Consider the following 72,089-nt stretch of genomic DNA (forward strand, 5'->3'; position numbering starts at 1 on the left):
AACGGAATAACACTGTAGATACTTGCTAAACCTGTAATATAAGGTGCGACAACACATTTCACTGGCTCGAATCGAGAAAATAGTGTCTTTCAAACAAAGATATATCATTAGCACTTAGATTTTCCATTACTAGGTATTTTTTTACTGTGAAGTTTTTATTGTGTACAATGTACCATTCAATCTAAGGAGAGAGAAAGGAATATTACCTCATTGATCTCTAGGTACTGTAATACCTAGATATCGGTTTTCAAACAGACAATTTCTGTCAACTAATGAAGTTAAGGTCAATGATTAAATCCGCTACAGCTGTAACATTATTTATTTCTGTAAAAGAAAGCACTACCTGGTTACAGGATATGTCCCTCTTCAGGTAAATATTAAAATATGAGTCTACAAAGGATGCACACCTCACTTTTAAACTGTTAAACTTAGTTCTGTACCCTCTGAGCATTCACGTTTTAATATGCACCTGGAGTTGGACCGTATGTCCTGAAACTGCTTACTGCTTTCCATTTGAGAAATAGATAATTATTACAACTGTGACGGATTTACCATTGACATTGAATAACAGCTGTGGATGTGCCGTCAAGAGAAACGGTGTAATTAAGTTTTACCACTAGAGAGTCGTCAACCTCCATGGCTGATTGGCCATTGTGATAGACGCTAATGTGCGGGATCCAAGATCGATTTCCAGAAGTGTTATGGATTTTTCCTTGATGGGAGAACTGTAGTGTGGTGCACTCAGCATTGCGAAGCCAAATGAGGAGTAACCTGATCGAAAGGTAACGGCTCCAAACGCGAATAGTAGACGACAGCCACGAGTGGGGCGTGCTGACCCCATGCCTGTCTATACCACATCTGAAGATGAGTGACTCATGATGATGAAGCAATCGATCGACTATCACGTGCTCTTCATGACCTGATCATGGGGTTTCTTCGTTATACCAGAGTTACCCTTCAGAAAAAACTTTTGACAACACAGAAGGAATATTTTAGTATGAGACACAAGATGCATTTCTGATAGGTTTTAGCCACAAATTACCTCACAGATGCACAAATCTGGCTTGCCTAAAGGTATTCAAGTGATCCAAGCTTTTTGCACTACATTAAAAAGGGTTTGTCCAAAAATTATGTAAAAGGTTTACCTTACAAAATTTCCAAATCTATCATACATCAGCGCGCGCGCGCACACACACACACACACACACACACACACACACACACACACTAATTACAAATCTCTAATTGTGACAAAAATCAAACTCTGCATGAAAATGTAATTCCAAAATTTCTCAAAATATGTATGACTTACAGCCCAAAACACATGTGACACTGGTTTTGCAATTTAAATGCTCTATAAGACAGAAAAAAAGACTCATGGCCTACGTGTTTTTTTTTTTTTTTTTTTTTTTTTTTTTTTTTTTTTTTTTTTTTTTTTTGCTGACAAAACTTAGAGGTTAAGATGAACGTTTTGACAAACAAACTGCCATTATTACACTACATTTTGCAACCACAATGGACCTTCATATTACATATTTTTACAATTAAACTGTCTGTATTAGTTACTAAGACACACACAATTCACTTCGGCAGTACTGAAATAAATGAAGTGTCAGTACATAAATGTCGTTCACCCTTTCTACCAGACATTAAAAACATACATTAAATTCAACAAAATGCATATGTACTGCAAAACATATGAGCATTACTGCTGCTCTAGTATTCAGTTTCACATGCATTTGTTGATGACTATTACCTAGTCAAAACATATGTGCCCATGTTCAAATTCGCGTTAAAGTGATGTCTAAAACACGAGTAGCAGTCAAACTTGCCCGAACATTATAGTGTCCACGTACTAGAGTGATAACTTCATACTGCAGTTCAAAAATCTGCGCTGCTCTGCTATCACACAATGGAAACAACATCACACTTCGAAGAAAATGCATACTTAATAGCAGTAATACAATTTCATACAGATAATAAACGAGGGTTACTGTGCTATCAACTACTGACTTTCAAAGACACACAAATATTAGGGGAACTCCATGGTGTGGTATTACTTTTACATTGCAGCACAAAAAGTTATTGTCTGCTGCTAATAATGCGAGGCAGGCAAGGCAGTGATAGCTGAGACAAACAGATAGCCTGTCTCAACTGAAATAATATTCTAAATCCAGAAGCTGACAGTGCATATGCCATAAATCGACAGTGTACATGATTTAATTTGACACTAGCTTCTTCTGGATCTTAATCTTCTGACAATGTGTACATGCAGTGGGTGTCAGCTACTGGGGTCAGCTGCAGGTGTTACCCTCCATATTATAACAAACTGTAACAAGTTGTTCCATGTGGAAACAAAACTTTAAGAACTTGCGCCATATTAGAACGTTTTCCCGAGTAACCGTTTCTCATACAACCATTTTAAACATAGTCAAGTGAGGCAATGGTGATCAGTTGACATGGCGACTGTCATTAACCTACGACTAGCATTTATCTCACTTGCCAAAAAATGACACATTTAGAGATTGTCTCAATATCCATGTGTATACTTCAGCATGTCTAATAATGACATCAATAAAGAAAGTAGAGAATTGTTCTGGCAATGCCCACATTGTAACAACTTGCTGCATGTTACAGTGATACTGTTACATGTTGCCCTCCGCATTACAGCAAAGCGGTACGAAGTTTTCACTGTAACAAATTCCACATGTTACAATGATACGGTAACAAGTTGCTTCAGGTTAAACCAAAACGGTAACGAGTTTGCTCATGTTACAGCGAAACTGAAGCACTTCCCTCATGGCAAAGGGTAACTTTAACCAATGAACCTCATGTTACAGCAAAACTGTAGTAAGTTGCCTCCATGTTACAGTTAAACTGTTAAAAGTTGCGCCAAGTTACAGTGAAGTTCTACATGGCTACTGGATAGTAAATTGTATTTTATCACCAGAAGCTGAAGGATTTCAGCTGTCGAGAGAATGTCAGTCACTGGGTAGCGTCAGCTACTGCAGTCTGGCGCTCTCTGGCGCTGCAGGGGCTGTTAGTTATGGCGGTGGGGGTGGGGGAAAGGGAGAAGTGACAACTAATGGGGTGTCATCTGATGTGTATAATAGATTTGTAAGATCCAGTATGACTCCCTATAATATCTGACAGCCCCCAACAGCCGACACACTGCCAGTAGCTGATATGCACAAGTAGCTGCCCCAAGTAGCTAACGCCAACCTCTATCGGGCACCCTCTGCACTTAAAGGAAAACAAAATAACACGTGAAGCTTGCGTGAGCAACAACGAACTTTGCATCGTAGTAGGCACAGCAACCACTTATCTGGTGCAGTTAATATGAAAAAAAAAACCATTAAGTAGCACACGCATGGAGCAGTTCACGGTGCTTGCTCAGTACAGCCACAAAGAGCTTAATACAGTAAACTGAAGAGTGCACCTTTATCGAATTGTATGCAAGATATAAGAAGCACACTTGAAAAGTAGCCAGCAGAATGACGAGACTAAAGACACTACTTAAACAAGTTCGAATTGCTGCCCAGTGCCGAAAGTAGATACTCACTGTACAAATACCAATACCACGTTGCCATATGCGAAATGGTTGAGCGACTAGTGGGTCGAATTCTGTTAGGCTTCTCAACGCCAGCAATCTCTGACCAGACTGCTGCTCCTGCCACAATAATCAGCGTGGAGGGAAGCTAAACATGTACAAAGGAACAGCAAACACCTAACACCGCAATGTGTCTCCAATAAGTCAACCATCCTAACGCCTGCTGTGCACATCCTGTCGGCGCTACATCGCTGCCCCCATGCAGAAGCACGTCTGACGATTACCAAGCAAACAAGTGAAGATGTTTTCACACAGCAGCAGCTATCGATATCAAATGCGTGCGGCTCAGATAGGTTCACACATGGCTCAAGTTGCCATAGTAAAACATTACACTAGAAAATGTTACATGGCCCAACTCGTTAGAGTTGCTGTTGAAACGCCAGGTTAAATCAGCAGGACAGAATAGGTAATTGGAATTGTGGAAAGGGGCCAAAAATGAGCACCTGTCAGTTACACTCGAACACGTATAACTTTATTTACTTGCCCAAACATTACAGCGCAAATTCCGAGATCCACACCATCCAACCGACTGTCGCACCCGGCTAGCCGGAATCTATAAGCACTATACCAAAGATAGTACAAGGTGCGAATATCGATACACACCGCTGCTGCCAGAGGAAGAACCACGGCATAACCGCAATAACCCCAGGAAACCAAACGCAGAGTAACAGTTAAGGTTTAAACCAACGATTTTAGCCGGGGCCAGCACGGTTCAGCTGTAATATGGCAAGTAACTTGTTACAGTGAAACTTCCTGGCAGATTAAAACTGTGTGCCCGACCGAGACTCGAACTCGGGACCTTTGCCTTTCGCGGGCAAGTGCTCTACCAACTTAGCTACCCAAGAACGATTCACGCCCCGTCCTCACAGCTTTACTTCTGCCAGTATCTCGTCTCCTACCTTCCAAACTTTACAGAAGCTCTCCTGCGAACCTTGCAGAACTAACACTCCTGAAAGAAAGGATATTGCGGAGACATGGCTTAGCAACAGCCTGGGGGATGTTTCCAGAATAAGAGTTTCACTCTGCAGCGGAGTGTGCGCTGATATGAAACTTCCTGGCAGATTAGAATTGTGTGCAGTACCGAGACTCGAACTCGGGACCTTTGCCTTTCGCGGGCAAGTGCTCTACCAACTGACGTACCCAACCACGATTCATGCCCCGTCCCCACAGCTTTACTTCTGCCAATATCTCGCCTCCTACCTTCCAAACTTCACTGAAACAAAAGACCACTTCTTATGGTTCTGCTGCAGCCCAGAGTGTAACTTATTACGGTTTCAATGTGACATATGGCAATTGATACAGTTTTTATGAAATATAGAAGGCAGCCCCATTATCTGATCCCCTCCTCCCTCCCTCCCCCCTCCCCCCTCCCCACCCACAGTAGCCGAAACTCCAGTAATGGACACCACTACATACACATACTGTCAGCTACTGGTGTTACGATACAGCTTTATGTTCCTGTGAGTGATCCCCACAGTCAAATTATAGCACATCAGTGACAAATTATGGAACATACATTGTCAGGTTCTGTTTTTAGAATACTGTTTCAGTTATGAATTGCTAATTCTTTGTATCAACTATCACAGCCATGCCTGCCTATCACTATTAGTAGTAGATGACAAACCTTTTGAAGCACAGGGTAAAATTAATAATCAAACATGGAGTTGCTGTAATATTAGAGTGATTTGAAATTGGAGTAGTTGAAATAATGACAAACCTCGTTTCTTACATATCTGTTGTGTGTTACTACTGTTTGGCATGCTGCTTCATCCAAGTGTCATGTAGATTCCACTGGGTGACAGCAGAATTTGAGTATCTTCTGAACTACAAGATGAAGTTACTTCCCTAGAATGTGGTCATAATAAAGTTTGGCTGTCTGTGATATCAGTTTTACAGGCGAGTTATTGACGAATTTAGATGTGGAAATAACATCGGTTATTTTAATAATTCTCGTCGACAAGTGCAGTGAAAAGTTTAAACGAAATGATCTTCTTACATTACTGACTGTGAGACGCCATCTGGGGTTGTTGGGTCACCTACTGCAAGTCGTTTTATTTGACGGTTCTTTAGCGAGATATGGATCGATGATGATGATGATGAAATGAAGATGAAGACTGCACTCCACACTGTACCTGAGAGGATAAAATGTCCAACCCATCTATGAATCCAACCTCTGAACCCATGATATAGAGGTGTTGATGCTAAGGACTAGAGCAGTAGCTCCACACATTTTAAGGTATATGTTAGATATACAATAGTACTCATCGATTTTGCAGTGTATTTAACATTTAACAAATTATAGAGTTTTATTTCAATTCAATGTTGGCTTTTCTTTCATGATCAGAGTAATTGTAATGAAACTGTGTGTGTGTGTGTGTGTGTGTGTGTGTGTATGTGTGTATGTGTGTGTGTGTATGTGTGTGTGTGTGTGCATGTGTGTGTTTACTCGCAGTTCTTTCTTATTACGACAAATAATTTTATTTCGGCCACAGAGACTGTATTTTTAAGAAGCAGACCTTTCAATCTTTGGTCGTGTTTTGTAGTTAAGCATGTAAGCTTTTAGTATTATGAGGTACTCCTTATGTGGTATAAACATACGCAAATAAGTGTTAAATCATAATAAAACTCTCGTAAAACACCTTCTTCCTTAAAGCCCTGAAATGGTGTTTGATGTTATTTACTTCATTATTTGAGCCAACTTGTGTTTTTAGAAGTCATGGGCTTGATCGGGTTAGATTTACTACATCGCTTCAATTAGGCCTAAAAATGAACTTTAGTTGTCTTTTTAGCATATTATGTTTTAGCCACATGCTTAGAAATGTAAATAACATTGGAACACTCAGTAAAAGAGATGTATTTCACAGTAGCGAGGATGAACAAATGCTCATAGCCCTTAAGGTATGAACTGCAGAGCCCATATTTACTACTTTTTTTCTCTGGTTGCCAACTTTGAGAGTTGCCAATCCTTCAACCTTAGCAATAACAGTAGCGGTGTTTATATTCCACTTCTGTTAAGAACTTCCAACTCGGTCGTTTCTGGACTAGGGTCCCTTACCTCAAATTGATACCCTACCCCTGTCCACCATCCTACAAAGTTTGTAACTTCATCACGGAATCACGCTATATAATTTATTATAAACTCACAAGAGATCTACAGTATTTATACAGATAATTTCTTCCTTGTCATCAGTCTTTTGATTGGATTCCTGCTAACCTTCACCTTTTCCGACTTACATTCATCTTTCTTCTATTTATTCTCAATCCACATTCTGTACTCATTACAATCTTCATTCCATTCATCACATCCTGTAATTATTCTTCACTTTCACTGAGGATAGCAATGTCAACAGCAAATCTTGTCATTAATATCTTTTCACCTTGAATTTTAATTCCACTCTTGAACTTTTCTTTCTCTTCTCCCACTGTTTTTTCTTCGTTCAGGTTGCACAGTAGGGGCAACAGACTACATAACTGTCTTACGCCCATTTTAAACCGAGCACTTCATCTATATCTACATCTACATGGATACTCTGCAAATCACATTTCAGTGCCTGGCAGAGGGTTCATCGAACCACCTTCACAATTCTCTATTATTCCAGTCTCGTATAGCGCGCGGAAAGAATGAACACCTATATCTTTCCGTACGAGCGCTGATTTCTCTTATTTTATCGTGGTGATCGTTCCGCCCTAAGTAGGTCGGTGTCAGCAAAATATTTTCGCGTTCGGAGGAGAAAGTAGGTGATTGGAATTTCGTGAGAAGATTCCGTCGCAACGAAAAACGCCTTTATTTTAATCATTTCCAACCCAAATCCTGTATCATTTCTGTGACACTCTCTCCCATATTTCGCGATAATACAAAACGTGCTGCCTTTCTTGGACATTAAGTCTTATTACTCCTCCTTGGACACTGTTCATACCAGCGTGTTACCCGTCTCTCCCTACACTTTGCTCTCATTTGCTTCAGAATTTCGAACGTCTTGCGCCATTTGACAGTGTCAAACGCTTTTGTCAGGCCAACAAGTCATATGAACCTGTCCTGATTTTTCACTAGCCTTGCTTCCAGTAACAGTAGCAATGTCAACACTGTCTCTCTGGTGCCTTCCTATGGCTAAACTGATAATCATCTAATACAGCCTCAATTTTGTCTTACCTTCTTCCGTGTGTTATTCTTGTCAGCAACTTGAATGCATGAGCTGATAATTGTCCGATAATTCTCGCAGTTATTGGCTCTTCGAGTCTTCAGAATTGTGTGGATGATGTTCGACTACCACTGCGCAACTGTACACGGGCCGGCCGTTGTGGCCGAGCTGCTCTAGCCGCTTCAGTCTGGAACCGCGCTGCTGCTCAGGTTTGGATGTGTATGATGCCCTTAGGCTAGTTGGGGTTAAGGGGGGGTAGAACGTCAAACGGGCCGACTTGGAGCAGGAGATGCATCACAGGACATTTTAATTTCCACCGTCTATACTTTTACAAATAAATTCATAAAACTTTATCAGCATGACCAGGAAGGATTCAGAATTTACACTCACAGCAGTGGAAGTTCGAAAACATAACAAAATAATTTTTTTTACATTTGAAATTTCATAATTTTTTTTCACTTACTAATGGCAGCATTTGTTGCTTCAGGTACACTTTTCTTCATAAATAAGAGAGATTCTTCGATGAATTTTGCACAGCATACAAACCATACTCAAAGGTGTATGACACTCTATAATTTTACAAATCTATTAAAACTGTGGTAAAAATTGAGGTAATTAACTAGAAAATTTATGTTTTTTTCTAAACATGAAGTTTAAAATATAACAGCTCATTCGTTTTTTCATAAATTAAATAAATTCTAGAGTTTCGTACACCTGTAAGTATGGTTTGTATGCTGTGCAAAATTCATCGAAGAATCTCTCTAATTTATGAACAAAAGTGTACCCTTAGCAACAAATGCAGCCATTAGTAAGTGAAATAGTGATGAAACGTCACACGTAAAAAAAAATTATTTTGTTATGTTTTCGTTCTTGCACTGCAATGAGTGTGAATCCTGAATCCTTCCTGGTGATGCTGACAAAGTTTTATGAATTTATTTGTAAAAGTACAGACAGCGGAAATTAAAATGTCCTGTGTTGCCTCTCCTGCTCCAAGTCGGCCTGTTTGACGTCCTACCCCCCTTAAGTAGTTCTAAGTCCAGGGGACTGATGACCTCAGATGTTAAGTCACATAGTGCTCCGAGCCATTTGAACTGTACATGTTTTTACCAAGGCCATTGTGCACTGAGTCAGAGAATTTTCACTTCTTCCCTATTCCATTTCATTTGAAATACACACTTATCTTTGCTGTTGTTCGTGTGTTAAGTAAAAGCTAGGTCCTGCTGCGGGCAGAGCGCTGTACCGCGAGACCTCTGGGCTGTGAGCCGCCGTTCCGGACAGAGCAATCCTTGCGGAGGCAGGCGACTCATCCATAAGTGAGGCGCGGCCGACCGCACGGACTCCAGTATTCATGGGCGGCGACTGCGCAGTGGCAGCGGCTGCTCCTGCGGCTGCTGGGGCAGAGGGCGGCGCCGCGACGCCCAGGGGACGCCGCGCTCCCTCTGTGAACACGTGGGGCCGCCCCACGCCGCAGGTAGCCGCCGTCCGCTGCGAGTAATGCAGGAGCGGCCAGAGGCGGCGGTCGCTTGAGAAATACACAGTGCTGGCGGTGCCTCGAGTAATGAACCCGCTCCGACGCTCGGACATCGCACGTCTCCGATTACTGTCAGGGCAGCTGAGTAATTTATAAGCTTTTTTTTTTTTAATTAGTCTTCTGACTGGTTTGATACGACCCGCCACGAATTCCTCTCCTGTTTTAACCCCATCATCTCAGAGTAGCACTTGTAACTTGCGTCCTAAATTACTTGTTCGATGTATTCCAATCTCTGACTTCCTCTACAGTTTGTGCCGTCTACAGCTCCCACTAGTGCCATGGAAGTCATTCCCTCATGTCTTAACAGAGGTCCTGTCATCCTACCCCTTCTCCTTGTCAGTGTTTTCCACATGTTCCTTGTAATGCCACTTCCTCGGACGAGAAATAAAAGTCAAAAATTAGCCCCTGATACCCCAAAGATTTCCCCCAAATCCCAAATTCCCACAAAAGGGAATAAGCCAACGAAGTTCCATTTATTACTATTATTAGGACAATTACAAGTAATTAAATCAGGAATGTAAGACTTGACAATTTAGCAGTCTACGAAAGAAAGATTAAATTTCAGGAAAATTAAAATCACAATCATAATAAATAGCAAAATTTGCATAAATTAACATTCGCATAGTAGAACCAACGATCTCAAAGAATACTCCGTGTGAGTACTCTTTGGGAATCGTCAGTAATGACTAAGTATAATTCAATGCATTGTCACTACGTTACGAGAGTTAGCCGAAGCAGGTCATATATTTGAATGCTCGTACATGTAGGCGCGCTTAGATTGTTTTTGAGATTGAATAATTGCGATCTATTATGACGCAGTAATACGATCTTCTGACTTCAAATATCACGGCATTAGAATTCGAACGGAGGACTTTTACCTACTAGAATAAAGTGAAATTTTAACTAGATAATTGAACTAAACATTACTTAGACAGTGATTTAGGCAACGAACGCTGATAGACAATTTTCATTCATAATAGCCAGTGGTTTATGGAACTTGAGTGATAGGTCCGAAGCATAAAATGTAAATCCCCCCAACATCTGGGAAAGTTTTCTTCTCAAGACTCGGTTAGGAAGTGACTTATATTGTGCAATAAAACACCGTGTCGTGCCAAGTCGTGCATTTGTGATTTAAAATTCTATCAAATTATTGACATGAAACTCCCGAATAATAACTACGCGCAGCGATAATATTTGACTGTAGCGCTCGGGGCTTGTGTAGAATCTTTGACTCAAATAACAAGCCCACTGTTACGATTTCTTAGATACTTGAAATTACGACGAGCATGTAGGGAATTTGTTGTGGATGCGACTGTATTGGTTTTATCATTAATATATCATCATTAATCAGTTGAACATCGATTATGAACGGATTAATTACGATTCTTGGTGAAGTAAATATCTCATGCACGTCGACATTTCAGTTTGTGTAACTTGATAACGATCTCAACACTCTACCGACTGTCGCCGAGTTTTAGCCGAGGCCCAGTGCAAATCAAAGCAAATCATCAAGAAGAAGAGCCGTTATATCCTTTCCTCTGCGATTCTGCTCAGAACCTCCTCATTCCTTACCATATCAGTCCACCTAATTTTCAACTTTTGCCTTTAGCAACACGTCACAAATGCTTCGATTCTCTTCTGTTCCAGTTTTCCCACAGTCCATGTTTCAATACCATACAAGGCTGTACTGCAGATGTACCTTCTCAGAAATTTCTTCGTAAAATTAAGGCCGATATTTGATATTAGTACACTTCTCTTGGTCAGGAATGCCCTTTTTGCCATAGCTAGTCTGCTTTTGATGTCCTCCTTGCTCCGTCCGTCGTTGGTTATTTTACTGTCTAGGTAGAAGAATTCCTTAACTTCATCCGTGACCATCAGTCAACTTTGTTCTCATTTCTGCTACGTCTCAATACCTTCGTCTTTCTTCGATTTACTCTCAGTTCATACTCTGTGCTCATTAGACTGTTCATTCCGTTCAACAGACAATGTAATTCCTCTTCACTTTCACTCAGGATGGCAATGTCAACAGCGAAACGTATCATTGATATCCTTTCGCCTTTTAATTCCACTTCTGAACCTTTCTTTTATTTCCATCATTGCTTCAAGATGGTTCAAATGGCTCTAAGCACTATGGGACATAAATCTGAGGTTATCAGTCCCCTAGGCTTAGAACAACTTAAACCTATCTAACCTAAGGACAGCACACACATCCATGCCCTAAGCAGGATTCGAACCCGCGACCGTAGCCGCAGCGCGGTTCCCGACTGAAGCGCTTAGAACCACTCGGTCACAGCGGCCGGCATCATTGCTTCCTCGATGTACAAATTAAACAGTAGGGGTGAAATACTACATCCTTGTCTTACACCCTTTTTAATATGAGCACTTCGTTCTTGGTCGTCCACTCTTATTATCCCCTCTTGGTTGTTGTACATTTCGTATATCACCCGTCTCTCCGCGTTGCTTCACCCAACTTTTTCAGAATTTCCAACATCTTGTACCATTTTACATTGTCGAACGCTTTTTCCAGGTCGACAAATCTTATGAACGTGTCTTGATTTTTCTTTAGTCTTGCTTCCATTGTTAACCGCAACGTCAGAATTGCCTCTGTCGTGCATTTACCTTTCCTAGAGCCAAACTGATCGTCATCTAGCGCATCCTCAATTTTCGTTTCCATTCTTGTATATATTATTCTTGTAAGCAACTCGGGTGCATGAGCTGTAAGCTGATTGTGCGATAATTCTTGCACTTGTCAGCCCTTTCCGTCTTGGAATTGTGTGGTTGATGCTTTTCTGAAAGTCAGACGGTATGTCGCCAAGGTGAATAGTCGTTTTGTTCCCACTTCCCCCAATGATTTTAGAAATTCTCATGAAATGTTATCGATCCCTTCTTCTTTATTTTATCTTAACTCCTCCAAAGCTCTGTTAAATTCTGATTGTAGTACTGGATCTCCCATCTCTTCTAAATAGTTTCTTCTTCTATCACATCAGACTAATCTTCCCTCTTATAGAGGCTTAATGTATTCTTTTCGCCTATCCGCTCTCTCCTCTGTATTTAACGGTGGAATTTCCGTTGCACTCTTTATGTTACTACCTTTGCTTTTAATGTCACCGAAGGTTGTTTTGACTTTCCTGTATGCTGAGTCTGTCCTTCCGAGAGTCATTTCTTTTTAGATGTCTTCAGATTTTTCCTGCAGCCAATTCGTCTTAACTTCCCAGCACTTTCTATTTATTTCATTCTTCAGCGACTTGTATTTATGTATTCCTAGGTTTCCCGGAACGTTTTTGTACTTCCTCCTTTCATCGATCAACTGAAGTATTTCTTCTGTTATCCACGGTTTCTTCGCAGTTCCCTTCTTTGTACCTATGTTTTCCTTCCCAACTTCTGTGATGACACTTTTTAGAGATGTCCATTCCTCTTCAACTGTACTGCCTACTGCGCTATTCCTTATTTCTTTATCTCTAGCCTCAGATAACTTCAACCGTATCTAGTCATTCCTTAGCTCTTCCGTATCCCACTTCTCTGCGTATTGATTCTTCCTGACTAACGTCTTAAACTTCAGCCTACTCTTCATCACTACTATACTGTGATCTGTGTCTATATCTGCTCCTCGGTACACCTCACAATCCCGTATGTGATTCCGAAAGCTCTGCCTGACCATGATGTAATCTAACTGATATCATCCGGTATCACCCTGCTTTTTCCATGTGTGCCTCCTCTTCTTGTGATTATTGAACGATGTATTCGGTATTACTAGCTGAAACTTATTACAGAACTCAATTAGTCTTTCTCCTCTCCCATTCCTTTTCCTGAGCCCATTTTCTGCTGAGACCTTTTCTTCTGTTCCTTCCTCTACAGCTGCATTTCAGCCCCCCATGACTACTAGATTTTCATCCCGCTTTACATAACGTATTAACCTTTCAATAGTTTCATACATTTTGTCTATCTCTTCGTCTTCAGGTTGCGACGTCGACATGTATACCTGAAACATCGTTGTCGATGTTGTTATGCTGTGGATTCTGGTAAGAACAACCCTGTCACTGAACTGTTCACAATAACACACTCTCTGCCATACCTTCCCATTCATAACGAATCCTACTCCTGTTATACCATTTTCTGCTGCTGTTGATATTACCCTATACTCATCTGATCAGAAATCCTGAATGAGATTTTCGCTCTACAGCGGAGTGTGCGCTGATATGAAACTTCCTGGCAGGAGAGCTTCTGTGGCGTTTGGAAAGTGGGAGACGAGGTACTTGCGGAAGTAAAGCTGTGAGGACGGGGCGTGAGTCGTACTTGGGTAGCTCAGATGGTAGTGCACTTGCCAGCGAAAGGCAAAGGTACCTAGTTCGAGTCTCGGTCCGGCCCACAGTTTTTATCTGCCAGGATGTTTCAGAAATCCTTGTTTTCTTTCCACTTCACTTCACTGCACCCTACTATGTCTAGACTGACCTTTCCACTTCCCTTTTCAGATTTTCTAGTTTCCCTACCACGTTCAAACTTCTGATATTCCACACCCCGACTGGTAGAACGTTATCCTTTCGTTGATTATTCAATCTTTTTCTCATGGTAACCTCCCCCTTGTCAATCCCCTCCCGTAGATCAGAATAGGGACTATTCCACAATCTTCTGCCAATGGAGAGATCATCATTACACTTCTTCAGTCACAGGACATATGTCCGGTGGATATACGTTACTAGTATTTAATGGAGTGGTTTCCATTGCCTTCTGCATCCTCATGCCGTTAATCATTGCTGATTGTTCCATCATTAGAGGCAGTTTCCCACCCCTAGGGCAAGAGTGTGCCCTGAACCTCTGTCCGCTCCTCCGCCCTCTCTGTCAAAGCCGTTGGCAGAAAGAGGGTGACCTCTTATGCCGGTAGTCTTCTTCCGCCAATGCTGATTATTAATCAAAATTTAAGCAGCGGTGGGAATGGAACCCGGGACAGGAGATGTTTTGATTATGAACAAAAGTCGCTACCCATTTTTTTTACTAACCCGGGCAGAGAAAATCTCCAACGCGGCCGGGAATCGAACCCGGGACCCTGAGATCTAGAGGCAGCTACGCTAGCCACTTTTTTTCCTTCCTCCCTCCAAAGTACTTATTTAATTCAATCAATTAAAAATAAAACAAAATGAGTCACTTCGACAAAAACAAACGGGTTAACTCATAGAAACGTATATAAAGGAATATGACGTTAATTTTAACCGTGCCCACACCTTTTTTCCTCCGTCACTTCTACATAGTGTAACATTGAAATTCCAACAAGGGCGTCCACAAAAGAGGGGGTTTTCAACTCATCCAACTCCTTGTCGATGAATAACAAGATACAGTATATTAGAAAAAAGCTCTCGATAACGTGGCATCCTGAGCCACGTACAATGTGCTGTGGGCATATATTGGAAAGAAGCCCTCGGATTTGCGTCATATCCACTCACCGTCACGTAGTGGACATAATGTCCAACAAGCCACATGATGGCATTGTTCTTCGATAGGGGAAAGAAGACTGAATCGGGTGGCATGAGAATCTCCTTCGAGATAGCCGCCTCCGTCGTCCTGAGAAGGAAAGCCAGTTGTTGGCGAAGCCATCTCCAATGGTCATGGCCGCAGGAGATCAACCGATGATATAATGTATATTTTTCATGGCAACGAGTGCAGCAATCCGTCACATTGAGGCCATTACGAAAAAGTCGTACGTTGGTAGGTACACTATCATGAACAATTTGGTGCCACGAGGACGCCACTTCCATCGGGAAAATTGGGAGGCTAACGTTAGACCAAACGATCTTCCATTTCGTTATTGGCGACAGGGCTTCCACAGAGTGAATACTATGTGTAATTGGTCAGCGGCATAACAGAATTTTTAAGGAGGGATTCGCTTGGAAAAGGATATTTACCTCTAAATAACTGACTTTAAGAAAAAATTTCTTAACGTGTCCTAGTTTATAACTAATCCTACCAATATCTGCTGGAGGTGTTAAACTCGCCGGTCGGATACAGTCATGAAGGTGAGCTGTAAGCGACTGGGTGGGGGAGGGGGGGGGGGGGCTAGACATGTTAAAACGGTGCGACGGATGAATAAGGCAGAAGCCTTAATTCGAATGTCAGGGAGGCCCAAACCTCACAGCAGACGGGGGCACACCATTACCTCATAACGCACGTGAAATATAGAGTTTCGCCTGATAAACCTGCCAGTTAAAGTTCGCAACTTGCGGTACACCATCGCAGGAAGTGGAAAGATTTGTGCAATAAAATAAGCCTTACTTACCACATACATTTCCAAGGCCCGGACCTCATGAAGAAGTGAGAGGGAGCGACACTCGCGTTCAATGATTGCTCCCTGAATGTTATCCGTGACAGACTTCCAGTTTATCGTAGCCATCTTTAGCGTACAACTGTCAATTATAACACCTAACGACTGATATCGGGTGACCTTCGAAGTTCACGGAATTTAAACAACGTTAAATCCCCGCAAACTGATTAAGCGACATTTCTGGTCGTTAACCCGCGCTCCCGTAAGACGACAAAAAGCATCCAAAACTTCCTTCAGGAGTGGTATATCATCATTGGTACAGAGAGGAACCATAACGTCATCAAGATATGCACGAACGGTAAATCTTTCCCCCAACAGCGACCAGCCACCCAAACAAGCAGCTATAGATCGCAATAAGGGTTCCAGAAACAGAACGTACAGTGACATAGATAATGGACTCCCTTGAAGGATGCCCTGACACACCGAGATGGGGAAAGTAAGACGGCCATTTACGTCAATGGACGCCCGAATACCAGTAATCGGAGAGCTAAACAGCCGTCGTGCAGCATCGTTAAAACCAACAGTCTTAAATACTCGCATAAGAAATCCGTGATTAACGCGGTCGAGCTCTTGGTTAAAATCAATGAAAAGCAAAGAGCTTGGCACGGGAGTGGAGGAAGCAATCGAAATGAGATCACGACATTCAGCAATGGGAATGAGGAGAGTACGACCCGGAAGACAACTTTGATGGCTCGCGATGATGGTAGCCAACAACACCGATAGTCTGCTATTTACCGCTCGCGTCACTATTTTATAATCATAGTTGAAGAGGGTTTTCGGGTGGACCTGATCCACACGCAAACGTCGCGGCTTTTCGGGCATCAGGACAATTTTAGCAACCTTAAAGCTGGACGGGATAAGGCCCCGTGGAATAGTTCATTCACCATAGAAGTTATTGTATCTCCTATCAGGGGACAAAATCGAATATAAAATTATTTAGGAAGCCATCGAAGCCAGGCGATTTGTGGGAGGGAGAACTAGCGACATTATCAAGTATATCATCACGATGGATTACAGAGAAAAACTTCCTGGAGAGCTCGCGTAAGCACTATCGAGGAGGGAGGTAAACTCAACAGACGGTAGACCGTCTGAACTCATTTCAGTATAAAGTTCGAAAAATGTACTGGTAAAGTTCAAGCATGATATCAGATTGGGAGGCCGGCCGAAGTGGCCGTGCGGTTAAAGGCGCTGCAGTCTGGAACCGCAAGACCGCTACGGTCGCAGGTTCGAATCCTGCCTCGGGCATGGATGTTTGTGGTGTCCTTAGGTTAGTTAGGTTTAACTAGTTCTAAGTTCTAGGGGACTAATGACCTCAGCAGTTGAGTCCCATAGTGCTCAGAGCCATTTTCAGATTGGGAGGAATACTCACGCCCATCTATAGAACGATTGGTAGTAGAACACGTGAAGCCGAAGAAGATGATAGAGAGAGGCCAACTCATCCTGTACGATTGAACGAGGCTGGGAGCGCAATCGGACACCATCCATTTACCTACGTTTGGGTTGTAGAAGTTTTGCCTTGACACGGTGGACGTCTACGACTCTCAAGGAGGCATCACGAGCATTATCGTAAAGATCACGAAGGACAGCATATTAAAGTTCCCTAATTCACCGTATTTCAGCCGCTTTTTCAGCGCTAAAATGCTTGAGTGTATTTCGAATCCGAGGTTTAGCAAAGGTAACCCACCTTTCTAGAATTGAGGGATAACGCTTCTGGGACTGGATTGTCCGCCGCCATACGTCTGTGATGATGCCTCCCAGCTAGGGGTCCATGAGATGTAGAGTGTTTAGCTTCCATAAAGGGCGCGAAAAATGGGCCCACTGCGGGATGTGGTTAAAAGTCATTGAAACAGCACAGTAATCAGTGAAACTGGCAGGAATTACATTAATCGATAGAAGCTGACTACAGATGGGGACAGATAAATAAAAGTGGTCCAATCGTCTACTTGAAGAAGCTGTAAAAAAGGTAAATCGCACCAATGCAGAATATCTACGAACCATAGCATCTTGGAGATGCAAAGACGTCACCATATCATAAGTTCACAACAACATGTCTACACGACGTAAGACGCAGTTAAGATCGACCTCCAACAAAACCTTGCGCGGGTTTCGTCGGAATAAATAAACAACTTCTTTCTTATAAAATCGAGCGCGGTCAGATTAACGACCGGATCCAGACGAAGCGCAATGAAAAATTAAGGTGAGGTCATAAAAACTTCAGCCTATACTGCGACAATCATCTCGCGTTTCGAAGTCCGTCCGCGGGATTCCGTCGTGATAAAGCAAAGCCATACCGGCAGAATATTCAGGCACGATATTGAAAAACACAGAGTATCCAGGAAGACAAAACATATCAAATAATACCTCTTGTAAACAGATGATATCAGCTTGGGAATCGTAAATAAAATGGCGTAACACAGCAAGCCGTAATTGGGAACATATCCTATTAATATTGAGGGTTTTGAATGTATATGCCTGTATCCGTTAGCACATGTGTGGTCAATGAAACAACACTAAGGAAAATGCACTCATCACGCCCTCCTCTCCTCAACGTCCGGAGACTGTGGAAAGAAGGAATCCTCGTGTTTCTTTCTACGACGCGCCGCTGCACGTGCAGATTGAAAACGCTGTTTCACACCACTCCGTGAAAACATACACTCTTGATGTGGAAGGGTTGGGGGCACGTCAAGCTCCGATTTGACAGAGGAACCATCTCCACTGCACTTTACGGAAATCGGGGGGCACAACTCAGAACGACTTACAGCAACATCAGGTACAGAAGAGACAGGTAATGCAGTGCCAGTGGTGGATTGCATCAACTGATCATCAGGATGAGAACCCGTGTAATCGCGTTACCCCACCGCCTCTACGTGGAGGAGGGGTTGTATTTCACTGGAACACTGTAAAGAGTGGCCAGCAGACAACGTCTCTGCGGGAACATCTGAACTCAGGGGGACCGTTGCATCTACAGGCGAAGTGGGGGATGCAGATACAACACACCGCTAGACTAAGCTATGGAAATTGCAAAACCAGGAAGCATAGCAAATAATGAAGTACACCGGTCAAACAATTAGGGAAACATGAATTTCTGGGTCTGCCATACTCCAATGAGCAATAACTGAACTCTAGGTGTGTTACCAAATTACACTTTCGTATTTCGCAAATTAAGTCCACAACAAAACACCATTACATCCTCTAACGTTAACGTAAAAAGAACTGGAATGTAAATAATAGATTTCAGCTATCAGTCGTCCTTTTGAAATTTGATTGGCAGATGTAGATTTCAGCTAGAAACTAGCCACTGTCAATACACTATCATTTTTGATCAACGCATGTAATGCCTGTTTTTCGGGTTTCATACACAGATCAATGAACTGTGGATGAAGCCCAACCAACCGGCATTACATGCGTTGATCAAAAATGATAGTGCATTGAGAATGGCTAGCTTCTAGCTGAAATCCAGATCTGCCAATAAAATTTCAATAGGACGAGTGATAGCTGAAATCTATTACTTACAAGTCAATATAACAGTCGCTGCGTGCAAAAGCCTTCTGAATGGAAGGTAACCTGATGAAGATCTCATATGTCCGACAAGTGTCGAAAACAAAGTGGAAACTGATTTTTTCATCCCATTATACTGCGTGCTTTTTATGGAACTCTGAGAGCTTCAGTGACGTGTAAGCCATCCGTGAGCTTTTATCACTGCCCGACACTTGCGTGGGATTCCCCTTATAAGCCTACGGAGGTAATCCGTTCCCATTGAGAACCCATGAGAATTTTTGGTGAGTCTGTGGTGGAACAAGACGGCCACGAACACGTCTGTCAAGATTGTCCCGCATATGCACGATGCTGTTTCGTACGGGGCTAATCGCTGGCCAGTCCGTTATTTCAGGATTCCAAGACATCCTTTATGACGCCCGCCACACAGGCTCTGGCATTAGAAGGGATTCAGGACCATCATCGCATGCAGCAGCCACTAGACGCTCCAGCAGAACCTGTTCGATGTAATGTCTGTCGATTTCCTGGACAACATTTGGCAGGTATCGCTCAACAAAGGTCTCTGCAGACAAACACTGTCATCACTTTGCGTCAATCTGCACTCGCCTATCAATAACACGTTTCGACAGTGATGATGTTAGCACTTGACATGGGAATGGCAGAACTGAACGCGAGCTCCAAGATTTTGTGGTGTCAAATGGTGTATTCGAACAGGCCGCCTCCTTCCTCGTAACCTGTTTATCACAGTCTGATCGGACGCAGCGGCTCTATGGGACCTTCTGAGATCGTTTTGAAATGCTCTGGCGGAATATGTACGGCGCTACGTAGCAGAGACGGCCAGATATAGGTTTTCACGTGGGGCTACAATAAGTCGACGACACCGTCTAGCTTGCCATGTGTACTGACTTGGCTCTCTGTAGCATGTCAACAACCTATGGATGACACATGGGTAGGCATCGACATCTGCAGCAACAGGATAGAAAGCCCCGACTTGCACTGCATTAAGATGCCGCATTGCAAGTGGTTGATTGAATACAGTACAACTGCCTTCTGAGTACCTCACTAGAAAACACGGGGCATGCTACTCGCTTCCATCTGAAGGGGGCACCTAACCATAAATGGAGAATCATTGTAATTGTTGCCTAGACTGAAAGCTAAGATCTAAAGCCATGCAATAAGACAGCAGTTAGTGCCTGTATAAAAATTAAATTAAAATACCGGACGTTGATAAATGTGTTCCCTGAATTCAAAACTGCCCGGTGTAGCAGCGCAGTATTAGGCACCTTACCACGGTTCGCGCAACTCCCCCCGTCGGAGGTTCGAGTCCTCCCTCGGGCATGTGTGTGTGCGTGCGTGTGCGTGTGTGTGTGTGTGTGTGTGTGTGTGTGTGTGTGTTTTGTCCTCAGCGTTAGTTTAAGTTAGATTAAGAAGTGTAAGTCTAGGGATCGATGATCTCAGTAGTTTGGCCCCATGGAAACTTACCACCACCTTAATTCTTCTGAACAGTGTCTTTCTTATTGTGCGCACACAGCTAAGTAGAAAGGAAACATGATTGAATTTATACGTTACTTGAAGGCACAGTGAATGCTAAATTTAGAAGACATTGCTGCTGCTTCAGGCAGCAATAACGACTCTTATGTCAGTTGGAATCGTGTGAAACTGTGCTCGTATGGTGTAACACAAATACACAAAGGGCTACATATATTTTGCACATAAAATAATCCTATCTTTTTAGTTTTTAATAATTTGATTGCCATTGATTTCAGATATTTTTGTTGAGTATTTTATACTGTTAATATCTAACTGTGAATGTGTAGGATGTAGTGGGTATAAGTGCAGATACTTCTATTTTTTTTTTTTTGGTCATCAGTCTACTGAATGGTTTGATGCGGCCCGCCACGAATTCCTTTCCTGCGCTAACCTCTCCATCTCAGAGTAGCACTTGCAACCTACGTCCTCAATTATTTGCTTGACGTATTCCAATCTCTGTCTTCCTCTACAGTTTTTGCCCTCTACAGCTCCCTCTAGTACCATGGACGTCATTCCCTCATGTCTTAGCAGATGTCCTATCATCCTGTCCCTTCTCCTTATCAGTGTTTTCCACATATTCCTATCCTCTCCGATTCTGCGTAGAACCTCCTCGTTCCTTACCTTATCAGTCCACCTAATTTTCAACATTCGTCTATAGCACCACATCTCAAATGCCTCGATTCTCTTCTGTTCCGGTTTTCCCACAGTCCATGTTTCACTACCATACAATGCTGTACTCCAGACGTACATCCTCAGAAATTTCTTCCTCAAATTAAGGCCGGTATTTGATATTAGTAGACTTCTCTTGGCCAGAAATGCCTTTTTTGCCATAGCGAGTCTGCTTTTGATGTCCTCCTTGCTCCGTGCGTCATTGGTTATTTTACTGCCTAGGTAGCAGAATTCCTTAACTTCACTGACTTCGTGACCATCAATCCTGATGTTAAGTTTCTCGCTGTTCTCATTTCTGCTACTTCTCATTACCTTCGTCTTTCTCCGATTTACTCTCAAACCATACTGTGTACTCATTAGACTGTTCATTCCGTTCAGCAGATCATTTAATTCTTCTTCACTTCCAGTCAGGATAGCAATGTCATCAGCGAATCGTATCATTGATATCTTTTCACCTTGTATTTTAATTCCACTCCTGAACCTTTCTTTTATTTCCATCATGGCTTCCTCGATGTAGAGGCGAAAGGCTAATGCCTTGTCTTACACCCTTCTTAATACGAGCACTTCGTTCTTGATCGTCCACTCTTATTATTCCCTCTTGGTTGTTGTACATATTGTATATGACCCGTCTCTCCCTATAGCTTACCCCTCCTTTTTCCAGAATCTCGAACAGCTTGCACAATTTTATATTGTCGAACGCTTTCTCCAGATCGACAAATCCTATGAAAATGTCCTGATTTTTCTTTAGCCTTGCTTCCATTATTAGCCGTAACGTCAGAATTGCCTCCCTCGTCCCTTTACTTTTCCTAAAGCCAAACTGATCGTCACATAGCGCATTCTCAATTTTCTTTTCCATTCTTCTGTAAATTATTCTTGTATGCAGCTTCGATGCATGAGCTGTCAAGCTGATTGTGCGATAATTCTTGCACTTGTCAACTCTTGCTGTCTTCGGAATTGTGTGGATGATGCTTTTCCGAAAGTCAGATGGTACGTCGCCAGACTCATATATTCTACACAAAAACGTGAATAGTCGTTTTATTGCCACTTCCCCCAATGATTTTAGAAATTCTGATGGAATGTTATCTATCCCTTCTGCCTTATTTGACCGTAAGTCCTCAAAAGCTCTTTTAATTTCCGATTCTAATACTGGATCCCCTATCTCTTCTAAATCGACTCCTGTTTCTTCTTCTATCACATCAGAGAAATCTTCGCCCTCATAGAGGCTTTCAATGTATTCCTTCCACCTATCTGCTGTCTCCTCTGCATTGAACAGTGGAATTCCCGTTGCACTCTTAATGTTACCACCGTTGCTTTTAATGTCAGCAAAGGTTGTTTTGACTTTCCTGTATGCTGAGTCTGTCCTTCCGACAATCATATCTTATTCGATGTCTTCACATTTTTCCTGGAGCCAATTCGCCTTAGCTTCCCTGCACTTCCTATTTATTTCATTCCTCAGCGACTTGTATTTCTGTATTCCTGATTTTCCTGGAACATGTATGTACTTCCTCCTTTCATCAATCAACTGAAGTATTTCTTCTGTTACCCATAGTTTCTTCGCAGCTACCTTCTTTGTAGCTATGTTTTCCTTCCCAACTTCTGTGATGGCCCTTTTTAGAGACGTCCATTCCTCTTCAACTGTACTGCCTACTGCGCTATTCCTTATTGCTGTATCTATAGCGGTAGAGAACTTCAAACGTATCTCGTCATTCCTTAGTACTTCCGTATCCCACTTCTTTGCATATTGATTCTTCCTGACTAATGTCTTGAACTTCAGCCTACTCTTCATCACTACTATATTGTGATCTGAGTCTATATCTGCTCCTGGGTACGCTTACAATCCAGTATCTGATTTCGGAATCTCTGTCTGACCATGATGTAATCTAATTGAAATTTTCCCGTATCTCCCGGCCTTTTCCAAGTATACCTTCTCCACTTGTGATTCTTCAACAGGGTATTCGCTATTACTAGCTGAAACTTGTTACAGAATGCAATTAGTCTTTCTCCTCTTTCATTCCAAGCCGATATTCTCCTGTAACCTTTTCTTCTACTGCTTCCCCTACAACTGCATTCCAGTCGCCCATGACTATTAGATTTTCGTCCCCTTTTACATACTTCATTACCCTTTCAATATCGTCATACACTTTCTCTATCTGTTCATCTTCAGCTTGCGACGTCGGCATGTATACCTGAACTATCGTTGTCGGTGTTGGCATGCTGTCGGTTCTGATTAGAACAACCCGGTCACTGAACTAAAAAATGGTTCAAATGGCTCTGAGCACTATGGGACTCAACTGCTGTGGTCATAAGTCCCCTAGAACTTAGAACTACTTAAACCTAACTAACCTAAGGACAGCACACAACACCCAGCCATCACGAGGCAGAGAAAATCCCTGACCCCGCCGGGAATCGAACCCGGGAACCCGGGCGTGGGAAGCGAGAACGCTACCGCACGACCACGAGATGCGGGCGGTCACTGAACTGTTCACAGTAACACACCCTCTGCCCTACCTTCCTATTCATAACGAATCCTACACCTGTTATTCCATTTTCTGCTGCTGTTGATATTACCCGATACTCATCTGACCAGAAATCCTTGTCTTCCTTCCACTTCACTTACACCTACTATATCTAGATTGAGCCTTTGCATTTCCCTTTTCAGATTTTCTAGTTTCCCTACCACGTTCAAGCTTCTGACATTCCACGCCCCGAATCGTAGAACGTCATCCTTTCGTTGATTCTTCAATCTTTTTCTTATGGTAGCCTCCCCTTTGGCAGTCGCCTCCCGGAGATCCGAATGGGGGACTATTCCGGAATCTTTTGCCAATGGTGAGATCATCTTGACACTTCTTCAATTACAGGCCACATGTCCTGTGGATACACGTTACGTGTCTTTAATGCAGTGGTTTCCATTGCCTTCTGCATCCTCATGTCGTTGATCATTGCTGATTCTTCCGCCTTTAGGGGCAATTTCCCACCCCTAGGACAGGAGAGTGCCCTGAACCTATCCGCTCCTCCGCCCTCTTTGACAAGACCGCTCGCAGAATGAGGCTGACTTCTTATGCCAGAAGTCTTCGGCCGCCAATGCTGATTATTTATCAGAATTTGGGCAGTGGCGGGCATCGAACCCGGGCCGAAGATGTTTTGATTATGAATCAAAGACGCTACCCCTAGACCACGGGTACAGTTACTTTTATATATGGTACGTTAATATATACACATATCAGTATGCTGGTTGTTTTTTCTCTGCGGCGAACAGTCTTCCCACAGACACGTCACTAACTTCACGACCGTAGGTTTTCCGCAGTGTCGTGACACCACCACTAAATAGACTACGCCTGTCGATATAGACTACCCGTTTTGCGTTCACACGTCCACGCTTCAACACCTGACCTTCTGAGGGGAAAATTAGTATTAAGTGCTTTCTCTTGCCACATGTAATTGAAGGTATTACCCAACCCAAAACCATACCAATTGTAAAAGCTATTATTATTAGTCTGCAAAAGTAAATACTGATGTTATGTTATTCAGTACACAGTCCTCAGTCACCAGTAGATTTATCTGCACTCATACGTGTTACGCCTTGTTCAGGTTATATCGACCAAACTTCCGTCACTTAATTGAATGACTCCGCTGTGAACAATGGTAAGGTATACTTGATTAGAGACTTATTGCACATGAAAGAAGGTACGTCGTGCTCTCTGTCCATATCAGTCGATAGTTCCACGACAAAAACTCGAAACGACAGCTCTCTCTGTCATCTCGAATCCTCACTAATCGATAACGAGTGAAGATGTGTGCGTGTAAATAGCAGAAAGTGCCGAAACAGGGCTGTTTGCAGCTGCAACATGTATGGTATTTGTATCATGAAAATAATACTCAGGGAAGATTTGTATAAACCTGATGATTAAGTGGACCAGTACTACTGAGAGAAATACCCTAATTATGTTTGTGAACGCAAATGGGCTTCAAAAAAATTGTTGCTAATCACGTAAACATGAGTAACTTTTCCAAGCAACATGTTAAGTTACGTCCGTTACCATTGTTTACGTGTATTTACGTCACAGTGTGATGACAGGAATGTTATGGTCCATCGTTAACTATGTTCACGTGCTGACATTGACTAATTTTTAAAGTTATTGTGTCCCACTAGTTCAAAAATTGGTAATGCAAGTAAACAATAGTATGTCTATGGTAAATGATGCTAAGTGTACTCAGTTCGCAAATAAACAACGTTGAGTAACCATTTACTTAATTTAGATAAAAAAAATTTTAAATATGTTTTTACTGTACAAATGTTTAAAATCAATGACTTACCTGAATTTAAGAAAAAATCGGGATTGACGTGCTTGAAGTGTCATATTTATTGGAACTTCACTGAGCAGTTTTTCAAAATAACCAAGATGTCGCTATACATGGTTTACGGGCGAGATCTTGAGTTAATCTCTGAGAGGTAGAGCAGACGGGGAACGACATACCTCAGTGGACATTTGGAAGGTGCAGTGAGGAGACAAGGTGTGGAGAAAAAGTCGGACTACAACGTTTCAACTCTCCCAAGTGAGAAAAAGTTTCTATGGTGAAACTGGTGGCTTGGCTCAGTATTTAAGCTCCACAGAAGTGACATAGATAATGGGACGTTGCCTCTATAACATCTCGTTGACGTCGCCTACTTTGGCGGTGTGTCAGCAAATAGCAAATGCTACAAATAAACCTAAGCGTCGGAGAAAACGACGGCCTGCCGCACGTCATTGCAACTAACGATGCTGTGACTTCATCATGGTAAAAGAAGAGGGATGAGTATTATTCAGTATTAAAACACTAATTAACTGAACATTTATAAATCATTTTCCAGCTAGAATAGTATTACCTGACCCTTAATTGCGCTGAAAATCGATCATATTGAAGTTTCTGGTGAAAGACACATAGTTCATACAATTTAGTAACAGAAATAATTACTATGCTGCAACGCAATGGTCTACTAAATGAAACAGTGAACCTCTATCTAAATATTTTTAGATGCAGTTCTGTGTGTTCCCTATATGTAAAGGTGTGTTTGTCACTTTCTTATAGTCTGGAGTGAAATGTCATTGTATCGAAGTTGTTTGTTCTTGATGTCATTTGTACTCAATAGAAATAGTTCTTTTTCAGTGTGGTTCGCACAAAACGGTGCGTAGGTTACCTGCAAACAGTATAGGGCACTATAAAGTGTCACTGACAGGATTAGAACGTTCAGTTTAATAATGCAATCACAAAATTACCCACGTATTCCAGACTGATGAAAAAATATTTAATTCCTCAAAAAAGTCCTTTCCTTGTGTGTCAGTGACGCCATATCATTCTCTGTTAATTTAAATTGATGTACAACATAGTTGGCTTTATAATATTCTTTGCTTACAGTAAAGCACAATAATATTACTTTCCGAATAATTACGAAGACTGATTGTTTATTTATTTGGACTTTTAGACTGAGATTAGGTAAATCCCGCTGTTGCTTACGCCTGACAATTTCTCTCGATGTTTCGATTGATTTAGCCTTATCCTTAAAATCAAAATTTAATATCGGTCAGGCTGCAGCATGGTGGGCTACAACTTCACACTCTTAATATTCAGACCGACTACTACGGCAGGCGTCTTTCTGCCTACCCCTTCACTCTGCATTAATAGGTACTGGTTCAGTCGACAAAAGCATCGTTGAAGAAAAATCTACTAAATACCTACCAAGAAAATGCTACATAACTCAAATGTTGAGACAGCTTCTGAAAGTTCGTAAGATTATCGGGCGTTCCAGATTCTAAATAACGTACTTGAAAAGTTTTAGAATTCAATTGATTAGGCTTTATTACCTCCAAAACATGTTGTAAATGGCTATCAAGTCCGTATTTTCAGTCAAAATTACGCTGATGCCATTTAACTACTGTTTTTACATCAGGTTCTCCACGCGAAAGCAGCCAGAAGTTCCGTAAGTCACTGACCCACAGCTACATCAAGTCGTTCAGTGGGTTTCTTAGAAAGAGTGCTCGTCAGAATGTCTCGAAATGTTCAAGAAACATGACATACGAAATTTTAAGTACGACATGAAAGTTCACGCAGACAACTTTGAAAGAAATCGGTTTAAAACGTCTACACTTTCACAAAAGCGTTTAACACAGTAGTCTCTTTATAATTATGATACTAAAAGGCAGAAAACGCAAGATTTCCATCATTTTAACACAAATATGTGTAGTTTGGTTCCACATTGGTATGTACAACAAGACAGTTCACGATCGACTTCCAGATGCATAAGACTGTATCACAAAGTAGTCCAAGTAAGTATGGGAAATGCTTAATCTCTATTGGCTGCTCTTATTCAGTTCCTTAGTCAACCAATAATATTACAGAAAGCATTTTATAAAATACATCCTGAACTTACTGAAGCAAATATAATTTTAATAAAAGAAAGCATGATTTATACCCAGAAATGAAATACTAATTGATTCAATGACTAACTTCCTTTCTGGCTGCTTTTATACCAAAGCATGCACACTGGGACATGCGTCATATGATTCATGATTGCACAAGAATTTTCCAAAGCATATATTTTACATGGTTTTTAATAAAGTAAAACATCAACGCTTTACGTATGCTACCCATACACGCTCTCCCTCTCTCCACATTATTCACACAACAAAACATAATTAAATGATAATTTTGAAAAGTGTTTACTATTGTACCAGCAACTATTGTGACGAGAGCAAAGAAAGTCTAGAAAAACAACTATGAACAGAATCCTTTTGCTTATAGTTTCAATAGAGATTATAAACGAATACCTTGCAGTCCATAGCTCAGTTTCGTAACACTAGAAAAATTACTATGCGTTTCAGGTAAAAGATTATCCGTATTTCGAAAAGTACTAAGGATATTGAACTGAGATTCTTACAGTGTGGTTTTACTATCAATACAAGTCTGTATGCGAAGCATAAAAATCGACTAAAATTTAGTACTACCTTTAGATTAATAGGAAATCTCCATAACGGATCGTACGCACGCGGCGGGCAGGCATCTTGCCCCAGCGGTCAGAGATAGCTGCGCTATATGTGAGAGCATAAAGACTCTCCTCCTACCTGCTACATGACAAAATACACTTGAAGATCGCTTACTTCACTACAAGGTGGAAAAACTCCTCGAAATAATTTGCTACGCTACAAAGCTAAAGAGAAGAAGTAAGGAACATTACAATGGCACACACAGGTACGTCATTCCGTGCAACTGTCCTCTGTGCCAGAGTAAATCCATAGTAGTGTGTGACAAGTAGTGGTGAGTCATACTGTCGGTAGTAGAAAACCGATTGTTTTCAGTGGGTGACAGAGCTGGAGAAAGTGACGGAAAGTATGTATTACACAAAGTAACGAAACAGAGTTGCGCGGTCAGACAGTGTCCATCTGAAAACACAGATTTTTCCTCTCAAAATGGTTCAAATGGCTCTGAGCACTATGGGACTTAACATCTGTGGCCATCAGTCCCCTAGAACTTAGAACTACTTAAACCTAACTAACCTAAGGACATCACACACATCCACGCCCGAGGCAGGATTCGAACCTGCGACCGTGGCGGTCGCGCGGTTCCAGACTACTGTGGCAGGCCATCTTCTTGTCCTTCGCCTTGCGGTATAAGTTGCACATTTTTGCTGCAGGAAATCTGCACCACCTTTTGTTTTGTTATAGAAAGGGAAAATCTCTGGTTTACTACGTTCTGAATCGAGCCTCAAAATAACGTATACGGGAGACTAGGTTTACAGCTTTCCCCTTCTTCGGTAGATAAAAGACCAGTGACATTTCTAACGTGAAAGTGTATTGAGCTGTCTCCTCCAGTATTGAGAAAGAAAGTTACGGGGATATCTGGTTTATTCTTCTTTAGTGTGCACACAAATGCCAGTCAGTTCATAAGAAGTTGTTGAACCAATTCTATGGACCCAAACCAATTATCAGCCTTGACATTTCCATGTGCTTGTGTGTTTGTTCTGTTGGCCTCTCGAATCTCACGCCAGCCTGAGTTGTAATTTAAGCCTTTTATCTTCATTTGATAAAGTCAAACTAACTCTTGTAGAGTAGATGTATGCGTCATAAAGATATCGAGTTCTTGCATCAATCCGATAGATTTGTCTTATGCCGTATTTCGCCAGTTTCCTTGGAAAGTACACAAAGAACCTTCAATGACTCTATGAATGATACCAGCATCACATCCACAGTTCTTTGTTACACTAGTATCTGCCTCCTTTCTTATCGGTCATCAAGCCTAAAAGCAGCCAAAATGAACAACATGCTACATTTTGTTACAATATATCGAAAAATATCACGCCTTGCACCATCAGTTGAAAAAAAACGATCTAGGACACGTCTCAAAATTCTAAAATCGCTGTACATGCAAGGACATCGATGAATGGCTTTAGCTCGTTCATGTCTAGGTCACGAAGACAAGTCAACCTCCCTTTGGTTCTCATAATTTTCTCTCCTCTACCATCTGGTGAGCAAGATGTATGAGACAGGCGAAATACCCACATACTTCAAGAAGAATATAATAATTCCAATCCCAAAGAAAGCAGGTGTTGACAGATGCGAAAATTACCGAACGATCAGTTTAATAAGTCACAGCTGCAAAATACTAACGCGAAGTCTTTACAGACGAATGGAGAAACTGTTAGAAGCGGACGTCGGGCAAGATCAGTTTGGATTCCGTAGAAATGTTGGAACACCTGAGGCAATACTAACCTTACGACTTATCTTAGAAGAAAGATTAAGAAAAGGCAAACCTACGTTTCTAGCATTTGTAGACTTACAGAAAGCTTTTGACAACGTTAACTGGAATACTCTCTTTCAAATTCTGAAGGTGGCAGGGGTAAAATACAGGGAGCGAAAGGCTATTTACAATTTGTACAGAAACCAGATGGCAGTTATAAGAGTCGAGGGGCATGAAAGGGAAGCAGTGGTTGGGAAAGGAGTGAGGCAGGGTTGTAGCCTCTCCCCGATGTTATTCAATCTGTGTATTGAGCAAGCAGTAAAGGAAACAAAAGAAAAATTCGGAGTAGGTATTAAAATTCATGGAGAAGAAGTAAAAACTTTGAGGTTCGCCGATGACATTGTAATTCTGTCAGAGACAGCAAAGGACTTGGAAGAGCAGTTGAACGGAATGGACAGTGTCTTGAAAGGAGGATATAAGATGAACATCAACAAAAGCAAAACGAGGATAATGGAATGTAGTCAAATTAAATCGGGTGATGCTGAGGGGATTAGATTAGGAAATGAGACACTTAAAGTAGTAAAGGAGTTTTGCTATTTGGGGAGCAAAATAACTGATGATGGTCGAAGTAGAGAGGATATAAAATGTAGGCTGGCAATGGCAAGGAAATCGTTTCTGAAGAAGAGAAATTTGTTAACATCGAGTATAGATTTAAGTGTCAGGAAGTCGTTTCTGAAAGTATTTGTATGGAGTGTAGCCATTTATGGAAGTGAAACATGGACGATAACCAGTTTGGACAAGAAGAGAATAGAAGCTTTCGAAATGTGGTGCTACAGAAGAATGCTGAAGATAAGGTGGGTAGATCACGTAACTAATGAGGAGGTATTGAATAGGATTGGGGAGAAGAGAAGTTTGTGGCACAACTTGACTAGAAGAAGGGATCGGTTGGTAGGACATGTTTTAAGGCATCAAGGGATCACAAATTTAACATTGGAGGGCAGCATGGAGGATAAAAATCGTAGAGGGAGACCAAGAGATCAATACACTAAGCAGATTCAGAAGGATGTAGGTTGCAGTAGGTACTGGGAGATGAAGAAGCTTGCACAGGGTAGAGTAGCATGGAGAGCTGCATCAAACCAGTCTCAGAACTGAAGACGACAACAGTTAGATGTTTTTTCATTTATCCATATGATCGTTTCTAACAGAGTATTTCCAGAAAACAGACGCTCCCCTAAATCTGGATTTTCTCCCAAACATCTAGCCAGTAATAGAAGTCCAGTACTTGAACAATTATGTCATGGCACCATTTCCTTACAATCGACGGTGGTTGTTCAGTCCTCCACTTGAAAAACTTTTTCCCCGCAGAAATGTGTTGGAGAATCATCATCATTCGTACTACTACAGACAGTGTTTTCATCATTGCTGCCTATACCGTTACCAGCAGTTGGCCCACATCCTGCCCAGACATGTCATCTAGCTTCATCCGAAGGGGTCTGTGCACGCATATGGCCGGCCGCGGTGGCCGTGCGGTTCTAGGCGCTTCAGTCCGGAACCGCGTGACTGCTGAGGTCGCAGGTTCGAATCCTGCCTCGGGCATGGGTGTGTGTGATGTCCTTAGGTTAGTTAGGTTTAAGTAGTTCTAAGTTCTAGGGGACTGATGACCTCAGAGCCATTTGAACCATTTTTTTTGCACGCATATACAAAGAGAGCGGAGGATGAGACAACGGGACCTTAAATGGCTGGTCAGTAGTGACTCTGGTGTGATTCAGATCCCACGATCTTTTCTCCCATGCAAACGTCTCTTTTGTGCCCATGGTATATACTCCAACATGTTCGAGTAATTGTTGGATGTAACCTAGTCTCTGTTTTTCACTATTGTTTTTGCCCTCTACGGCTCACTCTGTTGTCATCGAACTTAATCCCTGATATCTTAACAAGAGACATGTGATACTATACGATCTTCGATTTCCTGTTTGTTACGCATTCTTTTCATCGGTTTTCATCAGTAGAAAGCCACTTCTCACCAAGTCAGCATACTTCGGTCATGCCGCCCGCTGTGACCGAGCGATTCAAGGTGCTTCAGTCAGGAACCGCGATGCTGCAGGTCGCAGGCTCGAATCCTGCCTCGGGCATGGATGTGTGTGTGTGTCCTTAGGTTAGTTAGGTTTAAGTAGTTCTAAGTCTAGGCGACTGATGACCTCAGGTGTTAAGTCCCATGGCGATTTGAGCTATGTGAACCATTAACTCAGTGACAGCTTTCAATACCATAAGTTTCCTCCACGTCACTATTTTTGTCTAGACACTCGGCAAGCAAAGCCTCAAGAGAACCGCCCATTTCCCGATAAAATACCAGAAGTAGGCAGTATTGTTGCCATCATTTCCGTAAAGAATTAATTTGGAGCTAAGTTTCCTTATTAAACTATGTTTGGAACTCATGGAATAAAAATAGACTTAAATGTATAAAAAAATTATCCCAAAATCATGTAACAGTCACGAAACTGCATTAGCGTTGTTCGTGTTTGGCATTGTTATTATGCCTGGTAGAGTATATACAGGGCGTGAAGAATGTCAGGAGTGACCATTGTGATGTCGCACACCCGTGTGAGACAAACTTACCAGCACCTATGAGAATTTGAATGGGGCTTCAATGCGAGCCCCCACTGGGCTGGCTGGTCGAATCGTGCAATATCCAGATGTGTGAGCATTCAGACGTGACCTTGGCCTGATCTTAGACTACGCGACAACGTGTGGGCAGGCATATTCGTCGTCAAGGTTCTGGCTGAAGGAAGGAAGGAGGGAAGACTGGGTTAAACGTCCCAAAGACATCGAGGTCATTAGAGACGGAGCACAAGCTCGGATCGTGTCACGGACAGGGAAGGAAATCGGTTGTGCGTTTTTGAAGGAAACATCCCGGCATTTTCATGGAGCCATTTAGGGAAATCACGGAAAACCTAAACCTGGATGGCCAGACACGGATTTTAGCCATCGTCCCACCGAATGTGAGTCCAAAGTTTAAACCACTGCGCCACCCGGTGGTCCCGGTCAATATCGTCTAAGCACCACAAACAGGATCACGATATTGTGCACTTTGTGCCTGCCATCCGAGATCAGGTAATTCACTGCCACAATGTGTGTCATCCCACCTCACTGGTAGGGCATTAGCAGCAGTTGGAACAGGCAATAAATTACTGTCGTTTGTGTAGATTGCCAGTCTGCTCAGGAAAGGTAATGGCGGCGGCACTGCGTTCCTCCTGTCGTACAACTCCTCAGAAGGATCCAGTGAATATCGGAGACTGAATCTGGAGCAAACTGTAGACGCAAAGCGCTTGTACCGACCTAGCTATTCGCCAATTAAATTACGTAGGTCGCCCTAGCATATTAAACCCATGCATCCACACGAAGACTTAACACATCACTTACGAAAGGTACAAACGGATAATAGAAAGATTCTCACACGATATTAAGGAACGAAAAAGGCCTGGCCGCCCTGTACGCGGAATTTGGAATCCCTGCACTCTATAGTTCCTATCCTAATACTTATGCGGTAGTACTCGTATCATCGTTTTCACATTTTGTATTTTTATAATATTGCAAATTTTATCCCATTTGCTTTCTAAATAGATACTGTTTATTCCAATTTTTCGTTTTTCTACTATTCATTTGTGACGGAGAAAACTTCGTAGTCAATAGAATTTCACGAACAATGTCGTACATGAATTTGGAACTGCTGAGGTCATCGGTGCCTAAGCTTACACATGACTTAACCTAACTTAAACTATTGCTTAACCTAACTTAAACTAACATACACTAAGGACAACACACACACACACACACACACACACACACACACACATGCCGCTGGTGGACTCGCAACTGCGTCGTGGCGGCGGGGGGGGGGGGGGGGGACGAACCCTGACAAGGCGCACTAGACTGCACGGTTACCCCAGAGAGGTACATAAACAATCAGATTCCTATAAGCGTATAATTTTTTTACTTTATCCACTGTATCATTATTATAAACTTCTCCAACGTCGCCTTCAGTCTGCCACACAACATATTAGATTTTCATATCGCCCATGTTTCAGCCACAGATGTGTAAATTTTCTATCCTTTCCCTACAAAAAAACTTGTTTCACGATTTCACAACATACTACTTAAGTTTTTATGTATATTTCTTATTATATATATATATATATGAAACTTATTACAAACTTTCAGATTTTTCCAATTGACTCCAATTCTTATTATATATATATATAACTTATTACAAACTTTGAGATTTTTCCAATTCACTCAAGATTTATTGTCTTGACAGTGCATATGGAGCACATTTGCAGATAAGTGGCACAAGCCCCTCAGAGGTACCAGGTATCTACACACGCTGAAACACGCATATTAGTGAGTCGTGTAGCCTCCACAGGCGGCAGTGCAGGCGCTGACTCTGGCAGCCAATCGATATTACAGATGGCGAATACTGTCCTGGAAAACATTATGCCACACCTGCTCCACCTGTTCACGTAGTTCTGTAAAGGATGTAAGTTGATGGGTCGCACAAGTCACTTTTCCTCCCATCATATCCCATGCGTGCTCAGTTGGAGACAAGTCCGGAGATCGTGCTGGCCAGCGACGTTGCTGCACGTCTTGCAGCGCACCTGGAGTTTCACGGGCAGTGTATGGCCGAGAATAAACCTGTTGAAGCAACGCATCACCTTCCTGGTGCTGTTGCAGGAACGGCAAAAAACGGGTATAGGAACATTCTTTCTACGTAGAAACATCAAAGATGAAAGTTGTATTTTATTCCATATAGACCTGGTAGAATTTTGCACAGAGCATAACTTAATCATTGCTAACACTTGGTTCAAGAATCATAAAAGAAGGTTGTATACATGGAAGAAGCCTGGAGATACTGGCAGATTTCAGATAGATTATATAATGGTAAGACAGAGATATAGGAACCAGGTTTCAAATTGTAAGACATTTCCAGGGGCAGATGTGGTCTCTGACCACAATCTATTTGTTATGAACTGTAGATTGAAACTGAAGAAACTGCAAAAAGGTGGGAATTTAAGGAGATCGGACCTGGATAAACTGAAAGAACCAGAGGTTGTACAGAGTTTCAGGGAGAGCGTAAGGGAACAAATGGCAGGAATGGGGGAAAGAAATACAGTAGAAGAAGAATGGGTAGCTTTGAGGGATGAAGTAGTGAAGGCAGCAGAGGATCAAGTAGGTAAAAAGACGAGGGCTAGTAGAAATCCTTGGGTAACAGAAGAAATATTGAATTTAATTGATGAAAGGAGAAAATATTAAAATGCAGTAAATGAAGCAGGCGAAAAGGAATACAAACGCCTCAAAAATGAGATCGACAGGAAGTGCAAAATGGCTAAGCAGGCATGGCTAGAGGATAAATGTAAGGATGTAGAGGCTTATCTCACTAGGGGTAAGATAGATACTGCCTACAGGAAAATTAAAGAGACCTTTGGAGAAAAGAGAACCACTTGTATGAATATCAAGAGCTCAGATGGAAACCCAGTTCTAAGCAAAGAAGGGAAAGCAGAAAGGTGGAAGGATTATATAGAGGGTCTATACAAGGGCGATGTACTTGAGGACAATATTATGGAAATGGAAGAGGATGTAGATGAAGATGAAATGGGAGATATGATACTGCGTGAAGAGTTTGACAGAGCACTGAAAGACCTAAGTCGAAACAAGGCCCCGGGAGTAGAGAACATTCCATTAGAACTACTGACAGCCTTGGGAGAGCCAGTCCTGACAAAACTCTACCATCTGGTGAGCAAGATGTGTAAGACAAGCGAAATTCCCGCAGACTTCAAGAAGAATATAATAATTCCAATCGAAAAGAAAGCAGGTGTTGACAGATGTGAACTTTACCGAACTATCAGTTTAATAAGTCAGGGCTACAAAATACTAGCACGAATTCTTTACAGACGAACGGAAGAACTAGTAGAAGCCGACCTTGGGGAAGATCAGTTTGGATTCCGTAGAAATATTGGAACACGTGAGGCAATACTGACCCTACGACTTATCTTAGAAGCTAGATTAAGGAAAGGCAAACCTACGTCTCTAGCATTTGTAGACGTAGAGTAAGCTTTTGACAATGTTGACTGGAACACTCTCTTTCAAATTCTAAAGGCGACAGGGGTAAAATATAGGGAGGGAAAGGCTATTTACAATTTGTATAGAAACCAAATGGCAGTTATAAGAGCTGAGGGGCATGAAAGGGAAGCAGTGGTTGGGAAGGGAGTGAGACAGGGTTGTAGCCTCTCCCCGATGTTACTCAATCTGCATATTGAGCAAGCAGTAAAGGAAACAAAAGAAAAATTCGGAGTAGGTATTAAAATTCATGGAGAAGAAGTAAAAACTTTGAGGTTCGCCGATGACATTGTAATTCTGTCAGAGACAGCAAAGGACTTGGAAGAGCAGTTGAACGGCATGGACAGTGTCTTGAAAGGAGGGTATAAGATGAACATCAACAATAGCAAAACGAGGATAATGGAATGTAGTCGATTTAAATCGGGTGATGCTGACGGAATTAGATTAGGAAATGAGACATTTAAAGTAGTAAAGGAGTTTTGCTATTCGGGGGGCAAAATAACTGATGATGGTCGAAGTAGAGGGGATATAAAATGTAGACTGTCAATGGCAAGGAAATCGTTTCTGAAGAAGAGAAATTTGTTAACATCGAGTATAGATTTAAGTGTCAGGAAGTCGTTTCTGAAAGTATTTTTATGGCGTGTAGCCATGTATGGAAGTGAAACATGGACGATAAATAGTTTAGACAAGAAGAGAATAGAAGCTTTCGAAATGTGGTGCTACAGAAGAATGCTGAAGATAAGGTGGGTAGATCACGTAACTAATGAGGAGGTGTTGAATAGAATTGGGGAGAAGAGACGTTTGTGGCACAACTTGACTAGAAGAAGGGATTGGTTGGTAGGATATGTTCTGAGGTATCAAGGGATCACCAATTTGGTATTCGAGGGCAGCGTGGAGGGTAAAAATCGTAGAGGGAGACCAAGAGATGAATACACCAAGCAGATTCAGAAGGATGTAGGTTGCAGTAGGTACTGGGAGATGAAGAAGCTTGCACAGGATAGAGTAGCATGGAGAGCTGCATAAAACCAGTCTCAGGACTGAAGACCACAACAACAACAGACCTTAATGACTGGGGTGCATCCTGTGAGTCTTCGACGAATGCACTCTACGAGCGGGCGTTCACCAGGTCTACGTCGCACGCGCAAATGACCGTCACTTGCGTGCAGGCGGAATCGCTTTCATCGTCGGACACCACGGAGCCACTGCATATTCCAAGTAATCCTCTAAAGCCACCAGTTGTGTTTGCACCTCAGTGGTGTGGTGTGAGTGGAAGAGGGGCTAGAGATGTGCGTGCCCGTACTCCCCTGCGCGGCCACTCCCGCTGCAGGTTCCAGTCCTTTCTCGGGCATGGGTGTGTGTGTTGTTCTTAACGTAAGATAGTTTAGTGTTTACGTCTAAGGATCGATGACCTAAGCAGTTTAGTCCCTTAGGAATTCACACACATTTGAACATTTACACCAAAGTCCCCCAGCTAATAACCGGTTCACAACAGTTCGTGTTGACACGTCCGCGCTCACGGTCCTCTTTTCTGTGCTGTGGTAGCTGTACGACCTGGCGGGCGTCTGTACTTCGTGGACGTCCAGAATTCTAGGGGTGTGAGAACGTTCACGTGACCATTGACACCAGCATCGTTGCACCTCTGGCGCAGCATGTCCAGTCTGTGTAACAATTCTCCAAAAGGACCAGCCTACCACTCGGAAGGCCGTACTGACCTCACTGAACCTTCCGGCTGGGCGCATTCCCTGCTAAGGGATGGAGTCAGATGACTCTCTGGTAACAGCGCTACAACGCTGTTTGTTGGAACATGAAGTTGAAACCATTATCAGTACATCTACTAACACCACAGGTGGCATACGCCGTCATCGGATAAAAATCGACGTCGACTTTTCAGATGCACAATTTATTTTTCGTTGCAGTACATATGTGGTCGACTTTCAGATCGCCGTTTTATGTAAAAGTGAAATAATTTGATATCTTGGGACTTACTGAAGTCAACAGCATACTTATTTCTTGATGTAAGTTCTATTTTATGTTACATAAATATTTAAGTATCCACCATATCCTAGGTACCGAAAAACATCGTTAATTGTACGTGATTTACACGTGAGTGTCTGCTATGACTATTACAAATATCTTGATTTCTCTGTGGTATAATACATTAAAATAAAATAGTCTCTAAGAGTGGATGAAAAAGTTTTCTTTATACCAGGTACAGGGTGGTCCATTGATCGTGACCGTTCCAAATATCTCAAGAAATAAGCGTCAAACGAAAAAAATACAAAGACGAAACTTGTCTAGCTTGAAGGGGGGAAACCAGATGGCGCTATAATTGGCCCGCTAGATGGCACTGCCATAGGTCAAACGGATGTCAACTGTGTTTTTTTTTTTAATAGGAACCCCCATTTCTTATTACATATTCGTGCAGTACGTAAAGAAATATGAATTTTTTAGTTGGACCACTTTTTTCGCTTTGTGTTAGATGGCGCTGTAATAGTCACAAACATATGGCTCACAATTTTAGACGAACAGTTGGTAACAGGTAGGTTTTTTTAAATTAAAATACAGAACGTAGGTACATTTCAACATTTTATTTCGGTTGTTCCAATGTGATAGAAGTACCTTAGTGAATTTATCATTTCTGAGAATGCATGCTGTTACAGCGTTATTGCCTGTAAATAACACATTAATCCAATAAATGCTCAAAATGATGTCCGTCAACTTCAATGCATTTGGCAATACGTGTCATGACATTCCTCTCAATGTCGAGTAGTTTGCCTTCCGTAATGTTCGCACATGCATTGACAATGCGCTGACGCATGTTGTCAGGCGTTGTCGGTGGATCACGATAGCAAATATCCTTGAACTTTCGCCACAGAAAGAAATCCGGGGATGTCAGATCCGGTGAACGTGCGGGCCATGGTATGGTGCTTCGACGACCAATCCACCTGCCATGAAATATGCTACTCAATAACGCTTAAACCGCACGCGAGCTATGTGCCGGACATCCATCATGTAGGAAGTACATCGCCATCCTCTCATGCAGTGCAACATCTTGTAGTAACATCGGTAGACGATTACGTAGGAAATCAGCATACATTGTACCATTTAGAATGCCATCGATAAAATGGGGGCCAGTTATCCTTCCTCCCATAATGCCGCACTATACGATAACCCGCCAAGGTCGCTGATGTTCCATTTGTAGCAGCGATCGTGGATTTTGCGTTGCCCAATTGTGCATATTATGCCGGTTTACGTTACCGCTGTTGGTGAATGACGCTTCGTCGCTAAATAGAACGCGTGCAAAAAATCTCATCATCCCGTAATTTCTCTTGTGCCCAGTGGCAGAACTGTACACGACGATCAAAGTCACCGCCATGCAATTCCTGGTGCATAGAAATATGGTACGGGTGCAATGGATGTTGATGTAGCAGTCTCAACACCGACGTTTCTGAGATTCACGATTCTCGCGCAATTTGTCTGCTACTGATGTGCGGATTAGCCGCGACAGCAGCTAAAACACCTACTTTGGCATCATCATTTGTTGCAGGTCGTGGTTGACGTTTCACATGTGGCTGAACACTTCGTGTTTCCTTAAATAATGTAACTACACGGCGAACGGCCCGGACACTTGGATGATGTCGTCCAGGATACCGAGCAGCACACATAGCACACGCCCTTTTGGCATTTTGATCGCAATAGCCATACATCAACACGATATCGACCTTTTCAGCAATTGGTAAACGGTCCATTGTAACACGGGTAATGTATCACGAAGCAAATACCGTCCACACTGGCGGAATGTTACGTGATACCAAGTACTTATGCGTTTGTGACTATTAAAGCGCCATCTATCACAAAGCAAAAAAAATGGTCCAACTAAAACACTCATATTTCTTTACGTACTACACGAATATGTAATAAAATGGGGGTTCCTATTTAAAAAAAAACGCAGTTGATATCCGTTTGACCTACGGCAGCGCCATCTAGTGGTCCAACCAAAGATCCATCTGGTTCCCCCCTTCAGGCTAGACGAGTTTCGTTCTTTGTAGTTTTTTTGTTTCATGCTTATTTTGTGAGATATTTGGCCTGGTCACTGTCAGTGGACCACCCTGTATACTTGACACTTACCTCGTCATAGGAGAATTTACACTAGGATGTAGGTAATGAGCGCAGTACAGCACCTAATATAATTATCGTAACAAACCGATAGCTTTACTCTGAAAGAAAACTATGGAGACGAACAATTTTTTTAATAAAAATCATTCAACAAATATCATTGGTCAGCTTCTGAATAATTTATTGTTAGATTTCATTCTGTACATGCAGTGCTATACAGATATATTTAGGAAAATTCATCGTGCAGATGTTATTGTTATGTTTTAAGCTGACGAGTTTGACCAAGATACATATGTATTATAAATATGATTAAAATAGATATATCGTTCTAGGATTTTTGGGCGTTCTAAATAGTGAATCGAAACAACTGTAAAATGTAGCGTTAAGTATTTTTAAATGAGAATTGGAGGCAAGCCTTTTCGTTTACGTATATTAACAGAGAGCAATTTAGTGGAGGCTGTTTATCTCCATTTCATAATTTTCTCTTGTTTCACCAGCCAAGCTCTCACACAATTAACGCAGCTCATTATGCATCATTATGAGGAATCATTTTGGGCAATGTTATCGCTTTTTGTTTTACTGAAATAAATTTAACGATGTAGGAAAATTGAAAAGAAATTTTTTGCTACGGTTGCAAATTAATTACATTCAACACAAATAAGAGATTTTAATGTTTAATTACAGCTGCAGTGACGTCCAGGACATTCACGACAACTGTGTTGATATTGCAGTTGTACCCACAAGTGCCACGAAGCTCGCCCGTCACCCAAAAATCTGTGTCCACATCGCAAGAGTTTTTTGAAACGACGAACATTAATCTCTAAATTAAGAGATGTGAATACATAGTCACCGCAACAGTCGTCATACTTGGTTGAATTAAGATGTTTATACCAGCAACTTGTACCAGTGGAAGAAACAGCCTACTAACATTTTATAATTGGTTACTTGTCTACAGTGTTAAGCCCTTGCCCGAAAAGTGATAAACCCCATAAACAGTAATCTACAGAATGACAATTCCCAAGTGTCTACATCCTCAGTATAATAATGAGAAATTATGTGGGTGTATGTAATTTGTAATGAGAATGTGTAACTAAGAAATACTGAGATGTACCGAAATTTAACCGTTAACATAGCAACTGGCATTTAGTTGTAAATATATTAGACGACAGCGTAATTGGCTAAAAAGATGTCCAGCTAGAGACAAACTAAATTCAAATGAGAAAATATGTCAGCTGTCAACACCACTCAAAAAGTGCAAGAAATGGCTTACGCCAGTAAACATGAACTCTCTGCATCAGAAGAATAGTATGTTCAGGCAATGCTGATGGTACCAGGATAATATTTGAGTAAAACCTAAAATAATTTTGCCTTATCGAAAGAATACTTACAGCATCATTAAGCAAACTGCTACTCTTATTTCTTTTGTTACTAAATTAATGTTTAAACTTAGTAGCCAAATGTCACAGGAGAGATCTCAATACCAACTGAGGTGACTAAAATCGTGTGATACCTTGTAATATCATGACTTATCTGCTTTAGCCCATCGTAGTGCAGCACCTCGACATGGAATGGACTCAACAATTCTTTCGTAGTCCGCTGCGTAAATATTGAGCCATGATGCCTCCATGAACGGCTACAAATGGTCGTCAAGTAGCCGAAAATAACCATTTCCAGTGAGTGATAGGTTCAGTTGGATGAGAGAACCCAGTCCATTCCATGTAAACACAGCACGCACCATCATGGAATCACCACCAGCTTCTATAGTGCCGTGCCGACAACTTGGGTCCATGGCTTGATTGGGTTTGCGTCGCACTCGAACCCTGCCATCAGCTACACCACAGTTTTCCAGTTGGATTAGATCCAAGCGATATGGTCCGGATCCCAGGAGAGGTTCTGCAGGTTATGTCGCGCTGTAAACAAAGGCATTCACGTATGTCCTCTGCTGTCATAGCCCACTAATGCCAAATTTCGGTGCTCTGTCCTAACGGATACGTTTGTCGTACGTCCCACATTGATTCCTGCTGTTATTTCAAGGGTTGTCCCTTCTGTGCCAGCACTACTCAAAAAACCGCTGCTCTCGGTCCTAAAGTGGAGGCCCTCAGCCACAGCGTTTTTCGTGGTGAGAGACAATGCCTGAAATTTGACACTGTGGATCTCGGAATACTGAATTCCCTAACGCTTTCCCAGCTACAATCCCTAATTCAAAGTCTGTTAATTGCAGTCGTGCACATTTTCACAGGTTCAACCTGAGCACAAATGACACATTCGTTCACGGACAGGCCTTTCATTGTGTGTGTACGCGGTACAACCTCTATCTGTATTTGCGCATATCGCTGTCCCATGACTTTTGTCATCTCAGTGTATGTTGCGCTTGACGCCAAAATGTGGCACCTGGATACGACGAATGATCCGATTGAAGACACGATGTGTTAGCGGTTTATTTTTATAAGTCCGTCTAGAACACACAGATTTCTTACACTTTAATACCGGTTTCGGCTACCACGTCCAGTGCCTTCCTGCTTCTCACTGATTTTATTCTTCTTCGTTCTTACATCTAATTAATATTTTGTTACACTGTACTGCTCAAATCAAACAGGGTTGTGCACCACCTACAAAGCTGAAGACGTCTGTGCACGCTTATACAAAGAGGGTGGAGGATGAGAGAACGGGACCTTACGTGGCTTATCAGTAGTGACTCTGGTGTGATTCAGACCCCACGATCTTTTCTCCCGTGCCAACGTCTCTTTTGTGACCATGGAATATAACCCAACATGTTCGAGTATTTGTTGGGTGTAACCTAGTTCCTGATTTCCACTATTGTTTTTGCCCCCTACGCCTCGCTCTGTTATCATCGAACTAAACCCCTGATATCTTAACACGTGGCGTGTGATACGTTATTCGATTTCATGTTTGTTACGCATTCCTTTCCTCGGCTTTCATCAGTAGAACGTCACTTTTCACTATGTCAGCATACTTCGGTCATACGTTACTCTGATTCAGAGGTAACAAAATCCACTAGCGCATAAATCAGCAGTGATAATGTAAGGTTTAAAAATGTTGTATATAGCTTATTATTCAGTCCCAGTGGGGGGGGGGGGGGGGGGGGAGGAGGAATATGTAAGTGTGGAAAAGTAAAAACATACACATTTCTAAAAAGAATTAATGAATTATGTCACGACGAATATGTCGGTTATACAGGATGTAAACTTTATCGTAGACTTCATTTCTTCGGTTTATTGTCAGTCTATTTCCCACGTACATTCGACTGCTCATTCCATTCAAGATATTCTGTAATTCTTCTTCCTTTTCACTGTGGATAGCAAACTTTTCATTAAATCTGCTTATTGATATTCTTTCATCATGAATTTTAAACCTGTTTCCTGACGTATCTTTTACTTTCGTTATTCCTATTTCTGTGCCCGAGTGGTAACAACCGTTCGCGTCAGATCATCGAAGTCAAGCGCTGTCGGGCTTGCCTAGATAACTTGTATGAATTACCGTCCGGGTCCGCACAGTGCTGTTGACATGCGGGGTGCATGTTGCTCTCTTGTGAGACCAACTGAGGAGCTACCTGAATGAGAGCTAGCGACATCAGTCACGAGGACAAGAGTTGGGAGAAAAGTGTGCTGACCAGATGCCCCTCTATATCTGCATCCAGTGACGCCTAAAACCTGAGGATTACACGGGGGTCAGTTGGTACCGTTGAGCCTTCATGGCCCATTCAGGCAGTGTTTATTTTCCTTTTTATTTATATGCAACGATTCAACAGAAGAGCTGAAAAATCGCATCTTTGCCTCACGACCTTTTAGGCCAAGCAGTTTCCTCTTAGTCGTTCTGTCTCATTGTTCTTTCAGGGTTTTCACACATACTGCATATTTTCCTAAGAGCTTATACCTATTTATCTGACAGAAAGGAAGCATCTTGTACTTTTTTACGTTGTCGATTTATTTTTCGAGATCGACAAGTCCAACTAAAATATCTTGGTTTTACTTAGGTGTTGTATCCAACTTCAAGCACAAACGTCAGCTTTGTATCTTTGGTGCCCTTACCTTTTCTAAAGTACATCTCATTTCAAATAACAGGTTTTTCACTTCCTCTTCCTTTCTGATATATATTATTCTTGTACGCAACTCAGTTGTATGAGCCTTTTGATCTCTTATGACACAGTTTTAGCATTAATCGTGTAGCCGTCATTCTTCCATAAGTCCAGTAACAAGTTTGCGATCTCATTGATTCTACATACAAGCTGCAACTCTCATTTGATTGTCACAATCTAAAACGAAATTTTAGCACACAGAACTACAGCTCTTTCGTAAAGCTAACACATATACGGGGACCTGAAAAACGGACCCCTGTTAAAGGAAGCACCGTTACCTTCAGTTTACCGCATGACACTGTACCACTTCGAGTGCAGTTGCGTGCACATGGGCAGCAACCACACAAATCAACACGACTTCTTGACCGTAGGTTAAGAGAGAAACCGTCTGAAAAAGAGCTGGCCGTTGTTGAAATATAATACCATCTGGAGATATATACACAATCCGAACCTTCCATTATTCAGATTTTGTTTCTGTGGAGTCCACAGTGTCTAAACACGTTACTATTGAAAACGTCGCCCATTGTTGGCTTTATGCTAATGTTCTTCATTTAATTTTTGCGATTAGCTAGTTTCGACTTTGCGTCATTTCCAAATACATCAAATTAAAATATACCAAGAAGGAAGAGAACAACATAGCCTGCATCCTTCGCTTTGTACTAATTTTTGTCGTAAAAAGTCAATACACAGATCTCAATAACTTGACCATATATGTGTGCCATATACATAATGCCCATATTCCATAATCCTTCAATTCTCTTGGACAGAATCCAGATCATAATGATGCACACCACAGGTCGTTTAATAATAACAGTAGCTACGACTACTGCAGCCTGACAATTGCAAACAGCTCCGCCTCCGCCACTAACCGTACGGGGCTGCGGAGTATATATGTAGCTGTAGAACAGCTGTTATGATATTGTCTAATACATCGTCGCAGATAACGTAACAGAACTATCAGCGGTAACATAAAAGAGATACACCAGATATATAACTCATGTACTTTATGCTAAACATTCGGTGACAGTAGGACACATACACAAACGCGTTAATATTATTACATTGCAAGTAAATCATAACATAACTACAAATTTTGTGTGATTTTAAAGAGATACATTCCATTAATTGCTGGCGTACCAGAAAAAAATAATATATTGAGCAGTACACGATCAGTAGCGCAAGAATATGTATGGACATAAAAACAAACCTGGCAACGGCCGTGCCGCAGTGGACACGCCGGTTCCCGTCAGATCACCGAAGTACTGTCGGGCGTCGCCGGAACTTGGATGGGTGACCATCCGTACCACTATGCGCTGTTGCCATTTTTCGGGGTGCACTCAGCCTCGTGATGATGCCAATTGAGGAGCTACTCGACCGAATAGTAGTGGCTCCGGTCAAAGAAAGCCATAAAAACGACCGGGAGAGCGGTGTGCTGACCACACGCCCCTCGCCGGCCGCGGTGGCCGTGCGGTTCTGGCGCTGCAGTCCGGAACCGCGGGACTGCTACGGTCGCAGGTTCGAATCCTGCCTCGGGCATGGGTGTGTGTGATGTCCTTAGGTTAGTTAGGTTGAAGTAGTTCTAAGTTCTAGGGGACTTATGACCTAAGATGTTGAGTCCCATAGTGCTCAGAGCCATTTGAACCATTTTTGAACCACACGCCCCTCCTATCCACATCCACACCTGAGAATAACACGGCGGTCGGATGGTCCCGATGGGACACTTGTGGTCTGAAGACGGCGTCATTTTTAAAAACAAACCTATAGAAACTTTACATAGTCGAGGATTTCGTAAAAAAAACCATTATTTCATAAAGTAGGCTAAAAAATTTTATAATTCATGTTGGCATGATCCGATATATTAGTTACAGTAAAAGTACGTGCACTACTTTTTATTCAAGAAACAGATCTGTTACATGCCGAGTCTATCAGTATTAACATTGATTAGAAGGTTCACGGGCCGGCCGGAGTGGCCGAGCGGTTGTAGGCGCTGCAGTCTGGAAGCACGCGACCGCTACTGTCGCAGGTTCGAATCCTGCCTCGGGCATGGATGTGTGTGATGTCCCATAGTGCTCAGAGCCATTTGAACCATTTAGAAAGTTCACGCTTTCCCAGTTGTGTCATGTGATTGAACTTGCACGAGCTTTCGGCCAAGCACTCCTTGGCAATTGTCAAGTGTTCTGAGTGCCAGTGGGCTGCCGGCACATCCCTTTTGTACACAAGCTGCCGGCTGTGACGTCACTGGAGCTCGCGTCATCGTCATGAACCGCCGTAAGTTGAGTCGTCGTTCGATTTGCTCTCTTCGATCGCGCAATGGCTGGATCCCACGCCTCACTGAGGTGCAGGCTACCGCTTCCATATAGTGTGTTATCGGTGATCCTTATTTCAGTGGTTCCTATAATTACACAGTTCCAGAAGCCATTAGGATGAGTCACGACGGATGTTTCGTCAAATTTTATTTGTGACCGTTTTCGAAGGCGTGCTCAGCTAAAGCACATTTCTCGGGAGAGTGTAGGCGACAAAACCTCCCATTCTTCTTCTTCCATTGTCCCGCAGTGCGTACTGTTTGTCCGACGTAAGACCAGCCACATTAGCAAGCTATCTTGCAGGCCACAGATGTTTTGAGATCTGCTCTAGCTGAGCATGCTTTAGAAAACTTGCATCGAATAATACTTCACGGAACAGTCACCGTGGCTCGCACTAACTTCTTCTGGGACTGTCTAATTAAAGAGCCAACTGAAATATAATCATCGATGGTGTGCATCTAAGCAAGGCGTGGGACTCAGCGGTCGCATGCCTGAAGCAGGCACACTGGAAGCCAAGTCAACGTATGCCCCGCCTTTGGCGCAGCCGCGAGCACTAGTGATTGATACACCCGCTAAACCCGCTGGGCAGAACAGGTAATAGGATTGTGGAAAGGGCCAAAGGTTGAGGTTAGTTTCTCCTTCTAATTGTCATTTAATGTAATTTAATCACCTTTACAACCAAAGCGGCACATAGCCGGACCTTCACCGAATGCAACTCTTTCACGGCTGAAGGCGTCTAAACAAGAAATCTTAACAAATCAACAAGATTAAAATAGCAATAAAATAATTTAAAAAAAGCAAATACACGCAAAGTGAAATACAAATGGCTGAGGGCCACAATTAAATTTCAAAATTTTAGAATATATTACCATAGACTTTCAAAGGCAGAAAGCCAGAATGTTTAAGAACAAGAAATAAAAAAAAATCAACAAGATTAAAACACAATTACAGAGACAAATAAAATCAATAAAAAAACGTTTCAGGGCTACGTATTAAGCCTTAGGGCTAAGCAAGGTGCAGTACCAATGGCTGAAGGCCACAATTAAGTTTCAAAATTTTAAAATATATTACCATCATCTTTAAAGGCAGAAGGCCGCAATGTTTAAGCTTGAAAGATAAATCTAAAAATTAATTTTGCAAAATTTTTAAGAAAATAAAGAAATAACCCTAAGCCTTGAATTTAAAGTAGCTGACAACAGATAATTAAACACCGGTGGCACTCAGAAGCCTCCAGGGAGGTCAGTCTTCCCTCATTCACTTAGGCGAGACAGGTGGTAGTCCAACTACACTTGATCCGTCGGAACTCAACCAGGGGACAGCCGCGGACCGACCGACACAACGACTTGCTTCCCGGCAATCAGTACATGAGAACTCAAACCGGAGAGGTTATAAACGTGGTAATCCACAAATGGAGTATATATTAGCTGTCAAAATTGCACACCATGTTGGACAGCGACAACAGGTGAGGAAAGGACGCTGCCTGAAATTGTGTTAGTGGCCAGGGCAGGTAACTGGAACACTAACTGCCACTAGGCAGATGATTCCGCTGGTACACTTGAATTTGAAACACGGTAATATAGTTAACTTCACTTGGGACAACTATGCCTGAATTTAAGTCAGTGCCTAGGGCAGGTAACCGGAACACTAATGGCACAAGACAGAAAATTCCACTCTTGCACTCAAATTGTAGTCGACCAAAATAGTTAATTGCACCGCATGACGGCTAAATTCCAGCAGTAGAAACACTCGGTGTTGCTCACAGGAAAACCTCCCCAACAGCAAACCACCGAAACGAACCACCACAACAGGAATGGACGTGGCTTGCGTAGTTGAAACCACTTCTCAACTTCGACGTCCTGTGTCGGTGAACCACGAAGCTCGTAGCGATCGGACAGCTCCACACACGCTCCGACACTGTGCAGGGGCTGCCAGCAACCCCAGCCGACTGCATCGCGCTGAGATAACTTCCCTCGTCCGTAACAACAGACCGACTGCGTCCACAAACCAAAGATGGTACACATCACTGCTGCCACACGTAGAAAGAAGAAGGAGAACCACGACGTAACCGCAACAAGGGCGCGAAACCAAACAGAGATAGATAGCGAAGTTCACGAAAACGAATAGTTGGGAGTGAGTACGTTTCAGTGATATTGTTGTGTCTAGACCATACAGCCTAGACACAATGCTGTAGCCGATAGGGCACGCAAGGCTAACGCAGACGGGCGTGAAGTCTGGAACATGAGAACTTATAAATGAATAAGAAGAAAAGTACGTAGATGCTTGTTACTTAACTTTTAATTAGTCCTTGGAATACATCTCTCTTGAATATTAGTAAGCTATAGGCACTGATACAAATGGCGCCTTGCTAGGTTGTCGCCAGTTAACTTAGCAGAGGGCTATTCTACTGTCTATCTCCCGGCAAATGAGAGCAAGGCTTAGCACGTCCAATCGCTAGCTATGTTGTCCGTACAACTGGGGCGAGGTCTCCTCAGTCTCTCGAGACCTGCCATGTGGTGGCGCTAGGTTTGCGATCACACAGTGGCGACACGCGGGTCCGACATGTACTACAGGACCGCGGCCGATTTAAGTTACCACCTAGTAAGTGTGGTGTCTAGCGGTGACACCACAGATATCTCAAAAATTTTGGAAGTTTGTGGTAAGGTCTTGTGGGACCAAACTGCTGAGTCATCGGTCCCTAAGCTTACACACTACTTAATCTAGCTTAAAATAAACTTACGCTAAGAACAACACACACAACCATGCCCGAAGGAGGACTCGAACCTCCGACGGGGGAAGCTGTGCGAACCGTGAGAAGGCGCCCTTGACCGCTCGGCTACCCCGCGCGGCAGTGATATCTCAGCCGGCAGCTAGTGTATATAAGGGGCGTACCAGCAGACCATTTGCAGTCGTACTACTACTTGACAATGCTTTTAGTAACTTGACGTGGCTGCAAACCCGAGAAGTTTTTATTCGGTGTTACCGCTGAGAACTCTGTATTCTTAAACTAAGTACCTCTACGTGAAGGAAACAACATGGCGCAGCGTTAAACGTCTGGGAAAGCTGCGCTTCCAGCAGGTTAGTTTACGGACTCCGCTATCCTTCCTACTGCGCTGCCATTACGTGAAGATTATTCCAAGATTTGCTATGGTATCCCATCTTATCAACATCGTGCCAGCATCGCTCTATTACGAGAAAGGATACACATCACCACGCATCAACTGGAGGCAAACGGACGTTTTTTATGGATTGCATCTGCACCTACCTAGGACATTAACAGCTTTGGACTAGGATTTGGTGGACGCAGCTACTCTTTCCTAACAAACATCATCACAGAAACGAACTACAGAGAGGCAGAACGGAAAGTCCAATCCCCTTTCACAACAACAATACGATGCGGATCCCAGATCCTCAGAACGCACAGTCATCACATTGACGGCACGAGATACAGACAAGGGTGAAATGCTGGTACTTAAGAAAGGAATTTCGCACCTTCGCCACGGGACATTTCTGTATGGGAAATAATAAGTGACATCGAACAGGCAGTCCGCAAGCTTCAAAATGAAACAGCAGATGAAATACGGTAAGAAACGAGCGGCATTCTCACAAAAGCGAAGTTATCAGCACCCACCCTGAAGAGGGCTGAGCGCAATGCCCTACGAGCACTACTAATTCGGTTTTCCTTTACTGTAATTCACTGTGGAAATGCAACGCGTTTCAAATATCTCAAAGATTTTCCTATCTTCGATACTAGCTGACTTTGTATGAGTTGGGAAGCTGTCTTTGTGCTAGTCAGCTACGTAGTTACTTCTACATTTGTCCATCGTGCGAGTTTTTCTTCGAAGGTAGCAAAATTTACACTTTGTGTAATACGTGGTTCCCAAATTCATGTAACTTTTTAATCTCAGAACGATACGTAGTCTGTAGACATGGAATTAGAGCGTCAACCAGTACTGTTGGAATGTCTTTTTGTGCGTCGCGCTTCACTACTCGTAAATATTTGAAGAGAGACTTATCCATGTAACATCAACAGCTGCTGACGAAAAAAATTATCCGCTACCAGTTTCGATCAACGTAGGTTCCAGGAGGCTGTATGGCATCACTCTGTGTCAGCAATAATAAAAATAAAATTATAGAATCCCATTCTATGTCATCGTCGTCAGAGTAAAACATACTTATCGACTGTCCAAAGCACAAAATCTTTGTGTACTAATTACGTTATCGCATTTTGCCCTTGACGACATTGATGCAGGACTGACATATTTTTTTATTATTGACGCTACTTTCACGGTGAAGCCATACCGGCTGTCATAACAATATTATTCTCTATACGGGCATTACATAATGTTTATACGAGTACAGTTTGTGGCGCAGGAACGACGACATGTAGGATTTTTTCTAGACTCTGTGGCGTGCATGGATAGCCAAAGCAGCAAGGGCGACCGCTCTCATTAAGTGGGGAATCTGGGTTCAATGGCTCTGAGCACTATGGGACTCAACTGCTGAGGTCATTAGTCCCCTAGAACTTAGAACTAGTTAAACCTAACTAACCTAAGGACATCACAAACATCCATGCCCGAGGCAGGATTCTAACCTGCGACCGTAGCGGTCTTGCGGTTCCAGACTGCAGCGCCTTTAACCGCACGGCCACTTCGGCCGGCATCTGGGTTCAAGTCCTAGTTATTCCCCTATATCGCAGATGGTTTTCCGTTTCCGTAGCTGCGAATATACTTCGTATTTATGTTACTTACGAGTTAATATTACGTTCTCAGCTGCTCTTGGTGTTATTTAAACGTGACTTTATTTTAATACGTTTCGTGTCATTAATGGGACATCGGCGAGCATGGATTTTTGATCTGGGAGAAGCTGGATGGTTCTTTCGAAAAACTTTGTAACGCAATAAAGGCGAGGTGTCGCCTGCGCATGAGCATCTCATGTGACAAACGTGGAGCACACATGTTCGTCGTTCTCGTTCGGGAAGGCAGCTGTATACAGATTTAAGCTTGGACTGCCGCACCACGGAAGCTGCCATCGTTGCTTATGGAAATGTTGCATTCCTGATTGTCGCTTCCGATGAAAATGACGCTGTTTCATTTCCCTCTTCTCGTCTCCAGTTCTAATCCTAGCCTACACTTCCTTAGATAAAGATCAGGAATTACAATTTTCATGTTAAGAGATGACATAAAATATATTAATATTAATAGTTTATTCAGAACTGGACGCTTAAGTTGATAATAAAGCTTCCTCTCTAAATCAGCTAACTGCGGGTAGCAAAATTCTATTCGATGCTCCGTTCGTTTCGTGAATATCTGTCAAAACTCTGAAGTTCCTACGAAAAATGCTTGTATTCCCTGGCTCTCAAGATATTCTTGCTTTCTGAAATTCTAGATTGAGCCACATGTGATTTGCCTGATATTTTGCATTTAATGTGAGAATTTCTCCTCAATCTTTTACCCTTACCAGGTTTGATAGAGACGCTACAGGAAGGGCGTTACGCATCAGGGAGTGCCGTATTTGGTGACTGCTGAAGCTCAAAGAAGGTACGTTTCTAAATATATCCCCCGAAACCGCATGAAGGCGATATTAAGGACAGACTCTAGATCACATGGAGGCTTGACAGTACTCATTATCTCTGCACACATTTAGCGACTAGAATAGGGATGGGGATCACCACACGCCACTCCTACGGGTCGGAGAGGACCACCTCCTCCCTTTGTATCGGTCCCTTGTCCGTTGGAAGCAGGAATATAGGTCTGTAAGTCTGCAAGCTTTCGTGGCCGTTGTGTCTGAAGTAGTCGTTTCGACCCCTCTGCGGCGAACTCTTGAGGATCTTCCGGTGTACATTAGTGCTCGAACACTGTTCTAGCAGTAATGGACACCGGAAGATCCTGAGGAAGATCCCAGCAGAGAGGTGGAAACTTTGATCTATTTAGAGGAAATTAGACGCGGCATAATAACTTCAAGAATATAGGTATTTCGTTTATTCATCTGTACGTCCATCCATCTTACGCCGCCTTGATACAATCCATCAGCTTCATTGGCGAATTTTGCAGTAATAAATTTAGAGTCTCTACGCAGAAGATGCCTAACTACTGCTGTCATAGTGGCGTGATGTTCTCCTGAGCGGATACGCATTCGCTTGTCCGCCATTTTCGGCCACCAATCCTATGCCACCTTTTTCGATGACTCCCTTGAGAGACAGCATGGAGCGTGTCCTTGTCTTTTAACTACAGCAGTTCACTCTCGGCTTTTGATCCGGCAACTTAACTTCATGCTACCTGCCTTGGCTTCGTGTGGCAGCCCGTGTTCATTTTGGATGTCCTAAGGAAACTACAGTGGATTCGATCTATCGCAGTAAGTTCCTCGACCTTTGCACACAACATAGCGGTAGCACCTCCGTTGTTGGCTCTAGGACCGGCCGAAGTGTCGAGCGTGGCTTCGTTATTGGCACCGATAATTTTCGGTATCAGCTTCCGGAACACTGCTCAATCTTTACAGCAAATCTCTTCGGCTTCTATTAGGTCACTCAGTACGCCGTGCAGAGCCTCTGTGTGCTGTAAGAGTCCATCCCTTGGTGAAACAGGTCCAAGAAAGCTTCCACTTGCTCAGTGTTGAGGGAGCCGGTGCGATGCATGTATGGGTTCCTGGTTACATAGGTCTCACGGGAAAGTCTGATGGGAAACGAGGCTGCTGACGCTGCTGCCAAGGCTTCAGTCCTACCTCGGCCTTGTGGCTCTTCCATTCCTTCGGATGATATTCTAGTTGCCGTCTGTCAATAGGTGGCGTCACTTAGGCATCACCACTGGTCATCTCTTCTTGGGAACAAGCTCCATGAAATTAAACCTCTCCCATCAGCTTGGCCGACCTCATCTCAGCCCTCGGGCCGCGAGATCATTCTAGCCAGGATGCGTGTCGGTCGTTTTAGCCATCATTTATTAAGTGGTAATCCCCCACCACTATGTGACCACAGTCCTCAGCTTTTGATGGTTCGCCATTTCCTGCCCGAATGCCCTTTCTTTAATCATTTACGTTCTAGTGTATGTTTGCCGTCTGAGTTATCGGCCGTTTTAGCGAACGACGAGCGGGCTCTTGACCGCGATTTACTTTCTACCCGTCGTAACAATTCGGGGAAGGACATTTAATCTTTTGTTCGGGATCTCGGTTGGCTCTAGGGCGTTGCCTTTTCTCCGGGATGAAGTTCATGTTCTTAGATCGATTTTCTTCCATCGACTGGGCTTCGTCGTCGCTTTTAGCTTCCTTTTCGTATTAGTATTCTAAGGTTATGACATGGGCGATTATTACCTTAGTTGTTTTTGGGCCCTAAAACAAAAGAAACAAACGAACACACGGGTGGTCTCAAGGCAACACAAAACTTCTACTATCGCTGACGTCAGTGTCCTGAAACTACTATCGAACGGTCTCATTTCCTCTGAAATTATAATGTGAAGATACGACGGCTCACTATCTCAAAGATGTGGAACAATAAGTGCGTGCATGTGTGTGTGTGTGTGTGTGTGTGTGTGTGTGTGTGTGTGTGTGTTTGAGAGAGAGAGAGAGAGAGAGAGAGAGAGAGAGAGTATGTCAGTGTGGTACTGGGACGACAATTTTGTTCATTTTATGGTATGTGAGTTGTCAGTATGATTGCCAAATGAATGCCAAAACAACATTTTCGACGATCGTTGAATAAGAGCTCACATTAGCATGGAGAAACTATGAATACATCTAAATAAAACACTACCCCTCAACAGTATAAGAAGAAATCATAGAAATACTTAATAGCCTACTGAATTTCTTGAAGGAGGCTTCTGTTTTAGTTCTATAAAGCAATGGCCTTCTTCCAGTCGAGATGACGCCCATCAGTTCTTTCAAGAGATGCCTAGATACAACTGAAGTATTAGAGTTACTAAGGTAACAATCTATGATCTGCCTTTAAATGTATTGCTGCACTTTGATTCATAAATTAAAGAAAATTTATTTAGAGTTAGGAAGCCTCATGTTTATGGATAAAGTGATGTATCTATATCCCTTCCACGCACAGCGGGAGTACCTATTACGTACGATTGCTAAATGTAGTTGTACAGACGATTTATGTGAACAGTTCGATTTCTCAAACACACAAGCATGTCAGCTATCCTTCAATCGGTCAATGACTTTTGTGACAGCAAATGAACACCGTTCACATCCGAAACGTGTCAGCAAACTGCACTGAGATGACAAAAGACATTTCATAATTGCGGAAGTACTTCCGGTGCCGAATTTTGTGCACGGAAAGTTCGATGGGATTTGTATCGGGTGATCTCGATGGCCAAATTATTCGCTAAAATTGTCCAGAATGATTTTCAAACTAATTGTGAACATTTGTGGCCTGTCGTCATGGCGCATTATCATTCACAAGAGTTTTGTCGTTGTTTGGGAACATAAGGTCCGTGACTGGCCTCCAAATGGTTTCCAGGTAGCTGAACATGACCATTTCCAGTCAATGATCGGTTCAGTTTGACCAGAGAACCCATGTCCACAAAGTCCACTCCATTATGGGGCTATCACCAGCTTGCAAAGTGCCTTGTTGACAACTAGGAATCGTGACATGGTGGGGGCTGCACCACACTCGAACCCTCCCACCGACTCTTACCAAATGGAATGCGACTCACCAGACAAGGCTACGATTTAACAGCCGTCTGGGGTCAAATCAGAGTACGGTCACGAGCCCAGGAGAGGCGCTGCAGGAGACGTCGAAGTGTTAGCAACGGCACTCGCGTCGGTCCTCTGCTGCTATAGCCCAATGACGCCAGATTTCGGCTCATTGTCCTAACGAATACGTTCGTCATACCTCCTCCACTGATTTCTGCCATTATTTTATGCAGTGTTGCTTGTTTGTTAGCACTGACAACTCTACACAAACGCCTCAGCTCTCGGTCGGTAAGTGAAGGCCGTCGATCACTGCATTGTCAATGATGATAGGTAAAGTCTGATATTTGGTATTCTTGGCACATTCTCGAGACTGTGGATGTCATAATACTTAATTCTCTAACGAGTTCCGAAATGGAGTGTCCCATGTGTCTAGCTGCGACTACCATTCGGCGTTCAAAGTTTAATTCCCGTCGTGTGGCCATATTCATGCCCGAAATCTATTACATGAATCAGCTGAGTGTAAATGACACCTCCGCCAATGCACTGTCCTGTTATACCTTGTGCACCCTGTACTACCGCTGACCTTATAGGTGCATATCGCTGTCCCAAAACTTTTGCCACCTCAGTGTATTTCTAGCGAGAAGGAAGAAAAATATTTAAGTGTCTAGAACTACACATACCTGACCTGCACTTGTAGACAACCTCGACGCCTCGGGCTTGAACGGTGTTTATTTGCTGTCAGAAAAGTCATTGACCGACTCAAGTATAGCTGACACTGAGCCGTGGGCGACTCGTGTCCATCCGGTGTATTGTTTGACATCTTCTGTTACGGTACTGCCGCCTCGCTTTCTTATTCCATTTACTGGCGTCACTAACTTCCTACCTTACGAAAATCCAGGGCCGAAGGCCTAAGCAAGGAATTGAGGTCCAGGAGTTCTTCTCGAAGTTTTACTTCTTTCAAAAAAACATTTTTTTTACTTCAGTAACAATAGGATGAAGGCCACACATTAAGCAAGAACAGTGTTACGGCTTAAGGCCGAAACAAAGATTTTCAATGTTAATTCTAGAAAGGGTGAAATCCGGCTGAAGGCCGCATATCAACAAAACAATCTAACGGCTTAAAGCCTAGGAAGAAGGGCTTTCAATTTAACAGGATGAGGACCTTAGCTTAAAACATTTCATGTAAACTCGGCTGCAGGCCTTATACTAAAGAATAACAATGTTATGACTTAAGGGCAAAACAAAGATTTTGAATTTCTAATTTAAGAAAGATTAAAACTCGGCTGAAGGCCACACACACCATGTAGAAAACAATTTCAAGGCCTAAGAGAACAGCCTTGCAATTTAAATAAGCTAAAACTTGGCTGAAGGCCACACACAGTACTTAAAAATAAAAAGGAAATCACTACGTAAAACAGAAGAAGCGGTGGTCAGAAGGTTCCAAGAGTCGGCCTGGGAAGTAACACTAACGCACTTTTAGGTGAGACAGGCAGCCAGAGCGACAACCTCTTAATCGGAGGGCAAAACAACCAAGAAACGGTTCACGCCCGATCGACAATCTGACCGATTTCCGACGGTCAGATCCCACTGCAGAGATAATGGAAAATATCAGCCGATGAAGAGTAACCGACATACCAATATCTTCAAACTGGGCCTCACCAAGATCAAGGCATCAAACATCAGTCAAGACGAATCCGAAAACACAGGTCACAACTGTCAAGTCACTAACGGAGGCTGCAGATTCTTGGTAAAAAAACACACGATTTGTTATCACACGCGTCATGGGCTGAGAAAACAACAATCCACAAATAACAAACAAATCGTAACAGTCGAGTTTTGAGAACAGGTAACTAATTAGTCAACTTGAGGATCCTGCTTCGGAAGAAAGCGAAAAGTCGCTCGCACAGCTAGCGCCTCCAGATGGAACAGCGCGTGCCCGAAGCCAAAAGCCCCGGCCTGGGTTCGCGCTGTGGAGACGGCGTCGTTGCTCAGTTCCAACGAACCAACAAGGTCCAACCACATCCCAATCCGGAATATGGTGTTCGTCGTGCAGATCCAAGACGTCGTCAACTATGACGACCGGCGGAGCAAACGACAAATGGCAGCCCACCTTCGCCGACAGTGGTCGCAGTGAACACTAACACCATTCGGACCCGACTCTTGCTGGGTGCCAACTCTTCCCCGACGGATATTGGTGCCAGTGATCAGCAGACACACGTCGCCAGCCGATCGAGCGACCAATGGCCTTTCGTCTGCTTCGACAACGGTCCCGGGGCGTACTTTCACTGTCTGCCTTCCGACTGACTCTGCCGTCTCACTGCTTGGTCCTCGACTGCACTCCTGGTCCGTCTCCAACTAAACTGACTTCCTTCGGACGGACGACGTGCCGTAGACCATGGCTCGGACCCAACCATGCAGAGGGAACACAACCGACATCTCTGCACAGGAAGGAACCGACGACCCAAATACACTTCGTCTATGAGACGACCGACAGAACGACCAACCAACGGTCGTCCCGCTGGTACTGGCTGTGCGGACGTCACTGGGGCTCCGTCCCCCGACTGCACTGCTGCTGCGTCCCGACCGTCCTCCTGGTCTGTAACCGAATGACTTTCAAACACACGACGACCCGGAAATACCATCGGTCGCTCCAGCCGATTTAAGTTAAATCAAAGGAGCTCTTTCGTTAAAACCTTGAGAGGTTTTAATTCTTGCTAATGTTATTGTGCCTTTTATCTAATAAAATTTATACGTAGAGTGTAACTGACAGCAAATTATTTTGGCCCCTGTCCACAAATATAACCTCACCCACTCTGCCCTGCTAGTCCAGGGATTTCGGACATGTTTAGCTGAATGATGTTGTTTGGAATGAGGACAGACGAACTACTACATGAAACTGCACAACCTGGAACTACTTCAGACTCCTGTTGCATTCACTGCGTCACAGTTTATGATTGTTTGAATGGCAGCACGCACACAAAAAATTCTTTCGACACACTGCGTGGCAGTTTCTGTAATGACCCTGATTCAAATAACTACTGTAACGCAATTATGATGAATAAATACGACCCAAAGTAGGAAAGGAATGATTGTGATTATGGAAATTAGGGACCCGACTCTGACCTTAAATAGAACCGTTCCTACATTAGTTTTCATTATATTTTTTAAACAGCCGAAAATCTAATACTGTTAGGTAAATGAGTTGCACCCGTATCCATCCAAATGCTTGTACAGAGTACTGCTCTATCTCTTATTTTGCAACGTTTTCTCACAAAAAGGCTGCCATAGACAGCTTATCCATGGATATCGAAAAAGTCATACAATTCGACCAACCATGAGCCAAGTAATTACTCCAGTAGTTCACAAATTTATTGGAGTTCAGCCATACTGAAAATGCAAACTGTATGCATTGAAAAATGTCAAGGCCCTCGTATAATGCAACGAGAGCTGCACATTGGTATCCATCCCTTGGAGAGAAATTAAGTGATTCGTAGTCGTCAGTGATAAACTGCACAACTTTCCTCCCCTGTTTTAGTGGATGAATGGACGGATGTACGTCTACATCATGTGACGACCCAATGGATAGCGTAAACCGGCATGACTGTAAAAATAATGCCTATCTTCGTAAATAGGTGTACTTTTTTTAAATGTCGGTAGTGCTTCACGTATGCCTTACCGTAAGTGTGGTAACACCATGTCTCACAGTTTTGCAGACGTTTCCATGAACTTCATATTCTCACAGTCTGGGCATGTTACGCAACAGCATTACGTTTATCTCGCCAGGTACTGAGGATTGTTTAAGCTTTAAAAAATGTAAAATGAACGTAGAAAGGACTAACCTTAATATTAAATGCAACAAGGAACACCTGCCCGCTCTGTTAACACCAAGCCTAAATTAAATTAAATTATAGCGGTGAACTGCCGTCTGACAACAAACTTAACAGCGAGTGTATTTATAATAAACAGCATTATCAACAGTGGATGGTTGCTGTTTTTTTTCTTTTTCCTGAGAAGTATACTGTATCAGCACACAGTCACGGTCTCACCATATCAACTTTCGACATATTAGATTAAACTGTTGTTGTGATGCGAACGGAACTAACTTTTATTCATGAGTGAGAAGCAGTTGTGGAAGATAAATCTATTATAAATGTTGTACAAGACTGCTCTTAGAAAAGCGCCGTGACTAGATACCTAGGTGAAATTTTATACATACTAAAGCAGACCTCTTCAGGTAATTGAGAAAAACTGATCAGTCATATATCCGCAGATTTTGAACAGATTAATGCAGTTTCCAGGCATATAAAAACATATGCAACAGGGGTAGAAGTCATTTTTCGTAAATATTCTTGAGCAAACGAATTCTTTATAACGAAACTGATATTGCTGTATTGGTGATTTCTTAGTTTGGCATTACTTACACTGCACTTAATACTGAAAGTAAATACTACAACGAAAAACTTACTCATTACTTAACAAACAACTGTAATGCGTGCCACTTGCCATTAAAAAATTGAATAACTATAACGACGTTTTAAATTACTTTTCTTATTTTCCCCATGTTAAGGCTTAATTTTTTCGATCTTTTTAGGTGTTAGTACGAGTGTCTGTAAGACAGATACGAATTCGTTAGGCTATGATTCAGTGTTGGAACTGTCAGCCTTGTAATAAGGTACAGCATAAATAATGGGATAGTTATTCGAAACGGTATTATTATCTTTCTGCCTTCCACAAAATTTCATTCATTGTTCTTGTGTTTTATGAGTGATTAGTGAATGTGTTTGCTGATTACCTCCAGGAAAATATAAAATAGAAATTGATCGTAATATCAGATCTTACAAACAGTCCCTATCTACAAAGAAATTACGTAATGTTTGACTGTACAAAATTAAATTATGAACATGAACAGGTTCCTGATAAGGATCTTGTACATTTGAATTGCCTAACGCTGCTTATTTTGTTCGTAATAAATATCGCACGCTCATTGTTATCCCGACTGCCGCATTCATAAACTGTTCCTATGCAGGAAAATTATTGTTGGAATCTTACAACCAGCATTGTACTTCTCTAAAGAACCATTTAGAAATGTTGGAGAAGTTGCTGGTCCTATAGATTCATTTGCTGCTATGACGTTTTCACTATCAGGAGTGAGTTCCATATAGACACTTCGTCATATATATTTAAAACTCTCCATTGTTATCTCCAATTTTACGTATGTTTCTAATATTACCAACCATTCAAAGTGGTCTCTTTTCTCATGCTCTCTTCCCATCAATCATTCTCTCGTCGACTCTCAGTTGTAGTCACTTCATTCCTCATTCTTATCTCTCCCACTACTGTTCATTCCTCTCGTTTTCTTATAAGTGCCTATTTAGTCCTCATTTTCTCAATCCATATGCCTTTAAACCATTTTTCTCCTCTCAATTATGAAAGTATGTCTCCTCTGTCAGTTTGATCGTCTATTAATCGCTGCTACGGAAAACTAAACTCCACACAAAACACCTGGCGACTTTCTTTCATGGGTCTATCAGAATTATTAGTAGCTGTCAGAAACTTATCACTTTGTATAAACCTCGTTTATCCTTATGCATTCTACTTATTTTCTCCACACCGATTCCATATAACTTAACTAAAGTTCGAATTTATGTAAAAAAAAATGTGTTTCGGGACATTACCTTCCAATAATACCATGGTGAAACCTTCATTTTCGATATTTCGGATGACTTTGACCTTTCCAACGTTTATTCCCATTTCATTCTCTTTTCTCAATTTCAATTCCACAATTCTCTCAGTTGTGCAGTGCAGTTCTTCCACTGATTATTTTAACACAAATTGTGATATGGTGGGATAGCAGGGCATCGGCTATTGGAGTACAAGAACTCAGTCCAAGTCGAGGATAAATCAAAAACATAATTATTTTTCATTATTTACTGCGACTTGTAGCATGCGAAGAACAACTGAGTAATTTGAGGTTTTACAGACAAGTTCATCAGTTTCAACGATAAGAGCAAATATTTACACAGACATTAATTAAAGCAAAATTTACTTGAAACGATTAACCAAAGTTTAATTTTACAGGCATGCTCCGCAGTCTGAGTAGCCAAACGGACTCAAGTCCGTTGTTTAGACAGAGGGTCAGTTAAAGTAAAACTGAAGTTGAAGAAATAAGGTAATCATTATCTTACAGGCAGGCTCTGAAATCTGAATAGCAAGACAGACTACAATAAAAAAAGGTTAAAATGGCTCTGAGCACTATGGGACTTAACATGAGAGTTCATCAGTCCCCTAGAATTTAGAACTACAATCCAACGGTGAAACAGAGATTAATTAAAACAGAATTAAACTAAATATTTTCAATGCGTAAGAACTCTAAAAATTCAGATACTAGAAAATTACACTCACATGCATCCACAAGTTAACGCGAAATTTAGGTGAAAGAGAACTTCTACACCATATTAAGAACAATATACGAAATTTAAATAATGTGCTGGTCCTTTTAATTAACCTAGGCGCTGGGCTACGCAAGACGTAATTCTAGCTGTGTTAGACAAATAGTTACAGTAGTTTAAACAGACCAAACACGAATTAATACAGGCTATTCTGCTGATCATAAAGTCAGTTTGTAACAACTGTGGGACACTGATAGTTAACCTTAACACAACATACAACAACAGCACAAGAATAATGTTCAGATTTAATTTAAACTAATGATGACAAAGGGCAAAATTCAGACCGACTTTTAAAGGCGGAAAAATAACTATTAACCATCTTTAGGAGGTAGATGAAATGTCACTGACCGAATTGGTAAACCCTCCTTCGGATTGGTGTCCAGCATGTCTACCACAACAGCCACAAGTTTCATTATATGCCAGGCTCCACAAAGGACAAGATAGACGTTTTACACACTGCAAGTGTGTACAATGTGTCATTTCAGTGTTAGGAAGTATAAGTCGGCGAGACCAGTAGGCCGATGCAACGTGCATACGAGATTATGAGCGCTACATTCGTCTGGGGCAGCACAGCAAGTCTGCAGTGACCCTATACGGACAAGACTGAGGCAAGGAAATCAGATTTAATGATACTCGTGTGGTGGCTAAGCAGCCGGTATTGACGAAACGCAAGACCAGAGAAGCAGTAGGAAACATAAAACACCCTGACAACATGAACAGAGGGGATAGATCCAAGTTTTCTCCGTCCTGTCTGCCAGCTCTCGGAATGCAACAGGCCGCACCATTAGCACGTGAGGTGAGCGCTACCGGCGAGTAACAGCCGCCACGCGGCCTGCATACAACAGGATCAAAATAGGAGCCCACGTCTCATCAGCCTATGAGCATTAGCCATACCAAAGAGTGCAAAAAGCAGATCCCTACTCCCTCCACCATAGCAGCCTGTTATAATAAAACTTTTCTCACCTTGCGTCTGAAGTGGTCAATCAGAAGTACGACGTTTCTAAAACTATGACGTAACGTCACGCTCACTGAGCGGCGATGACAAAATATAGACGACTCCTCACACCTAAAACAGATCAATAAATCCACAAGAATCCTGCAGTGCTGTTCAAAAATCCGTAAGAGTACGAGGAGATGGAGATCTCTTCCAAACAGCACGTTGCAAGGTATCCCAGGGCATATCAGAAATGCTCAATAAAGTGAATACCTGGAGAGTTTGCTGGCCAGCGGAAGTGTTTAAATTTAGAAGAGTGTCCCTAGAGCCACTCTTTAGCAATTCTGGACGTGTGGGGTGTCGCATTGTCCTGATGGAATTGCCCAAGCCCCTCGGAATGCACAGTGGACATGAATGGATGCAGGTGATAAGAAAGGATGCTTACGTACGTGTAACCTGTCAGAGTGGTACCTAGACGTATCAGGTGTCCCATATCACTCCAACTGCACACGAAACACACCATTACAGAGCCTCGACCAGCTTGAACAGTCCCTTGCTGACATCCAGGATCCATGGATTCATGCGGTTGTCTTCATAACCGTACACGTCCATCCGAACGACACAATTTAAAGCGACATTCGTCCGACGAGGCAACATGTTTCCAGTCATCAACAGTGCAACGTATGTGTTGACGGGCCAAGGCGAGGCGTAAAGCTTTGGGTCGCGCAGTCATGAAGGTCACACGAGTGGGCCTTCGTCTCCGAAAGCCCATATCGATGTTGCTTCGATGAATGGCTCACACGCTGACACTTGTTGATGGTCCAGCACTGAAATCTGCAGGACTTTGCCGAAAGGTTGCACTTCTGCCACGTTGAACGATTCTGTATATTCGTCACTGGTACCGTTCTTGCAGGATCTCTTTACGGCCGCAGTGATGCCGGAGATTTGATGTTTTACCGGATTCCTGATGTTCACGGTACACCCGCGAAATGAGGGTACAGGAAAATCCCCACTTCATCGATAACTCGGAGAAACTGTGTCCCATCGCTCGCTCGCCGACTATGAAATCACGTTGTCTCACTTAAATCTTATTAATCTGCTATTGTTTCTGCAGTTCCTGTTCTAACAACTGTGCTAGTCACTTGTTGCCGGTGGTAGCGCCGTATTGTGCCTGTTTACCTATCTCTGTATTCGAGGATGCATGCTTATATCAGTTTCTTTGGCGCTTGCTTAATGTTTATATACCGTTAAGCCCTTCGAAAGTAAAAAGACAGCGGCAAACATGCATTGTCAAACATAGACACTTTAGCAACTGAGTTTCGTGAGTGCGTGATGTACCAAGATGAGTTCAAGGCTGACTTTTATGTTTGACAATGCATGTTTGCTGATGGCTTTTTACTTTTGATGGACCTAATGGCATAGAAGCTCCAATCACTTGACAATAAGATCAAGACGTCCCGAAATATGTTGTAGTAAATACATCACACGTTTGACTATTGGCGCGTAATGATCTTAGCATTAAAACTTCGGCGTCTGTCACAATAACGCTGTCCACAATCCACCAGAATGTATTAATTTTATTTACTTAACGTTTTTGTAGGACATGACTCACAAAAACTGAGAAGAAATATAAGGAAACATTGTACGGAGAAATAACAACAGAAACTGTTTGAACGATGTTATAAAATTATTTTACAGTATCCACATTGTCACAATACTTCTAGCTAAAATATCTTAACATGATATCGGTCGTAACACACAATAATTAAATCAACTGAAGTCATGAAGCGTACGCATGGAGAATAAAATATTTGTGAAGCAACTGCTAGTACAAGAAATTTCACGAAGAGACGTTAGTGTCAAGTATAAAATCAAAGAGCTCCGTGCATACAAACATCAAAGATAGTTTTTCATCACCTCGGTTCCCAGAGTTACGGAACATGTAGTAAAAATTTGAATAGAGATCAAAATAAACATCATTTCCGCCCTTTTTAATGCTCATGAAAACAACACATTGCATGTTGTACCACAATACAGAGAGACCTCGGAAGGGGGTGCTCCAGATTCCTGTACACAAAGGTACTTCTGATACCCAGTAGCACATCCTCTTGCATTGATGCATGCCTGAATTCGTCGTGGCATACTATTCATAAGTTCGTCAAGGCACTTTTGGTCCAGATTGTCCCACTACTCGGTATTGGTGGGTCACGTCATCCATAAACCTTTTCTGTCTATCCCAGGCTTGTTAGATACGGTTCACGTCTGGAGTACACGCTGGCCACTCTAGTCGAGCGATGTCGTTATCGTGGAGGAAGTCATTCACAAGATGTGCACAATGGGGGCGCGAATTTTCGTCCATGAAGACGAATGCCTCGCCAATATGCTCCCGATATGGTTGCACTATCGGTCGGAGGATGGCTTTCACGTATCGCACAGCCGTTATGGTACTTTCCATTACCACCAGCGGCGTACGTCGTCCCCAAGGGAACCTCTACCTTGCTACACTTGCTGTACAGTGTGTCTAAGGCGTTCAGTCTGACCGGGTTGAATCGAAACACGAATCCGACTGCTGTCTGGCTGAAGGCATATGCGACACTCATCGGTAAAGAGAATGTGAAGCCAGTCATGAGCGGTCGATTCGGTATGTAGTTGTGCCCATCTGTACCGCGCCGCGTGGTGTCGTGGTAGCAAAGGTGGACCTCGCCATGGACGTTGGTAGTGAAGTTACGCATCATGCAGCCTATTGCGCACAGTTTGAGTCGTAACATGACGTCCTGTGGCTGCACGAAAAGCATTATTCAGCATGATGGCGTTGCTGCCAATGTTCCTCCGAGCCATAATCCTTAGGTAGCGATCATCCTCTGCAGTAATAGCCCTTGGGCGGTCTGAGCGAGGCATGTCATCGACATAGCAATAGTGTAATAAAAACTTATAACAGTCACTGGCGTAAAGATGATGTCCTTCAAAAAAAAATTTATGGCTGTGAATCCCAGCTACGACAAGTGTATGTCATCGACAGTTCCTGTCTCTCTGTATCTCCTCCATGTCCGAAGAACATCGCTTTGGTTCACTCCGAGACGCCTGGACACTTCCCTTGTTGAGAGCCCTCCCTCGCACAAAGGAACAACGTGGACACGATCGAACACTGAGGTATTGCATGGTTGAACTGCAGACAACTCGAGCCGTGTACCTCCTTCCTGGTGGAATGACTGGAACTGATAGGCTGTTGGACCCCCGTCGTCTAATAGGTGCTGCTCATGCATAGTTGTTTACATCTTTGGGTGGGTTTAGTGACGTCTCTGAACTGTCAAAGGGACTGTGTCTGTGACACAATATCCACAGTCAACGTCTATCTTCAGGAGTTCTGGGAACCGAGTCGATCACAGTCAACGTCTATCTTCAGGAGTTCTGGGAACCGAGTCGATGCAAAACCTTTTTTGATGTGTGTATTTTAATGTCTTAATGACACAGTAAAGGACTGGTACCTATAAGGGAAACATTCACCTCCACAAGTCATTGCAGCAAGCGATTTTGCAGTGATTCATAGAAACAGCAAATGGATTATGCATATTTGTTCTTTCCAAAGACAGTCGCACGAGCAGATCTTTGATGCCTATTCGATGTAAGCGAGAAGGAGATTGTGGTGTCACCGCCAGACACCACAGTTGCTAGGTAGTAGCCTTTAAATCGGCCGTGGTCCGGTAGTATACGTCGGACCCGCGTGTCGCCACTATCAGTGATTGCAGACCGAGCGCCGCCACAAGGCAGGTCTAGAGAGACTTCCTAGCACTCGCCCCCAGTTGTACAGCCGACTTTGCTAGCTGTGGTTCACTGAGAAATTACGCTCTCATTTGCCGAGACGATAGTTAGCATAGCCTTTAGCTACGTCATTTGCTACGACCAAGCAAGGCGCCATTATCATTTGCTATTTATCTTGTGATGCATGTGCCGGCCGAAGTGGCCGCGCGGTTAAAGGCGCTGCAGTCTGGAACCGCGAGACCGCTACGGTCGCAGGTTCGAATCCTGCCTCGGGCATGGATGTTTGTGATGTCCTTAGGTTAGTTAGGTTTAACTAGTTCTAAGTTCTAGGGGACTAATGACCTCAGCAGTTGAGTCCCATAGTGCTCAGAGCCATTTTTTTTTTTTTTTGTGATGCATGTACCGTCAGACCGATGTTCACCAATTATGGATTAAAGTTAAGTATTCCAGAAGCTCCGTACTTTGTTACTAGACTCAACTCCTCTAACTGTTCCAGACCTCACAACAGCCTGCGTGAGCTGAAACGCGTGCCTTCCGGCTACCCGTCACTGTGGATTGGCTGTCTTGCCTGTCCACAACAGAGATGAAGGTGGATTGGTACGTGTTCGTATCAGGCTGTTCTGGGTACTTAAAAGGAAGGAAGATTGGGTTTGACGTCCCGTCAACATCGAGGTCATTCGAGAAGGTGCATAAGCTCGGATTGTGTCAAGGATAAGAAAGGACATCGGCCGTGACCTTTCAAGGAAACCATCCCGGAGTTTTCATGAAGGCATTTAGGCACTCACTCCGTCTTCAGGCCACGAGTGGCCTACCGATAACATCCGACCGCCGTGTCATCCTCAGGGGAGGATGCGGATAGGAGGGGCGTGGGGTCAGCACACCGCTCTCCCCGTCGTTATGATGGTATTCTTGACCGAAGCCGCTACTATTCGGTCTGAGTAGCTACTCAATTGGCATAACGAGGCTGAGTGCACCCCGACAAATGGCAACAGCGCCCGGCGGCTGGTTGGTCACCCATCCAAGTGCCGGCCACGCCCAACAGCGCTTAACTTCGGTGATCTCACGGGAACCGGTGTATCCACGGCAAGATCGTTACCAGGGATGTAGGGAAATCATGGAAATCCCAAAATTGGATGGCTGGATATTCAGGGTATTTAACACCCTTCATGTTGCCTGTAATTTCGAAAATCAGAAGGAGTTTTTAAATTATTATTGCGTTACTGCACAATACTGACCTTTATGACGTACTGCAACAAGCTAATATTCTGCGCATCATTCCTTGGCCAATTTTATTAGTCATTTCTTCAAACCAGAGAATGGTACATTGACATTTACTCTGTTTCCCAAAATAACTGAGCTTCTATGCCAGTTGGTCGACACTTTCATTCTACACCAAGCTTAGGCGACATAGAGCCCACAGAAAGATTTCTATACATTTTAATTTTTATCTTCAGTGATTCACATTTTATTCCCAGTATTTAATAGTTAATTTTATTGTCCTACTTTTGATTGTTACCAATCGCAAAGCGTTTCTTGAGTCCCATCGAATTTGAGAGCTTCTCTTATCGCTATCGCTTCAGCAGTATGGGGGCATATGAAACTGCTTGGTATATTTCTGTATGGCTACGAGGAACGAAAACAAATGCGGCAAATAAAGATTAACGCAAGCCCTAAAACTAGAAATGGATGTGCAAAAGCAATGTTACTTAAAACTGTAGTAGGGGAAATGGATGCTTCAGCAGACAAACTCATGTTGGTTGTCGACAGTGGGCGTACGAACAACTATAACTCCGAAACCCTGTGGTATTACATGGCGTTTTTGGACATGAGCTACTATCCTTAATTTATTCTTTAAGACATGCCTTACACATTACAAAGTCAGTTAGCATATACGGATAAAATCTTTTTGTACATTCATCTGCAACATATGCAAAATATAAAAAGAAAGCAAAAATGGAAACCGACGTTTCGACTATCCTTGCAACACTACTCTTCAGGTTGACTAAGTTTCCTCCTCTTTGGGATGGTCTTCTCTGTGTACCGTGTTATTTACGTTGTCACATGACAACGCACTTCAGTATTCAGAACGTCACTGACACTTGAAGGTCAAGAAGACATGGAGGTGCGACTGTACAGAAGAGGCGGCTTTTTGGAAAACTAATGGCTGTACTACTCTAAATTATCATGTAAAGCGAAGTAGAAGTATGTAGAGGAACAAGTGGACAAATCCTTGATGCTTGATTGCCTTGTGTGAATAGCATCAGCCACTCTACAGGAAAGTTGGTGAGACAATACCCGAAACGGTTCCTAAAAATCCAAGAAAGATTCCGTAAAAGCTCTCCACGCTACATTTGTTTGCGAATGGAATTGTGATTGTGGTGACGATCATGGCTAAACCAGGAGACCTGCTACAACTCTCTAGTCGGATCAAGAATGTTACAGGCTACTGGGGCATCACACCAATAGTAATTATATTTAGAACAATCAACATTAATTTTTTTTGAAAGGGGCAGAAACTCACCAGAGATAAGGAACTGAATGACCCAAAGGAGCCAAGATTCATTGGGCCGGTAGCGTTTCTTACCACAGCAGCAGGCAATTTTAAAAATCGATTTCGACCACAGTGGTTAATACCCGTGGCGGCATAGAACATATGACAGAATTAGTTTCAGGACCGAATGACAAGATAAGCAGACATTGAACAAGTTTCAATGAAAACAAATTTTATAACACATAAATATGGCACTAAGATAATTTCAAACAGAGGCACAAAAGGCAAATTTAACACTTGAGACAGACTGATGAAGAACCACAGGCAACCCAGTATAGCGGGAGCAACTTCAACACGGGAGCACATCTGTCAATCACGTAACGAGTAGACCTTATCCCCAAAGGGCAGAACAGACGGCATCATAAAATGAAGAGCACTGTAGCACCCACAGCAGCAATTATGCCTCCTTAATCCAGTGCAAACCGACTACGTCGGCATTAGGTCCAAGTACTGCTGACCAGCTAGACTCTACCGACCACTGGCCACTTAGACAATCGTGAGCGGATAAGCTCCGTGAAAACCTCACCGTACGTCACATATGCATGCCTCTTGTCTCTCTTTCCCTGTGACCGACTGCCTGCCCATGTCGTCGACAACCCGCTCCAAGAAACTAAAAGCATAGAGTCGAGTAAGAGGTGACCTAAGCGCCAACTGTCGTATAGACAGAGACGGATCGCGCCAGTAGGCAAGGATGAAAAAAACACAGAAAGAGCCGACACTACCCAATATAATTTGCTACAGTTAGTTTTGGCGGGAAAGGGAGAAACAGTATTCTTGGTGCGTACTACAATCTTTTTGACTTTACTATCCGATGGTCCTGTACTTCACTAACATATCGGAGGGACCACAATACTGAGCAAAATTTAATTTGTAGTGCAAATTTCAATTTTAAGTTTTTGGGCGTTAAATATCCACACTGATTGCGGTCATTGGATTTGTGATTTACTCTCTCCGTATTACTTATACAATTCGGTACTCCTACTTTGTATCAGATGGACGAAACTGTCGGTAAGACATCTCCACATATGTGGGAAATATCGAGGAAAAGTGTAACAAGTCAGAACGTTGGTTTTATAGTGTTTTTTTTTTTCTTGGAAACGATGCGAAATAATTCCCGAAACGATTTTATTCAAATTGACAGCGGCCGTGGGAACCTCGTGACATTACATATTAGTTGGTGTCTTCTAAGTGATTTGATGCGGTCCGCACGAATTACTCTTCTATGTCAACCTCTTCATCTTAGAGTACTTGCGACCCACGTCCTCAGTTATTTGCTAGATATATTCGAATCTCTGTCTTCCTCTAAAGCTTTTACTCACTACAGTACCACGAAGTCATTCTCTGATATCTTAACAGATGTCTCATTCCTTGTTTTTGTCGGTGTTTTCATCATATTCTTTCCTTTGCTGATTCTGCAAAGAACCTGCCCATTCCTTACCTATCAGTCCACGTAATTTTCAACATTCATCTGTAGCACCACATTTCAAAATGCTTTGACTCCGGTTTTCCCATAGTCCATATCTCTCTACCATACAATGCTGTGGTCGAAACGTACATTCTCAGAAAATTCTTCCTCAAAATAAGGCCTTTGTTTGATACTACTAGACTTGTATTGGCCAGATAGCCCCGTTTTGCAGTGCTAGTCTGCTTTTCATGTCCTCCTAGCTCCGTCCATCACGGGTTACTTCGCTGCCTAGGTAACAGAATTCCTTAACTTCGTGAACATGCTGACATTCTGTTTCTCGCTGTTCTCATTTCTGCTCTCATTGATCCCGCCTTTCTTCTGTTTACTCTCAACTTAACCTACTTTGTATTCCCAAATTCTGAAATTCGGTCTCTCAGTGTTCTCATTTCTGCTGCTACTTATTAGATCCGTCTTTCTTCCGTTTAATCTCAATCCATATTCAGTACTCACCAGATTGTTCATTCCATTCAACACGTCCTATTATTCTTCTTTACTTTCACTGAGAACATCAATGTCACCAGTGAGTCTTATCATTGAAATAGTTCAAATTGCTCTGAGCACTATGGGACTTAAATTCTAAGGCCATCAGTCCCCTAGAACTTAGAACTACTTAAACCTAACTAACCTAAGGACATCACACACATCCATGTCCGAGGCAGGATTCGAACCTGCGACCGTAACGGTCGCGGGGTTCCAGACTGTAGCACCTAGAACCGCTCGGCCACGTCGGCCGGCTATCATTGATATAGTTTCGCTTTTAATCCTACTCTTGAATCTTTCATTTATTTCTGTCATTGCTTCTTGGATGTGTAGTCTGAACAGTAAGGTTGTAAGACAACAACCCAATGTTACACTGTTTTTCGAGTACTTCGTTCTTGGTCTTCCAATTTTATTGTTCCTTCTTGGATCTTGTACATATGTTTATTACCCGTCTTTCCCAAAAGCTTACCCCTATTTTGCTCAGAATTTCGAGCATCTTGCATCATTTTACAGTCTCGAACTGATTTGACTGGTCGATAGATCCTAAGAACACGTCTTGACTTTTCTTCAGTCTTGCTTTTGTAGTCAACTGGTACGTCAGGACTGCCTCTCTCTCGCTGATTTACTTTCCTATAGCCATACTGATCGCAATCCAACAGATCGTGAGGTTTTTCTTCCATTCTGCTATTTTTATGCTGCCTTCTCTCTGACAGAGCTGAGTAACGATATGCGAACCGGGGTCTCCCCGCGTGGCTGACTACCGTAGTGGCCGCGTGCAGACCTGCAGGTGACGCGCGGACGCCGACCTAAGAACGCGCCGCCCCCGGCTGGCCGCGTGTAATTGCCGCCTCCTACGCCTCCGCCGCCTCCCGCCGCCGGCCGTGGCAGCCAATTAGATGTCTGCACTCGGCCGCGGCCCGCCGCCGGCAGCGCGCCTGCGCTAACGAGCACCGCCGCCAGCTGCCCGAGCGTCCTCGTCCGTCGCGAGGCTTCTGGCTATTCCTGGCTCATCTCGGCGACTTGCAGAGTGCGGGCACCGCGCAAAGTCTTCTAAAGCATCGGTATTCCACTGTGGAGCTCGCTTAGCAGGATAATCACTGTGCACTGCATACCTACACTATGTGACACCTGGCTGAAAATGCACACGCGCCCAATACGTTTCCGCGAGAAGGTCAAATACTTCGGCGTCTGGCTGGACAGGAAACTA

Source organism: Schistocerca nitens, chromosome 7 (assembly GCF_023898315.1).
Source record: "Schistocerca nitens isolate TAMUIC-IGC-003100 chromosome 7, iqSchNite1.1, whole genome shotgun sequence".
Classification (NCBI taxonomy): Eukaryota; Metazoa; Arthropoda; class Insecta; order Orthoptera; family Acrididae; genus Schistocerca; species Schistocerca nitens.